The following is a 72,089-nucleotide window of genomic DNA, read 5'->3' on the forward strand; positions in this document are numbered from 1 at the left end:
GGCTCACTAGAAAGACCCAGTGGAAAGACCAGTGGGTCTAAAAAAAATTCCCCAAAGTGGATTGCAGGGTCCAGGGACCCTTGGCCTTGAGGGGGTTCCAAATGGCTTAACTCTGAGGGTACAAATGGACCCGTAAGAGTCCATGTCCATTTGGTTAGATTTGTACACTCAAGAGTTTTCGGGGTCCACTGTGTTACACTAAAATTTAATGGAACAGAGCCTTCATTAGAATCATTGGTAACGAATGACCATAGTTGGTAACAGACGACGTCACACTGATAAGAACCAGTATGCGCGCGCATGCAGGGACCAAATTAAACCTATTCTGTCATGTCTCGCTAGAACGCGCCTCACTAGCCAACACACAAGAGGAGGTTGAATGAACTGAAACCAGCGCACCCGAAACAATGTTGGGAATTAATTGCATGAAACAATCACCTGTGCGTCTAGTCTCAATGTTGGTAAACAAATAATAGGTCTATTATAGTTATGATAGAGCCTATTTTCATAACGAAAAGTCATTATATATTTTTTATTGTAGCCTATTTGAAACCAAACAGTAGGCTATATTTTAAAGCAACTTAAAAAGAAACATAGGCCTACGCCATAGCCTCTATATATGTTATATGTGTGTGTGTGTGTGTGTGTGTGTGTGTGTGTGTGTGTGTGTGTGTGTGTGTGTGTGTGTGTGCTGCAATTTTATTTTATTTTTGCATGACTCCTCTTGGCGCTGGTCCAGACCGCCTATTAAATTAATTCTGTTTGTATGAACTTGTCATCAAAGTAAAGTCTAAGATCAAAATCTGATGGAGACAGTTTAATTACTGCCGGTGGTCTAAAGAAAACATATTTTTTAATGTTTTCAAGACAGAAGATTGGAATGTTTCCTTACTTCTTAAAAAACGGAAAACATCCATTATTTCATACTTTGGCTACTCAAAAATAGCAGATCTACAAGCTCATAGCACGTGCTGCGTTACGAGCTTGTAGATCTGCTATTTTTATAACTTTAATAAAACACTGAAAAGTTTTATTTTAAAAAGGGTGGTAAAATAGCCCAACTAGCCTACTTGGCCATCATCACCGATGAGGCATGTTCGATTCCCAGGCACCTGTGCATCTGGCTTTGCACTGCGCGCCCAACCGGGAGGGATCATGTCCTTGTCAACTGCTCTAGTGGTGACCCCTGCTGGTTGTTCGGGGTGCCTGTTCAGCAGGGAGGGAGTAGGGACCAGAGTTAAAAAGTAGGGACCCTTTGCATGAGCTCTTTGTGAAACTCCTGTCAGGGGAAAAGCTGATGGCAACTCCATGTGTATCAGAGGGGACAGGTTATTGTCTACACACCAGTGGTGGACAAAGTAACAAAGTAGCAAAGCACCCGCATGAGTTCAAATATTACTCAACTACAAGTGAAAGTTGCTGTCAAATTTGTACTTAACTTTTTAAAAATAATAAAGTATTCAAAGGTACATATCCTTTTAAAGATACTAAGTATTCAAAAGTTACAAAGTACATTTTTGGTATGAATGCATTGCTGTATTGAAACTGCGATTTTACACCAAAATAGAAAGATTTTCCGGGGAAAAAATAAAGTGAAAATAGCAGACCTACACGTTCAGAATTTGTCATATTGCTTGTAGATCTATTTTCACTACATTTGAAATATGGCTTAGTGGTTAGTTCATTATGTACTAGAAAAGTAGTGCAGTCAAAAGTACAATATGTGTTTAAATGTAGTGGTGTAAAAGTATATTTACTCCAAAAATGTACTCAAGTACAGTACTTAAATGTATTTTGTTACTGTCCACCACAGGATGTCTACATCCTCCCAGACCAACAGTAAAGGCTGTGGCACGAACCATAGTAGGCCTACACATGGAGGGAATTGGAAATGACTAAACTACAGAGACAATTCAAACAAAAGTCTCAGGATCGTGCTTCAATCGGATCATTAAAAATTAAATAAACTGTAGCTTTCATATCGTTTAGCCCAACCCCACATAAACGCTATGGTTTAAGCTGGGGAAAGTAGACTGATAAAAAAGACATCCTCATTTCATTTGAAAAAGATGGAAAGGCTAACCATGACTGTTGTTCAGGAACTTTTTATTAAGATACAACAAACAGGGTCACATGTTCAGCCGAAATATGTTCTGGTCATAAACGGTTCCAAAAACAACATGCCGTAGATATTCCAATTACTATTTCTTAAAAATCAGAATAACTCAGGTAGTGAGGACAGAAAAAAATGGGCATAAAGTATCAGCCATGATGAACGTCATTCTAGTCTCTCGAGTTTTAAATTAACAATAATTTATGCATATTTAAGAGGACGTAAGAAGAAGTTGAAATATGCACCTCAACAAAAAACAGGGCAGTTCTTTACAATAACACAAATGAGGTCTCTGGCAATTACCATCAACTCTTTTATTTATCTGATATGAGCAGTTACAGCCCCTGAAATACATACAATAACTAAGACTTTGTATTTGTACATAACTGTCTAAAAAAAAAAAGAACTTCAGAAAAAGGATGCATAAATCACAATGCTTGTGATTTATCATGAAAAAAAAACATTTAAAAAAAATCATTGACTTCCTGGGCACACATGGTCGGATGCATTCTACAAGCCGCCTCTTCTCGTCTGCCTTGTGTGTGCTGCTCAATCCCCACAGACTACCAGCCTCCTTTCCCACTCTTCTTCTTCTTTTGGGGGACCTTCTTGCGAGTGGCCCCTGAGGCGGCCCCAGGTTTCTGCTGGCGAGGAGGGACCCCAGCACTGCTTGGAGCAGAGCCAGATGCAGAGCCTGGTCTTGGGGAAGTTGGGGGGCTGCTAGCCGTCTTACTGGCATCCCTTGAATAAAACAAAGTGGTGTTTCATTGAAGGCTACCCAAATGCTGGAAATTACAGAACAACTTTGTGCCTGATTTATACTTAGTTACCAGTGTCATGCACCAAAAACAGCCGACCTACAAGCCTATGCTTTGCGTTGTGATGTGTTTTGAGCTTGTAGATGGAGTATTTTCGGTGCCCAACACCTGCCACAACCAAGTATAACTCAGGCTTTAGGTGCATAGATTTGTTTCCAAAACATTATACATCCATTTTGGGGGAAATCAAATAATTACTTGAAGCCTTCTGTAACAGAGCCAGGGGAAAATCTCAGTCACTGACTGATTATCAATTTATTTCCTCTGAACATTCCCAGAGCAATCAATGCTCAGGGAATATTCAGAGGAAAACTATCTGGAAACATTGTTTCAAGGACAGCTGCTTACAGGAGCAAATTTGCAAATAGCACACAATAGCTGATTTAAGTGATTTTTTGGTATTGTTGAAAAGGTGTACAGTGACTGGGGAAATGGAAAAGACAAAAGACAAACAAAAAATAATTTATTTTGTCTTGAGATAGTCTTTCATATGTTGTATATTTTCTTTTTATATCCTTTTAATTTTTAAGGGTTTGCGTTAATGTGCTGTATACGTTAATGTGCTGAATACTAAGTCATACTTTGTCATTGTGTTAAGTTTACTTACAGTTCGGCGCACGCTGCTGCCGATGCTCCCTGCGTGCCTTTCCCCACCTGCTGGTTCTTCTTACCCTTCTTCTTGCCCCTGTAGTAGGTGCGCTCCCTCATGGGCATCCATCTCTCTGGGTCAGGGGTTGATGTAGGGTCAAAGTTCTTGGGTAACTTGCCTAAAAGTAACAGAAAAAATTGAATCATCATCAGGTATATATCTTTGTTCTAGGAACCCAAATTGGTGACTGGTTTACATGTCAGCACAATATACATTGACAGACAGAAAATGGTTCTAAGCACGAAACCAGTGGATTGTACACCCCAAGTGAAAGAATTCAAGAATCTCTTTCTTGTTCTCGAGTGAGGGAGAACAGAGTGGGAGATCAGCCAGAGAAATGGGAACAGCAGGAGCTGTATGGGCGGGGGTCATAACCTAAACAACAAGATCATGGATTGTGGCTGAAATGGTTTTCTCAGGAGGTTAGCTTGCATCTCCCTTACGGATAGAGTAAAAATGTCACGTCATCCATGAGAGTCAGCATAGAGCCGCTGCTAACTTTATGTAGAAAAAAGCCAGTTGAGGTGGTTAAGACATCTAGTAAGTATGCCTCCAGGGCACCTCCCCAGGAAGATTTTCAGGCATGCCCAGCTGGTCAGAGACCACAGGGCAGACCAAGGACCAGATGGGGGGTTATATCTCCACACTGGTCTGGAAATGCCTTGGGATCTCCCAGTTAGACCTGGCTAATGTGGAAAAGGAAGTCTGGGATTCTCTGCTGGAACTGCTACCTCCGTGACCCAACTCCGGATAAGTGGACAAAGACGGATGGAGGCAGAAAATAATTGCTATCTCAAATAAAAAATGCAAGCAATATCACCGAAAACTAGTACCGTAATAGTGACATAACAGAACGAGTGTTTGAGTCTGCAAGGCATGACATCAGCAGGACAGACTACACCAAAGAAACTATTTTCAAGCAATAGCAAATACCTTTCTTTTTCTTCTTCTTCTTTTTGATATCACCTTGGCTGTGAGGAGAGCAAAGTCTGGTTAGGATATGTAAAATTCATCATATAAAAAAGTATTGTCCATTAACAAATCAGTGAATTTGTGCAGTGAAAAAGCACCACAGAATTGTTAACATTTGTGGCATATCACAGGCAGGCCACAATATATCATGAATTGACACTATTGTTACGTATTCACTTTCTTATACATACGCGTTAATTTGCCTTGACGTGATAATGTATTGCATTGCCTTCTGATGCATGAAGTGATTATTTGGAATAGTGGCTCACCCTTGCTCTTTGGGCAGGTTTTCTCCTGTAACTTTAGCAGCTTTCTTCCTGATATAGTTTGCACCGTGCGAGTTCTCTAGCTCGTCTACATCCACGTTGAAAGCCATTTTGTCGGGAGATGGAAGGTGCTTACTCAGGCTGGAGAACATTGTTAAGAAGGTAATAATAATGTGTATGACCTCATGTAACAATAATAATCCTGTAACCTGTAGTAATAAAAAAAAAAGAAGAGATATGGCACTTTTCCAAAAGTATATAGCTTTTTAAAGAATATAGCTCTGGGGGGGGGGGGGGATGCTCCAACAACACCATAATGGATAACATAGAAATGAACTGTGCAAATAACATACTCTAATAATGTAAAGCATTGTAAATTATTTGTGTGCAATTCAGTGTCTTGATAAATAGCGCTCCATTAGACTCAATAGTAACATCTTAGTTTGTTGCATTTCAGACGATGATGTCAAACAGGTGAAAGGATACGATTTGGCTTTGTCCGTGTCCACCAAGGAATAGGCCGAGATGAGCTGTGCCAATGTGTGGATGTCATTGGTGTTCTGTCTTTAGTTGGGAGAAAACAAACAATCTTAAAATTCATCTGACAACCGCCAAACAATTACATACGTACAATAACACACAAGGGGGCAGTAGTTCAACGACTTTTAACCTGGCGTCCCCATTTAGGTCATGTCATTATAACCTAAAAATATCGTATTTTTCCGAAAATATCATTTACAAGCTCACATATTTTGACTGCATGACACAGTCGCATGAAGACATAAAATAAGGTGGTTAAAATCAGAGATTTTTTTTTTATGGTTTCAAATATTATCTAAACATGTGCCCCCAGGTCTGTTTTTAACAGCTTCGGGTGTGCTTGGCCTTGGACGTTGCCAAATCCAAACTGAAAACAACAACAGAATAAGCAAAGCTGGACACTGGGAATGGCCATGTCATTATTTTAGCTCAAGTCTTTGGAGCTGTACTCACTTCCAAAGCTGCTCCAGATCACTGATAGCCTCTTTTTTCCGTCCGTGCTTCAACTTGAAATTGGCAGCTTCCCGTACGAGGGCGAGGTGTGGGGTGGATCCAGGCTGGTATTGAGTAAGGATTAAATAATTAATGTCCCTGATGTGGATATTTGCCTTTTACTTAGTGTAGGGCAATTCACAATAGACCATATCCTATCCACAAGTTTCCTAAGGCATTGTGGGCATCACTTCCTGTCGATTTGATCAGGTATCAAATCGGCAGGAAGTGATGCCCACAACGGCCTAGGAAACTTGTAGATATTAAATTTGGCTTAATACGTCACACGCATTTGTAATGTTAACAGTGAATGTCCTAAAACGTGACACTGGTACACTCATTTGCAAGGTGCGAAAAGTCCCAAAGTGTGTCTCCGTTATGTCACAGAAGTGCATGATGCATGAAAAGGCGACAAAGGACATCCCATAACCTGCTGGGCTGGGTGCTGGATCAAAACTTCTAACCGTAGGAAAATAATAAAATCTGCACGCAAGTGTTATGCTCCCATTGTGGAATTTATTCGGTGGTAACATATTGAGCCGGGAGGCTCTCTCCCTCAGACCTTACTCAATAGTCTGTCTTTACCGTCTGAGTAAGAGCCTCCCGGGCTCAAAACCTTTCCACCGAATAAATTACACAATGAGAGCAAAACACTGCTGTGCAGATTGTATTATTTTCCTACTGAGGTAACATGCCCCTATATGGAGAGTGGAAACCACTTGAAACTTATTTTCAGTCTGAATATCCATCTAGTACAAGTAATAACTAGAAAAAGTGCTCCTCGGAGCACAGGTCTCCGCCAGGTCAGGTACGCTATTGTGCCCTCCTGGTGGCGCTATAATAGGCCAATGTGAAAAGGGTGCAATTTCTTCTTAGGCCTTGCACGACAATCGGACACTGACTACATTCATGATTTGAGGCATTTTGTTAAAAACATTCGTTTTTCTAAATTAGACCTGCTGGTGGCGCTATAACAGGCCAATGTTAAAAGGGTAGCATTTGTTCCTCAACATAGTGTGAATGTGCGTGCAAAGTTTGACCGCAATCGTTCATGATTTGTGGAATTTTATTCAAAGCAAGCCAATAATGCAAACTTTAGCTGTCAATCTTAGCCAATCAGGATGGAATATGAAGAATCAAACACATCTGTCTTGATCACATGACTATAGAGATCATGTGTACCGATTTGCGTGAAATTTGGATAAAATTGGAAGTTGTAGTACAAAATAATGTGTTTTACATAAGTCGGCCTCCTGGTGGCGCTATAAAAGGCAGATGTGAAAAATGCAGGGCAAAGGTTTTTCCATGACATCTAGGGAGTGTGCATAAAAAGTTTTAAAAACACGAATCGGCCTGTTATAGCGCCTGGCTGATTTGAAAAATGTCAAATGGTATTTCTTTCTTTCTCGGCCTAATGGGAATGTGTGTGCAAAACTTGACGGAAATTGCATGCTATGTTCATGATTTGAGGCATTTTGTTCAAAATGGAGCACTCCTGCAAACTTTGGAAGATATTTTTAGCCAATCAGGATGGAATATGAAAAATCTGAAAGACCCGTTTCGTTTAATGACTATAGAGATACTGTGTACCGATTTGCGTATTTTTTGGACAAAATCTGTAGGAGTACTGTCAAAAAAGATGTTTTGCACAAATCGGCCTCCTGGTGGCGCTATAAAAGGCCCATGAGAAAAATGTGGGGCAGAAGTTCTGAATTGGCATCCAGGGAGTGTGTGTGCACAGTTTCGCTGCGATCAAGCCAACGGTGCCAGAGATTAGCTGGTCACAGACGGACGGACGGACACACACACGGACAGACGGACGGACAGACAGGGGGGAAAAACATACTCTCTCGCCATGCCTTTCGGCCTGGCGGAGACAATAACACCACAAGACAAAAGCACAAGATAACATATTCTCAAGTACATTATCCAGTTTATAATTACAAAACAGGTTCATGTTCGAACGTTATGTAAAGCTGGTTTCATTTGAAAGCATTTTATGAATGAATCTGAATGAATCTCAAAATAGCAGTAGGCTACTAAAAACAAACGTGTCCTTTCAAGGATGTACAGTGTCCCACGGCTTCAAGAAACACATCCCACGGTAGCGTCATTACATAATGTTACACACACACGCACTGTATATTAAATAAATAAAAACAAACCTGCGTGTCTTGGTAATGCTGAATAGCTTGACTAAAGACATCAATGGCGCTGTCAATGTCTTCTTCATGGGAGTACATCGTTACCAGAGCTGAAACCTAAGAAAGTATTTACCGTCATTAATTGGATTAGCATTGAAGTGTGAGGATGTCTTATTGAAAATAAACAATATCAATGGGTGGTAACCTCCTCTGTGTATATTGCCTTGTACTTGAACACACATATGAGGGTATATAAGGGTACAGACTAGGAGGTGGTCACTTAAGCTGAAAATTCCCACAGAAGACGGTCGGCAGACAACAACGGGTAAGCACAACTCAAACCTAGGGTAGTCTGCTAGGTGTGTGCTTATGTTTGGTGGGATTCGACTCTTGTGGAAGTTGTGGGGTGCTCTTGGATTGTTCATTATTTGGTCTGTGTGTAGGGGACTTGCAGACAGGTGGCAGTGCAATGCCATGTATTGTCTGGTATCATGGTGTTTTTTTACGTAGACTGGCAAGAATCCACTGATAAACCACCATTATCTTGTCTGCCTCTGATCACAGTCACGCATTAAAAAGGTAAAGACTTTAGAGATAAAGCAATTCTCGTTTTTAAAAAGCTGGCCTATCACAGCCACACCCTGCCTACTGTCTAGTTGTTGAAATAGTTTGAGTGCAGGTAGGGTTGGATTGGGACACTATATGCTTCTGGTTATTGAAGGATTCTAGTGGCCCTCTGGTCATATACACATACTAAGCCGTACATATCATGTCTGATCAGTCTGTGTCCCATGACACACCAGTCACACACAATAGTAATACAGTCGCAGTCCACACACCTATAACGAGCTCTAAACAATCACTTTTGTGACTTAGTTTCAACCATGAGCATTACAACAAAACAATACAAAAAGTAAATAAAAAAAACTACACACAAACAGCTGGCATGATGATGATAATGTGCAAATCTAAAATTTACATGCAGCATAACCGCAAACTATAAATGAGGTACGCCCCAATAATACTTACACTGTCTGACACAGGAACACTCACTCTCTCTCCCTCTCATTGGCGAGATAAGTTACTTACAGTGGCAACAACAACAACTGATTTACATTCAAATTAATCTCCTTTCACTTCATGTCACTCCATCTCCTCACTGACACGCACACAGACACAATGATTAGGTGTTTCCGTTACTTCATTAATAAATTCACCACTCCTTAGGTTAAATTAAGAGTATTTATTTCCAAGTATAGTCTTTCCAGTGCCATTCATGTTCAACGTTGGCTTGCGCAAAGGCCATGGGCTGGATGTTTATTCTTGTGCCTGCCCACGCAGAATGCAAATTCATGCAAATGAGGAGCCAACCCATCAGTGCAGTGTGTGCGATGAGTACCGCATGGGAACCCCACTGTTGTCTACCAAACCATTGTGTATGTGAATTTGCCCTTTTAACCACTATACCGCTGACCAAAAACAAAAACAAAAACATTTTCTGATTGAAGATTGTACACATTGTATTGAGTTTAATTTGGACATACCATTCCTGGTTTGTGCTTGAATTCTTCAATTGACCGCAAGATGTCACATGCTTTTGTAACATGACCTGTAGAAAGAAAATCACGGTTTTAACTCTTCAGCTTTTTCCTCAGATAACTGATGGATACAGTGATAATGAGGTCACCAGGAACAATATGGAATGCTATGACTAAGTTTTTTTTTTTTTGCTTTTTACCCATTTTTCTCCCCAATTTAGTTATGCCAATTAATTCTTCCCCACACATTTTTCTGTGTCGTCACTGCTGTTGCGTCCTACTGACTCGCCTACCAGCGAGGAGCCCCCACCGGGAGGACGTAGAGCCTTCATCCTACTCCTCCCGCCCAACATTCCCTGCGGACAGGTGCCGCCCCAGCCCAGATCACGAGCAGTCAAACTCCCCGTCCGGCTTTCCTCCCCCGAACACAGGCATAGTGTGTTGGCGTAGACGCTCGACAAAGCCGGATGCACCACGGGATGGATTCGGAACGCACAACCTCCGTGGAGGTGGACAGCTATTTTACCACTGCCCCACCCGAGCGCCTATATGTACGTTTTTAATTTGGCTTTACAGGGTACACTTCTATTCTTGGCAAATAAGTTAAAATAAGCCATACAAAATAAGTTGAGAACATTTGCTGATACCTTGAATCAAGTAGAGTTGTGCCATTGTTAGCTTAATGTCGGCTGCACTCTCTGGATGTTGATCTGAGAATTGCTGAAAAGAGAAAGGATAGCGTTATTTGATGAAGTATAAAACATTAAAAATGGATAATAGACATGTCAATTTCCTCGATGGACGTCATAGTCTTTCCATAAATCTGATTAAAAAGACCAAACAGCCATTCATGTAAAAAAATTGGCTTGGCTCAGCGGAGACCCGAAGAGAGGAATGATACAATTCAGAATTAAATTGACATGCCTATTCCCAGAGCATAAGAATCAATGAGAAACTTCCACTGAAATATAACATACACAATGTCACTGCAAATATGGAGGGACTAATGAGAAAGGGGATTATGAATAAAATTACTTAATATACCGTAGACGTAGAAGCTCAATCTATCTCATAGTGCTTTATAAATTACATCAAAATCTATATAAACAGTACAGAAACATGGAAAGTAGAGTAGACTGTTGTACCTGCAGTAGCTCGATGGCCTTGCTGTACTGTTTCTCCCTGCAAAGTTGGGCAACCTGGATCAGTACCGGCCGGGGGTGACCTGGGTTCTGGTTCTGGAGACTGGATGACAGCTTCCTGCACTGTTCAGCCTGTTGAGGAGCAGCAAACAGCGGATTAACCCTTTATCTTGGAAAATGTTCACCATTTTCTAATTTACTTTACAGTATCATAGAAAGAGAACAGAAACGGCATCCTGTACTTATTGGCTGTGGATGATACAGGTGTGTATGTGTATTTATTTAATTCTTTACACAAACACGTCATATCCAGTACCATACACCCCAGTAAAATGTCAGGAAAGTATGACGGTATGAAAAAGTAGATACCGCCCAGTTTAGAGGCTTGCATTTAATTAGCTCCTTTAGCTGTGGTTGCTGCGATAGGATGTCAAACTATATTATAGAATATCTTGAAGCATAAGGGTTCATTTGTACTTTGCCACATGATCGTGTGGCTTGGCGAAGAATAAATTAGGCTCAACTGTACCTGGTTGGTGTACATGGCCAGGAGAGCTTTGTTGAAGTCTATGGCCTGCAGCTGCTTCTTCGCTAGTTTGTACTCCACACCCTCAGCGCTGGTCAGCTTCACCTTCTTCTTCGAGTCAAACACGTTTTGGTCCTGTAAGAGCAGACAATAGCACTCCTCTCAGAAATACAATGAAAACCCTTCCTTTATTTTTAAACCAGTGTTTGAATTAGGGCTCGGCGATATGGACAAATCAAATATCACAATACTTTTCACCAAATACCTCAATATTGATCGTGTTGATAATGGTATTGTGATGATAATATCAATTTATATATATATTGCCCCACCCTAGTTTAAATGTTACGATGGGGGAAATGACACTGTCGGAAGAGTGATAACATACGTTACGATTTAAAAGTTTGCATTTATTATATGCCTATTATTCTATTGAACTAAACATGCTTAAAATGTTTATAATTTACCAACCTTGTTTATTGTAATGATGTTGTTGGCAGTCACAGCAAGCAGCCCCACATCAGATGGCCTGCAATTAAACCACACCTATTAGAGAAAATTATGGAATTTCCAATAATGGCTCTAAATCCTCAAGGAATACATATTGGGAATGACTGTTTTGACTCACTTGAGCTTGATGACCTGGTTGTAGAGCTGCAGCGCATCCTCTGGCCGACCTTGTAACTGCATGATGTAGGCCATCTGCGAGTGGATGACAGCCAGCTCAGACTCTATGTCCTCCTCGGTCACATCCTGCAACAGAGAGACAACACCATGACTTGAGGAAGGTAGTGCGCGCACATCCGTGGCCCAGGTGCAACACAAGCAGCAGTATCACAAAAGGAAATAAGAGTCTGCATACGGGTTTAATGCTGAAAAAGCTCTTTCAGCATTACCAGTGTGCAGACTCTTATTTCCTTTTATAACACCATGACTTCCCATACAGATTTGTCCTTTGAAACAAAGGAAAGGACGAGAAAATAATGGAATAGACTCAAAAGATAGTCTAAATCTAAACCATAAGTTGCATTATTGTATGCATGATCTTGTAATCCCAATGACAAATACTTAAGTCTTAGGGGCGAAAAAATAAACCAGACTACATTAGAGAATATATTGTTACATTTCCGAAAATCTGTTTAGAAATATGAATGAACACTTACTGAATCTTCACTCAAGGAAACTCTGCAAAGCTCTGAAAAACAAAACAAAGCTCAATAAAAGACAGGTCTGAAGGTCTGGATGAAAAAGCAAATCAACAGTGAGCTAACAATAAAAGGAGACTGACCTTCTGCTTGTCGAAGTTTATTGAGGGCCTCTGTAAGCTTTCCTTGACCAATAAGAGTGCAGGAAGAATTGTAGCAAAGCTCATATGTTGTCTCAGGAAGGCCAAGATCATCCTGCAGCCCACAGGCATGGAGGAAAATGAAGAGAGTGACCAATTGTTTACTGGAACAACACAACATGAATGCATGAAATAAATTGAGAAATAATAGAATTACAACCACTGGAAGACGTGTCACTTAAACGTCTTAACCACATTTACCCTGGCATCCTTACTCTAGGCATGTCAATATTTTTCGAAAATAGCTGATATTCAAGCTCACGTGTCACTACACATTGTGAGGTTGTAGATTGACTATTTCTAAATAGCCAAAGTATAAAATAGGGCTTATGTGGTTGAAACTTAAGTAAACGTTTTCCCTATTGAACAATATTGGCATATCTGGAGATATGCATTTATTTATTTATTTAAAAGTTAATTTCCTTAAATGAACTTCCATTCATAAGTAATATGCTTCATATGCTAACTCACTGCCATGTGATCTGCAAAATGCTGTAGACTAGGCATGAGCCAGATAACAAATATTTGTGGTACCAGCAAATATATCCCAATGAGCAACTATATCAGGCTAATTATTAATAAAAGATGATAAACAACACACACACACAAAGGAAACCTCTTCTGCTATCTCTATCGATATATGGATCAAAATGCCCTGAAATTCCTCCAAAACTCACAGAAAAGCAATAGTCTCCTTGCAAGTCCCACAGAGAAAGAGTGCGAGCTCAATGTTTTGACATAATAAATGCATTTGCACTCACCAGGGACGAGTCCTCCCACTGACTCATAGCAGCGACCACAGCAGACAGGTTGGTCTTTCTCTCCTCCTCATATTCGTCCTGGGAGTTCCTGATAAGGTCTGTGTACACAGCCTTGCATTCATCATAGCGCTCCAGTCTGTAAAGCTAGGCCAAGGAAAAGAATGAGAGACGGGTCCAGTCAGTCAGCAGGGAGGGTTCATTCTCAGCCAAAATAATGGTTTATGTCCAGAAATGTGTGTGGGGAGGAATCAATTGGCATAACGACTAAATTGGGGAGAAAAAGGGCTAAAAAATAATTGGCTATTCTAAAAAAAACTATAAATACAAGCCAAATTTAGTCGGGTTTCTGTTGATTTCTCAACAATGCTTTGCATCATTGCAATGCAATATTAAAAGCTATGCACTGTTCTTAGACTCTCTTTTCATTGACTCAATTCACTAAAGCAGTGCATTCAACCCTAATAATGTGTTTTAAATCTCCTCTGGTGAGGCATATAGGTGTTTTTAATAAGGCCTAAGCATGACACCGTTTAACATATCAGGTCTCAAAACAGCCTCACCACTTGGCCATAGAGCTCCTTCAATTTGTCCGTCTGCTCAGAAGCACTTTCAATGGTCTTCAGGGCACTTTCCACTCTGTTCAGCCGGTACTCACAGTAGGCCTTCTCGAAAACAACAAGATCACTGAAAGAGATAATTAGTAAAAGGATTAAGTCACCACCAATAAGTAACTCTAGAAGCAGAGAAAATTGACATTAAGTGACCCGACTACTAAACACTTTACAGTGGCACTGGTAATTACTTAATTACCATTTAGCTTAAATAGATGAGAAAGCTTCACTTTTAAACAGACAAAGTGACAATAACAACTAAAGCCAACACAATGCTGAACAGTGCCTCTTGATTTCTAAACATTTTCATTATTGTTCACATTCAGGTTGTGATGAACTGTTATCAGTTAAGTTTGTTTCCGACTTTCTCAGTATTTTAGAGACTTGTATATGTAACTATTCAGAGGTGGAAGAAGTACTCACATTTTTTAAGGCAATTGACAACGGCTGTAGCCTGTACCATCATGGGTTAATGATTGTGTGCCCAGAAGATGTTATGCTCTTTGATTTAATGTTACCAGAAAGCTGCACATATCACGCTGTATTATTTATGATTTAATATTGAGCTTTTTTTTTAGCATACTAGAGTTTAACAAAATATAAAAACCGATGATAAGACACAGTATACCTGGGTAGGGCCTTTGAATGTTGGTTCATGACATTCAGTGCCTCTTTGAAGCTTCCATTTTGGACGAGACATACGATTTTACAGTGCAGGGCTGTCACATCATCCTTGACCTCATGCAAAACTGCAAGAGAACGACAAAACATATTTAATATAACAGGTCATTGGCATACAACTGAATTATATATGCACACAAACAAACACACACACACAAACACACACTGATACACGACCATTACAGACAGCGTATCCATCAGACAGTAAAGTATTATCTGAAGTGTAACATGCATGTATTAATCATCATAGCTACTGAATGTTTATATAATTTATATATAGCTAGATGATGAAAATGTAGCCAACGGTTCTTTTATTTATTTTTTCATTAATTTATTTTAACAGCAATGGTGCTTTGCACAGTATTCCTGTTTACATCATCATCCATTAAAAAGGTGAAAAATATAAAAACACACCAAACAAATCCCTTTATTTTTTTTTTACTCATTCACTGCCAGGCTTATTTCAAGCTTGTTGATCCATATGCCAAAGGCATTATGGATCAAACGGAGAATTTTTTTTCTCCGTTTACATTTTAACATTGAAGTGGATGGAGCATTAACTTTTTGAAAATAGTTTTCTCCTAGTTCCTTTGAGATTAAAAAGAAACAGAGAGGTGACGTCATTGTCACTAATGGCACACTGAAAACGGACGTCAAAAGACGTCATTGGCACTATATGAGTTAACAAGTCATAATACTTAAACCTGAGGAACAAATCTGTCAATTTCTAAGTCAGTCACAGTAGAACCTCTCCAAGAAAAATAAATAAATCTAGCCTCAGAGATGGCAGTTCTACTTCAGATAACTTGTGTGGCGTCATAACGTTTCAGCAAAGAGGATCTAGTTCTGCACAACAAGTACCAGCTAACAGCCCGTGGTGGGAAAAGTATTTAATTTTTTTACTTAAGTAAAAGTATCAATACTGTAATGTAGAAATACTCTGTTACATGTAAAAGTCTGGAATTCAAAATTAAGTACTCATTATGCAGAATGTCCCATTTCACAAGTTTTCAAATGTATAAAATTCTTTAGAAAATAGCAGATCTACGACCTTACGATGCATCGCAACGCATTGTGAGCTTGTAGATCGGCTATTTTCAAATGGCTGAAATGTATGTTTCTCTAAAATCGAATCTTAACAAATTGTAGTGAAGTCAAAAAGTACAATATTTGTCTCTGAGATGTAGTGTAGTAGAAGTAAAAGTACTGAAAACAAGAAATACTCCAGTAAAGTAAAAAATAAATAACTCAAAATTGTACTTAAGTACAATACTTGAGTAAATGTACCTAGTTAATTTACACCACTGCCAGCTAACAGCATTGAATTAACTCTAGAAGCAGAAAAATAGACATTAAGTGACCTGACTACAAACACTTTACAGTGGCACTGGTAACACTTAATTGCCATTTAGCTTTAGATGGGGAAGCTTCACTTGTAAACAGACAAAGTGTGTTTGTCTGTTTACAAACACCACAATAAAGCCAATACAATGCTGAACAGTGCCTCTTGATTGTTAAACATTTTCATTAATGTCATTAATGTTCACATTCAGGTTGTGATGAACTGTTATCTGTTTGTTGCCGACTTTCTCAGTATTTTAGAGACTTGTATATGTAACTATTCAGAGGTGGAAGAAGTACTCACATTTTTTACTTAAGTGAAAGTATCAATACTACAATGCAGAAATACTCTGTTACAAGTACAAGTCTGGTATTCAGAATTTACTTGAGTAAACAGTATTGGCATAAAAATATACTTAAAGTACCAAAAGTATAAGTACTCATTATGCAGAAAACTTCCATTTCATGTTTTCAAAGTCATGTATAAAATAATTTGAAAATAGCAGATCTGCAAGCTCACAAGTCACAACACGTCGCGACGCGTTGTGAGTCTATATAGGGCTGAAGTGGTTAATGTAAGTTTTGTAATAATATTTATAATCTACAGTAAGTAACCAGTAAACTAGTAACTAGTTGTCCAATAATTGTAGTGGAGTAAAAGTACTACATTTTCCTCTGGGATGTAATGGAGTAGAAGTATTGAACATTGGAAATACTCTAGTAAAGTAAAAAATACCTCAAAATGGTGCTTGAGTACATGTACTTTGTTACTTTACACCACTTTAAATTTCCAATAGGTATGTAACCAAATGTTCTTCTAAGCCAGCTAGCTGACATGGGACACGTCACTGGTCAATAAATAAGGACACACTTCAGGGCTAAATGTGTCTCTTTATTTAAAACCAAACACATAAAATAACTTGATTGTTAAGATATCACGTTACAGCAAATAACGGCGACGACTTGTACAAGATTTAAACTATGATTTGGTGTTTTTAAGATGTCGCCAGTAAGCCAAAGAGCTGCTACAGTAGTTACAGTTAGCAGAGTTGCCAGGTTTTGCGAGAGAAATAAGCAACCAGGTCTAGGAAAACAAGACCAAATGAAGCGACATGAGAACTTTAAACCTACAGTGTATATACATTGGCTATTTCAAAATAGCCTATCTACAAGCTCACAACGTGTCACTGCTATTTTTAAAAAATGAAATAAAATGTGGAAGATTTGGAAGATTTCTGAAACACCACAAATCTTGTATGGATTCCCTTGTACAAAACATTTTCAGATGGATCATGGGGGTTAAAGACAGATACATATTAATGAAAATGTTTAAGAACCACTGGTTTAAACGACATGGAGGCAAGGCCCAAAAAAGCAACTAACCTTTAGAAACAAAACCGCAACTCGCAACTACCAATATTAACAAGTAACTTTACAGAAAAACAAGCCCAAAGTCGCTTATAATAAGCCGACATGGCAACACTGGTCCCAGTTAGCACGGCCCGGCTAACATGCTAACAGCTGGATCTGCAGCCACATCTTGGGGCGATGTGGTGACACAGTTAGGTCCCAGAACAAAAGGACACTAACATATAAAATAGGAGAGATCAAGCCTTACTTCTGCTGATGGCCTTTAAGGCCCGTGTGTAGTCTCCATTCTGTCCACAGCGGTTCACCTCGGTCCACAGGGAAGACACGGAGCCTCCTGCAGTCGCCATGTTTGCTGTCTGACGACTCTCTATTGCGGCCGACCGGAAACACTATATTTCTCTTTCCGGGTTGGTACAAATCGATTATAAATACATTATTTTTTGAAATATTTTTTAAAAGGATGAACACAAGCTAAAAACAAGCTTTAAAAAAAAGTTAAATTAAAAACTATTAAATTGTTACAACTTAATGATATATATATATTGTTTTTAAGTCGAACTGACATTCCCCAGGTGACACTGGTTCGTTGTACCTGCTTGTGGTTGTATTAAAAATGTAGGCCAAAAAAAAGGAAAGACATATTGGTATTATAGTCTTCTTTTTCTGCTTGCGTCCATTCGCAATTTTACATCGCGGAGGAGATTCGAATCGATTCCGTTAGCTCGGCTCCAAAACAGCAGATCTACATTCTACACGCAATCAAAGCGTCACATTCGCGACGAATGGGCCGCGTTGTTCGCTTGTAGATCTGTGCAGATTTGTGTAGCTGTTAATATGCGCAGCTCATGCGCAGTTATCCACCCTCGCTCACATACATTTACACAGACCAGTGTTGCCATGTCTGATTATTATAAGCGACTTTGTCCTTGTTTTCCTGTAATTGACTGATTGATTGAATACTTTATTAGCAGTTTGCAAAAAAAAACACAGGAAAGTAGGTCTGCTAAGAGGATTATACCCCAGAAAGCACTATGTCTTGTTTCCATTGGGGTCCTGTGTACTCAATTCATCGAAACATTTAATTACAGGCAGATATACAATACTATATGCATAAACATCATATAAACTAGTAGTAATCAACAGTGGTGGAAAAAGTAGTCAGATATTTTACTTAAGTAAAAGTATCAATACTGCAATATAGAAATACTCCGTTACAAGTAAAAGTCCGTAATTAAAAATGTACTTGAGTTAAAATACAAAAGTATTGGTATCAAAATGTACTTAAAGTACCAAAAGTAAAAGTACTAAAATGTTTGAAAATAGCCGATCTACTGTGAGCTTGTAGATCGGCTATTTTCAAATAGCCTAGGTATAAAATAGGGCTAAAGTGGTTAATGTATGTTTTATAATATAATAATTGCTAATTGCAAAGTAACTAGTAACTAAAGTTTTGAAATAATTGTAGTGGAGTGAAAGTACAATATTTGCCTCTGAGATGTAGTGGAGTAGAAGTAAAAGTACTGAAAATTGGAAATACTCCAGTAAAGTAAAAAATACCTCAAAATTGTACTTAAGTACAGTACTTGAGTAAATGTACTTAGTTACTTTACACCACTGGTAATCAAGGGGCCAGTTCAGAATCGCAGTCACCTGTTAGTGCTCTTTTAGAGCGGTTTTGAAGGAGTGTAAGGATTCACCCTTTTTGTGACTGTAGGGCATTCCACATGTTTGTGGCATAGTAGTAGAACAAATGTAATCCTTGTTTGAGCCAAATCTGGGTTGAACATGATTTGTGGTGCTCCCTCTGGTGTTGTGATTGTAAACGTCTGTGACATTTTTGAAGTAGTTTGACAGGTACATGGGTGTGTAGTGTAGTGTATCTTGTAGACCAGGCCCATTGCAAGTTGCTGTACTCTGTCCTCTACCCTGAGCCATCCCACCCTAGCAAAATGAGCAGGGGTTAAATGAGTTGTACTGTAGGTGTGAGGCCAAGCAGTAGCCTGACCAGTTTGTTTTGGGATGTCTGGAGCCTTGTTTTTAAGGCCTTTGTGGTGTTATGATACCATGAGGTGCATGCATAGTCATATAGTGACATTGGATGAGTGCTCCTGCTAGAATCCTTAATGTATTCCTACTGACCAATGAGGAGATCCTGTACAAAAATCTTGTTCTTTGGTTGACTTTGATTACTTTGGTTGCCATTTTTTCCACTTCAGTTGCTTGTAAATATTGGTAAATTGCTTTTTTTTTGGGCTTGTTTCTAAAGTGTAGTTGCTTATGTTGGGCTTGTTTAAACCAGTATGTGGTGCCATGGGATCTGTGTAAAATGTTCCAAAAATCCCCCCCCCCACCCCTATCTTTTGGCTCACTCCCAGCAGATTGACGACACCACAACTTTTCTCAGGTTCACAGCATTTATTGCCAACTCTGTTGGACAACAACACAAAGTGTGGTTGGTGGTGTGATTATCAAGATGCAGCTCTTGCCCCAAAACAGGAAAAGCAGCAGCATAAGGGGGCTTTGGGCTTATAATTACAATATTCACAGTGTGATCGTATAGTATACTTTTTTAACAACATGAATTAGCAGTGAAACCATTTTTAATACTTTTTAAAAATTCTATGCAAAAGGCTCTTAATAAAATCAAGAATTGATTAACTAATTTCCCTTCAGAAACGTACCCGTTAGACAACAACACAAAGTGTGGTTGGTGGAGTGATTCTCAAGCTTGATTGATTGATTGATTGATTGAAATTTTTATTAGGCAAAAGAATGTAAAACAACACAGTTACATTTATAATGCTTTTGTCTAAAAGGTCCGGCCAAAAAAGTGCTTGCGGACTTGTTTCCGTTGGGGTCCTTGAGTTAATTTCATAGACATATATAGTAGCAACCAAACAGTTCAAAAATCAACATGAAAATACAGATAATACAGAAAAAATATCACTATGTACAAAAAAAGCATTTAAAAAAAGGGGGGGGGAAGCATGGAAAAATAAAAATGATATACAAAAAAAGCATGAGGAAATACAAAATATGTACAAAATGCTCACACAGCTCTTCGTCTTGCCCTATTTTCAAATAGCCGATGTCATAGGTTTAAAGTACTCTTGGCCTAGGTTGCTTCATTTGGGCTTGTTTTCATAAACCAGGTTGCTTATTTCTCTCGCAAATAACCTGGCAACCGTGGCACAGACCGGTAGGACTAGGCTGCAGCAGCACGGTGGAGGAGGGGGCATAAGATTGTTGTCGTTTCTCCCTGGCCGACTGGCTGTGTTTTGTTTCAAGCTTTCGTTTCTGCCCAGGAAGGAGGAGAAATGGCCGGGATTAAAGGTAACCGAACTGCACTCTACAACAACATGATGTCCAGTGGCTAGAACATTTCCAACACAGTCGATTTGAGTGACGTTATATTTGCTTTGCTGCTAGCCACACCATGAACTTAAAACAACCATGTAGGGAACCCGTTAGCCACAAGGCCAGTAGTTAGTTACACAACCCGACTGGCCCGGATGGCATCTACTTAGGTTGACTTCATGGATAAACCAGCTATATATCGGCCAGCTTGGTTCAGGCCAACCAGGTGACTGTTGTGGTTGCTTTACTGCAGAACAGACGAGACGTCTGTCTCTGTGTGTGTGTGACTGCATTAGCTCTAAAGCTAACTGCTGTATCCAGGCAAGTGGCAGGCAGTGGCACTGATGTGGCATCCTCAAGATGTGGCCCGTCAAGATGCATTAGTTTAGTTGTAAAGCTATCCAGGCATCCATCCAGGTAGTACAGCGGTTCTCAACCTTTTCAGGCCATGACCCCCCCCCCACCCCCCCAAAAAAAATGATCATATTTGAACTGGGGACCCCCCCACCCCGACAAGCACTTGGAATGTAGGAGTCGAGGCATTCCATTTTCGGTTCCACAGATAAAAATTGTGAAAATAGCAGATGTACAAGACAAGTGTGAGCTTATAGATTGGCTGTTTTCACAATTCTTGCCTCTTTAGTCTTTCTTACATTATTTGACAATTTGGCCAATGTTTGACCAGTTTTTATAGTATAGCTTGTTGATTACTTTTGACGCAATAATGGTCTTTTTCCTTTCTTTCTTTTTTAGGTATTAAAAAGGTCTTAAAAGTCCTTAAATTGTCACTTCACTGTTATCTGGGGACCCCCCTGGGGATCCCGACCCACAGGTTGAGAACCACTGCCCTAGTATACACTCCTACAGGGCTTCACATAATCCCAACGTGATCTGGTTTGCTGTGCTTTAGCTGTTACTTGACTTACTTGTTAAACCAGCTGATTCATCACATGATGTTACATCCTTTCTCATACTTAGCCAGGCGCCCCCTTTCCATCAGATTATGTGTTTTTTTTCAAGGGGCACACACATTTTGATCGTTTATTTATGTCCACATAAAGGAGAATTATTTCTCTTATCTCTCTCACACTCACATCACATTTTACCCATAGGTTCACAAAGAAATCATTGTCACACTATCGATGCTAATCGTACCACCCTTGTGTCCCTGTTCAGCTCTGATCAGCCTGTCTTTTGGAGGTGCTGTTGGTCTCATGTTCCTCATGTTGGGATGTGCTCTCCCTGTATACGAGTAAGTGTTGGGATTCGTCATATGCTGCTACTTCCCTAGCCCACAAGCAACTCTTCGATTCTGTAATGCTATCTGGCATCTAGAGTTGCAATACCAACCCTTGACAGCCCATTCATCCAAACAGAAAAGTCAGATCTGATTGTATTACTGATTGTACAACTTTAAACTCACCAACATTGCAGCTGTACGGAAAGCTTGGATCATCTTGGATAATCTTTCTAAAAGTGTTGGAGTTTGGAACCGTTGGAAATCATTCAACGGTCCTGCGTACCACCTGTTTCGAAATTGCACATAATGCAGGAGGCAGCAGCACGTTTCGTTACTGAAAACGAGCACTTCCAAACTCCAACACATTATTAGCTCATAACATGTCTATGGTGGATTTTTATGAAACAAAAAATGTACAGAAACAAAGAGGATAATCCAAAGCTTTCCATACAGCTGCATTTAACGTCGTTTAATACTATCAGATCAGACTTTTCTGTTTGGATGACTGGGCTGTCAAGGGTTGGTATTGCAACTCTAGACGCCAGATATTAAAAATAGCATCTAAGAGTTGCTTGCGGCTACTACTGCCCCATGGAGGGTGAGGCCGATTTCAGAGATCTGGACACGTTACTGTCTCTTTATAATTGCCATTAACACAGCGATATCATGGAATGCAGGTTGCTAGTAATATGTACACTCTTCTTTCTGTATCTCCTGACCTGCATTGACCCCACATTGAGCCGCAGGCCACTTCATAACAGCAATGCAGACCTGGAATGAAGTGGATAAAAAATTAGATTTGAGTTAGTTGTGCGAGTTTAAATAATCACAGAGGGCAATTGGTTACAGGCCTTCTAATGGCTATGAAGTTACTTCAGCAGGGATTGAGCCCATGACCATTGAATGTTTGGTCTTTGCTTGTTATTGTAATGAATGGTGGTCTCTGTCTCTGCAGCACATACTGGCCCCTGTTCCTTCTCTTCTTCTACATCCTCTGTCCAATCCCTTACTGCATTTCCCGGAGAGTGGTTGACGACACAGACTCGGCCAGTAATGCCTGCAAAGAGCTGGCCATATTCCTCACAACGGGGATCGTGATCTCAGCCTTTGGCCTGCCCATCATTTTCGCTAGAGCCAGTGTAGTAAGTGATCTTCTTCTTATCACGCTTTAGGGCGGTACTGTAAAACAGTGGCTTACAAATAATTATTAGGCAACATTTAACATTGAGTGTAACCTCATCAATCTGCACTGCAGGGAATTGGACAACGAGAAAAATTGAATATGTGCTATTTTACCAAGAATGTTCGAAAATTAATTTGTACAAAAAAAAAAAGTTTAGCTTCTGGAAAAGTGTCTTGTAGAGCAAATAGCTGTTCTCACAAAAATGTACAAGCATTTGACTGGTGACCAGTGTCACACTGCTGTGTAATGAACTGTAGTGGGGCATGTTGAAAATGTTGATGAAGATTTTGGCCTAAATATGCACTGCCAAGCGGCAGAATGTGGGAGCGTTGTTGACATGAATTGTTAATGTCTGATTTGCAGATTGCCTGGGGGGCGTGTGCGCTTGTGCTAACGGGTAACATGGTCATCTTTGCGACCATCCTGGGGTTCTTCCTCGTCTTCGGATCCAATGACGACTTCAGTTGGCAGCAGTGGTAAACGACACAGGGAGTGGGCGGGGGACCTTAGTCTGAACTGTTTTTATTATTAGCGTTAATATTATTATTGTTGTTACTACTGCAGCTCTTGTTATTTATATGACCACCCATCCATAGATACACAAATCCAGTGCAATACGTTTTTCTTGTTCTCTTTCTTTTTAAAACTGTAATGCATTTGTTAAACTGACACAAATTGTATGGGAAATGTTGACTTTCAAGTTTCTTTTTTTATTAAGTTATTTATTTTCCTGCTTTGCTGTTGCTGTCATTTGGAGTGTAGTGAGCTGACAAATGCAGATTGCAGTTGCTCTTGTTTTCTGTGCAAGCCTATAACGAAAAACTAGAAAAATAAATACTAGGGCTGTCAAAATTAACGCGTTAACACATGCAATTACTTTGAAATGTTTAATGCGTTAATGAAACATAAATAATGCAATTCACGCTATTGACGTGTTTTACTTTAAAGTGTACGACCAGAAGTGTTATTTGCATTAGCGGTGTGACTTGACATTGGCCGCTGCTCAGGAAGTGAGACAAGACGACCCGGGGACGATTTAGTATTTTTCTAAATTCAGATTTTGTTCACCGATCACATAACTAGGTGAAGAGAGCTTCACACATATATCACCTTCTGTGTTGTCTCACAGTTTATTTAAGATCTACTGTGTTTATTTTAGTTCGAAACACACATTTGACTGTCGGACACATTTCACAGACACATTTCCATGTGTGGATCAGATTAGAGTTGAATCTTTTTCTTCTCTAAACTTGGCTTTAACTCAAATCTGCTTCATTTTAACGGCCATTTATAAATTATATTTATGCCAATAAACAATAGCATTTCATTTTATATACCTCTTTTGTGTGGATTCCTCATTCATTTGGTGGTAGTTTGATTCCAAATTGAAATATCCTCGTTTTAAATGCGATTGAAAAAATGCAATTAGTGTGTGCAGTGCAGTTTGTGCAATTCATTCGTTTTTTGTTTTGATGGTTTGACAGCCCTAATGACTATCCAGTTGAATGTCAGCAAGGATCTGTATTGACCAAAAGGACAGGGCAACAGCTGCCTGACGTCTGTTTTTCTTTTTAGTGGATGTTCTGTTAATAAGGTATTTCTATGTTATGAGTAGAGGCAGGTGTGCTTATCTAGTCCGGGTGCCGGGGTTGAGTGTGAATCAGCAGAATTCTTTGTTTTTCTTTTACTTTTTGGCATTTCTGCTTTAGTTTGATAGAGACTGTTGTGTTAACAGAGAGACAGGAAAGGTGGGAGAGTGAGTGGGATGACATGCAGGAAAGAGCCTCTGGTTGCATTCGAACCCTGGGCAGCCGCGGGAAAGAGGAGAGCCTTATTTATGTGGTATGCATGTGCTCTTACCAGATGAGCCACGTCACGCAAATCAGTAGAAATTTGACAACACTCACTGTGTTATCTGCCTTTCCACCACTAGCTGACACAAACTCAAGATGTTTCTATTCAGCATGGGCCTTTGTAACAGCTAATATAGTGATCAACTTTCATCCCAACTAAGAAGTGGTGTGGCTCGGCACCATGTGTTGTTGTTCAGTATGTAAAGGAATCATGTTATTATTGTTCGACCGCTTACTTTCAACCCCAGGAATGATCCATGGAATGGTGTTTCTTAGTGCAGGAATGTGATCCCTTATTTTCCAGGATTTCTGTGGTGTAACATAGCCTCCAATCATTTCTAATGTGACATTGCAGTTTTCCTTCCTTGTTTTGCGTCCCTCATCACTTGCTTCTTCTTACGAGATGATCATTATTCTGAAATTGAGAGATGATGTCTAGGACCATGAGGACACAGAGTAGTAACCCATGAAAACTAACTGCTTATGGCACATCGGATATCCTCATTGCTTTTATTTATTGAGAGAAGGTTTTGACTGTGTCCCTACAGTACCTAAAAAGTACTTAAGTAATTTTAAGGGATACATTTTCACTCGGTGAGATCAAATTAAAATGACTCTGCATTTCTCAGATGCTGATTTGATACATCCTGCTTTCTCCCCCAACTCTCTTGTTCTACCTAGCTTGGCATTTTGACTGTGATAGCTCTTACCTCACTGTAGCCATAAGCTAACTTGGTTGACTCGACTAGGAAAGGTTAGAAAATGTAAAAAAAAGCTTAGCCAAGTTATGACCTGGAATACCTATAGCACATAAGTATTAAAATGTTTCCTTTTTTGTTCCTGTAATCAAAGCAGTCCTTCAATTTCATTATGTTCAAACAGCCTTGGCCTAAACGTTGAAAATCTGAATCCAGTTCTGTGAAAGCACATAGATCCACATTTGTCACACCACCTTCCCCCATAAACGACTATTGCTTTCTTATGATTAGAGGAATCTGTGCACTTGTGTGAGATATGTTGTAGCTATAGGCCTGTCGGGGTCAGTTGTTCGTCAGGTGTGGCTTTCCAGTTAGTGATTAAGAATTTGTTTGCTTCGCTGTGTATCCCTGCCCTGGTCATTTGAATCTATGGTCTGGGTTTTAAAGGATTGTTTCTTTTTTTCTTCCACAGATGGTACAGTTCTCTTTGTGAATGTGAATAAGTGGTCTCTGGAAGAAGTAAAACTAAATCCTGTCTCCAAATAAAGAGTTGGAGTCAAAAGTGTTATATATTGTAAGTAAGCGGTTTGGAAAGACTCGGACAATTCTGTTATAGTGTTTTTATCGGACACAAAAAAGGAAAAGTTCTAATTGGTTTGACTTTTTTTGCTATTGTATGAAACTTTTTGTAAGATAAGACGTGTCGCATGTTTCCAATGGAGGTTATCTCATTTTGGAACCAAACTCACCCAAAGTTCTCTACAGCAGCAATTCAAAGCTCTGGGGAATATATTTTTTCATTTCCATGCTGGTTAGATTCATGAACGAGCTGAAACTTTCCTTCTCATTTTCCAGAGATCACAGACTCGATATAGATTGTAATTGACAGCACCACACTGACAACATATATTACCATATTTAACCAGCTTAAATACAAACAGTTGACCTGTGTATTTCTTGTTTAATGTAACAACAGTTTGAACAGGAGCTAACTGACCCATTTGTAGTGGACTATAGGCATATCTATTATGATCATTGAGGGGTGTATTACAAAAACGGACTCTGAAGTCCTATCTTATCTGTTTTGTACCCAAAGTAATTTGAGTTAGCATAGATTTAGGAAAACAGCCTTTACATAACAGTTCCTAAGGCAAACTTCCTATTCTAACTCTAGTTGAGATTTGCTTCTGTAATAGTATCTTAGACCTGTCCTATCTTAATTTAGGATTTAAGATGTGACGTTTCTGTAATATGCCCCCTGAAATGTAAATGAACAGCTTTTAATATGTATATCAAGTCAGTGATGTTTGGCTCTTGAAGTTAACCTGAAAGTGTCGCAAAATCTGGGTAATGTATATATGGAATGGGTTTGTCATTGTTTTGTTTTTTGAGAAACCTTTTATGTTATTTCACAGATCTGAAAATAATATTTTATTTATTCATTTTTGTTCGGATGCTTTGATGTAGATGTCCAAGGCCATTTTCTATCTTCAACTTGTGTTTTAAAGAGGCAGAAGTCAGCATGGTGGTTTTCTTCTTTTTCTTTTTTTAAATAAATGCCATTTTTGAACATCCTCTTCTTTTTGTATTGTTTAAATTGCAACTCATTAACAACATCCATCAACTCAACAAAAGTCTACAGTATGTTATGAGTTGCAAATATCCTAATGAACTCGCTAATACACCTTTGTGTCCACCTGTTCACGCTTCCTCTACCCCCTCACCTTTTTACCACTCAAGCCATATATCTGTATATGTATGACAAATAGCAATCACAAGTTCACAACACATGAGCTTGTAGATGACCTATTTTTGTTAAAACTTTGAAAATAATAATAATAGGGAAGATACAGTAGGGCTAGAATGGTTAATAATCAAGACAACAGTACCATCATCAGCATGGTTGTGGGTTCGAATCCACCGTGGTGCATCCGGCTTTGTTGGGGGTCTATGCGAACACGATTGGCCCGTGTTCGGGGGAGGGAACTCCTTGGGTACCACTATGTCATGAAGAGAACTGGTGCCTCTTGAGTTGGGAGGTATCACTCTTATACAGTTAGAATATTCAGCAAGCTAGTATCTTTTTCTAAATGATGAAGCGACCTATGCATTGTGTACTATCCAGTTGAAAGGGACAGGTAATGGCAAGAAAGGTCACAATTTACCAGTTGTATTTCAAGGTTATACCACTAATAAATCAGGACATTATGTACGGTAAATGCTTTTCTTTTCTAACTACACACCTAACTTCATCCTTTACAGTTTAGAGACATTGTAGTTCTGTAGTTTAAAAAATGCACCACTAGACGTCGGAATCAGTCAACCACATGAGCCTTATTGTCCCTATAATGTCCATGTCTTAATAGGCAAACATTCACTGAAAATAGGCGAACATAGATCTACAAGCTCATGACACATGAAAACGCGATGAGTTGTGAGCTTGTAGATCTGCTATTTTTGGCAAAGATATTTATTGTAGAGGGAAAAAAGGAGGGGGACAAAAGATTCCTGAGGTATCCGGTGCACAATGCGAATGCTTAACATTTTACCCCCCAAATGTATGTATTTGCCTAACATTAACCTGAGGTTTTGTCTCCTCCACTGGTAAGAAACTGCGGTAGCAAGCGAAAGCAGTTCATGAAGGTTTGACATTATCTCTCCTCTTACATTATAGACTGAACAGTTGTTTCAAATGTGTCTGTGCCTTTATACAAATGAATATGTAACTCTTGATACAAATCTATATAAGATGATATTTATTGCTGAACTCGAAATCTTGAAAAGATTTAACTGTTGACCATATCTATGATAAGCAATGAAGGGCAATTTTCTGAACTTAATTCTTATTTCTGAGCTTGTGAGAACACAGTTTGGTTGGTACAGAAGTGGATTTATAGTGTTTCATATGAATTGACCGTCTGTTTTTAATTTATCTCTGCTGTCCGGCAGAAACCAGCTAACTCCAAAATGGTTAGGAGTTAAGAGGTTTTTTGATTGATTGATTGAATATTTTATTAGGCAAAAAATGTAAAACAGCACAGTTACATTTAAAATACTTTGTCTAACAGGTCCGTTCATAAAAGTCCTTGCGGACTTGTTTCCAATGAGGGCCTTGGTATTTAATTCATAGGCATATATAGTGGCACCACAGTTCAAATATCATTACAAAATAAACAGCCAAAAACAATATATAACACTATGTACAACAAAAAAAATAAAAAAGAGGGGGAAAAAATATGTACAAGAACAGGGGGGGGGGGTCTGCTGTCTAACGGGAAAATGGTACTACCTCCACCTTTGGCCTCCTGAAAGGTGATTTTTTAAGGCTCTTTTAAATGAGCCCAGCGAACTGCATTTTTTGAGGGATGGAGTTAGACTATTCCAATCCTGGGTGGCAGTGCTGTAGAAGGAGAATTTGCCCATGTTTGATTTATGGGTGGGTGGTACCAAATTGTTGTTAACGCTCCCTCTGGTATTGTGACTGTGGGTGTCGCTAACCTTTTGGAGGTATTTACTCAGATATGCGGGAATTGGGGGCATATCGGGCAAATTTGCATTTACAATTTTGAAGGCCAGTCCCATTTTTAGTTGTTTAACCCTGTCTTCCACCCTGAGCCAGCCTAGGCTGGCAAAATGGGTGGGAGAAAGGTGGGTCATGGGCCCCAATCCGAGGAGTAGCCGAATCAGTTTGTTTTGGGAGGTTTGAAGCTTAGTCTTCAGTGACACTGAGGTGTTGGAGTACCAGGAGGTGCAAGCATAGTCAAAAAGTGGTTGAATCAGGTCCCCAGAGAGGGTCCTGAGGGCCTGAGGGTTGACAAAAGAGGAAACTCTGCCCATAAATTTGGTTCTCTGGTTTACTCTTTTGACCACCTTTGTAGCCATGCTATCACCTGTCAGGTATTTGTCAAGTACACAACCCAAATAGGTAATCTCTTCTTTGCTAGAGATAATTGTGTCATCGACTTTGACCTTGAAATCATTTACATCCATCTGTCTGAGGGAATGTTTGGTCCCAAAGAGAATGGATTCAGTTTTCCCAAGGTGTAGTGACAGTTTGTTATCGGTAAGCCAAGTACGGATTTTTGAGAGTTCGGAGCTGAGCGCCTCCTCAACTTGCAACTTGTCCTCTCCCGAGATCAGGAGTGCCGAGTCATCAGCGAACAGGAACAATTTGCAGTTACAGGCAGCACTCATGTCGTTAATGTATAGAAGAAACAGTAACGGCCCTAGAATGCTGCCCTGAGGAACCCCACAGCTCACCGGGAGGGATGAGGACATGGTTCCGTTGATGTCAACCACTTGTTCTCTTCCCTCCAGGTAAGATCTCATCCAGTTTAGTGATGTGCAGTCAAAACCAATCGCCCTCAGCTTATCAAGTAAAATTGAGTGGTTTACAGTGTCGAACGCTTTTTGGAGGTCCAACATGACCATGCCGCAGTATTTGCCCGCGTCTACCTCACGTTTGATGTAGTCGGTCAGATACAGTAGGCATGTGTCAGTGGAATGGGAGGTTCTGAAGCCCGATTGGAATTCAAACAACAGTTTATGCTCGCTGAGGTAGCTGTTGATTTGTTCTTGAATTAATCGCTCTACAACCTTTGAGATGGAACAAAGGATGGAAACAGGCCTATAGTTGCCAGGTTCTAATTTGCTTCCTTTTTTATGCAGAGGGATTACTCTTGCCAACTTGAAATCCTGTGGGACGTGACACTGGCTGATGGATAGGTTTGTGATTTGGGCTACTATGGGGGCAATAGCAGTAGCTGCGTCTCTGAGGAATCTGGTGGGGATATTGTCAAGGCCGGTGGCCTTGTTTGGCTGGAGGGCGAGTAGTTTTTTCTGCACATCATCAGCATTTACTGGTTTGAATGAAAAAGAGTCTTTTTTAGCCCCTAGTTTAACATAGTGAGCATGGATGTGGTCAGAGCCGTACAAACCTGAATGCTGAGGAAGTTTGCTTACCAACTGGGTTGCAATGGTGGTAAAAAAGCTGTTAAAACAGTTTGCTACCGCTTGCTTGTCGGTAATGAGCATGCCACTTGAAATAATGCAGATGTTTGTAGCTTTGGTTTGAATTTTGTTGTTGCAGCCCAATTTCTGTAGCGCTTCCCACAGCTTTTGTGGGTGGCTTTTGTTTGCCTCAATACTTTCATTTAAGAGGTTTTGTTCATCATTGATAAGTACAGCTAAATGGACCTCCAAGCTCACAATGAGGTTGGAGGTCAAAAGGGGGTGGAGCCTGGAGTCAGCAAAACCAGCTAACTCCACCCTCCTTTGATGGTTGGTTTTGTCAGAAGCACTTTTTAATACTTTCCATTGGTTCAATATCTTTTTACTCAACACCCAGACGTAAAGGGTGTTCAATAGCACTGATTTATGGAGAAAAAAATTTCAAAAGCGGAAAAGTGGAGTTAGCTGGTTTCTGCCAGACAGTAACGTTATATTAAAATGCCTCAACAAAATTTGCAGAGCTGTACTTTTGAACTCTTCTGATAGAAGTATCACATTAAAGCGGCACTATATAACTTTTTGGGGGGATAAAATGTAGGGGAAAATGTATGGTAGAGTATGTTAATACAATGTAACTTATACAATTAGAGTGGTTGACATTTAGATCGTGTCAAAGGTCATGTCTCACCTAGACACAGGATGAGACACGAGTCTTGACCTGATGGTCAAGATTCAATTTATCCCCTGAGCAAGCAGGCAGGCTCTATTAGCTCAATGGTAAAAATGTCAGCAAACCGGGTTCAAATCTGGGGTAGAAGAGGAAAGTTACATAGTGCAGCTTTAATTATTCTCTCAGGGTAAGCCATCTTAACTTACTGGCTGATGGGATTTTATAGTTATGATTTATGCTATAGACTAAGGAAAGTAAAAGGTCACACGGGCCAGAGAATATCCAAGTTAATTTATTGTAAAAACAAAATCCACACCCACACAGATTTCTATCCTCAAAAGAGGATGATGTTTTAGATTATATTCCATAGTTAAGAAGAAAAAACAATTCTAAATGTGCCATGGATTGACACCAGTGGGAGTTTCCTAAATGGAATTGGTCATGCAATCTTGAATGAATATTTTGACCTGAGGGCACAGTTGTTAAGTTGCCACCCTGATGTGTCTCCTCTCCTGCCAGATCCAACATGCCTGGTTCTCCCCTGCCTGGGAGGGACGATTTTCGGATAACACTATTATACTGTAGGCTATATCCCCAGCTGCTGCAGTTCAGCGCAAATGCCAACAAATGTTAGATATGCAATTTGCTAAATGCAAATATGCAACACGCGTGCACAAAAGGTCACACCTATTATCCGTGTGTGCACTGCTTCCACGCACTCACACAGACACTACCATGCCTTAATGTTGTGAAAACACAACACAATGGATTATTGCTTAAACTTGCCCTTTGTAGGTGTGTTCCATGTGCACGTGTTCTCCAGGACCAGACAGAACGAGTAGATACGTGGAAAGAGTTAACCATTGAAGGGGAGAAACCGTGTGACCTACTTGTGCATGTGAATACGATGAAGGCAGTAAATCAAGGGCCTGCCGCCTGCCCCTCCTGAGGATCATGGGAAAGGGCGGAGACGTTTGAGCAGGACAGGTGAGCTGCAGTGAGGGAGAGATAAAGGGACAGTTAAAAGCAAGACAGGGATGAAGAAGTTCTTCCGAGCGCACAGGGATGAAGACTACAGCCAGATCCAATACCTCACGGCCAAGTGTACCCGCCTGGCACACGAGAAAGGTACGTTTTAAATGCAACAGGGACGTTTTAGGAGGTCAATGAAACATTTTACCTGGTGTAGAACAGAGCTACTATTTAACCATATGAACCCTAGGTTAGCGTCCCTATTCTGGAGTGAACATTATAGGCATATCTACAAGATCACAATGTGATATGTGATCTTGTAGATCTGCTATTTTTGCTGAAGAGATTTGGTGTAGACTAGAGGTAAAAAAGGAACAGACCAAGTATAGAGCCCTGGGGGCCCCAGTCAGCTAAGTGTTTTAAATAGCTATGGGCAATGTTTGATTTATTCTTTTGCAAAGTCATTTATCATCATCATTACTTTAGTTATGGTGGTGTATATGGACACCAACATAACATTGTATGACATTCCTAACCTGCAAATTAATATTTAGTATCACATGAAACCACCACAAGCTACTATCTTATTACATGCTGTTATTTTACAGCAGATAATGCAAGATTATAAGAGTTCAGCTATCCAAACTGAGGCCTTGTGACCATCAAACATATTCCACAATGCAGCTTCAAGTTTTTTCAGTTTTAATCAAATATAACCACGGTGTCTCTGTTATTGGCTCAGCCAGTTACTACACATATGACAAAAAACACATTACTTTGGTCTCCTTGACCACTTTCAACCTGTCATCCCAGAATTGTCAGAAATAGCCCAAGCTACAAGCTCACAATGAGTTGTGAACTTGTAGATCAGTTAGTTTCCCTATTGTTGAAAATTGTGGTCTGATGAAGAATAGGTTCATATAAGGCTTAACCACTTAAACTCAGGGCTCTATACTATAGGGTATTTTTGGTTTTCTGTTATTGTGGGGAAAGCTTTCGCTGAAAATAGCCAACCGGCAAGCTCACAACGCCTTGCAACGCAACCCATTGTGAGCTTGTCGATCTGCTATTTTCTGCGAAAGCTTTCCCCACAATACGGATGCTGGGGTTTAACCCATTCAAACCGGGAACGCATCTGTGTCATTTTAGATTTTAGCTATAACCATTATTTTATACTTTGGCTATTTTAGAAAAATCTTGAAAATGTGTGCAAATCTATGAATATATTTTAAAGGGAACATTTTTGACTCAAATCTTTGCTTCTGGGGGTCCTGGAACAAAATATTTTCCGATGGGGGTCCGCGGCCAAATACTTGTAATGATTTTGGGGGTCCTTGACATGAAAAAGTTAGAGAACCACTGATATAGCAACATTCGTTTGTTTTTCAGAAAACTGCTAGGATTTAGAAGACATTTGTAGCATGCGTTCCCGGATTCAATGGGTTAAGTGGTTAGGAAAACAAAAACATTATTCTGGTCTTTTGTTCTCTGCATAACAGTGCTATTGGAGAGGGAGTGTTTGGTGTCCAGGGAGAGGCAAAGGACCCTGCAGAACGATCTGGAAGTCATGGCCTCTCGTCTCCTCCAGCAGGAGAAGATCAACATGGAGCACAGGGTCAAACATGGCCAGCTCACCAGCAGGCTGCAGCAGCAACAGGTACAGTTAGCACAGTGATGCTCAACCTGCGGGCCACGGCCCACTGGTGGACCGTGAGGATATTGCAAGTGGGCCCCTAAATAATTGGCAAAACAGTAAGATTTGAATGATAACAGGACATACATTTAAAGTACCGTTGAAAAAAATGTCATGGTATTTGTTTTTGGTTTAAAACAATGAAAAACATTTGTTTTTGTGAATTTCTCTGATGTGTGTGTGAGAAGATCTAATTGACTTCTACTAGGTTAATGCACCACCATGCATTGGAGCACTGGTTCTCAACCTGTGGCTCGGGACCCCCGGCGGGGTCCTCAGATGACAGTGAAGTGACAATTTAAGGACTTTTAAGACCTTTTTAATACCTGAAAAAATTAAAATACAATATTTATCTGTGGAACCGGGTCAAACAAAATGTAATAAATGCCTCAATTCCTACAATTCCAAGTGCTTGTCAGGGTGGGGGGTCCCCAGTTCAAATATGATTACTTTAGGGGTCGCGGTCTGAAAAGGTTGAGAACCGCTGCATTAGAGCACGGGTTCTCAAACGTTTTCGTGTCAAGGACCCCCAAAATGATATGTATTTGACTGCGGACACCCATCTGAAAATGTTTTGTGCCAGGGTCACCTAAAATAGCAGATGTACAAGCTCGCAGCGCTGATACGGCAGAGGCTGGCCACATGAAGTCCTAGATCCACATTGGAGCCATGCCCTTCCCATGTGGATCCCAAGAACCACATGATTAGATTTTTGTGACTTCTCTCTTGTCACTGCACTGCACTCTTGCTTGTCCTGATGAAGGTCTAACGACCGAAACGTTGATTTAATAAAGAGCATCCTTTTTGCCAGACAGTTCCAGACAGTGTGCGGGACCTTTTTCCTTTGATTTGATATCATAGATCCCTTTCTGAACATTTGGACCTTCCTGGTTGTCCTACGCACCTGTCACTAACCCTTTGAGGTGTGCATCGGCCTTCTTTTAAAAGTATGCACACTGCAATGTATCTCCACTATTGAAATGTATATAATTCAAAAACGGAATATCCACCTTCTGAAAATACTGACTTAGTGTGTGATTGCTTCCATCAAAGTAGAATACACCATTGGTTCACACTATAGTTAAAGCATACGTCTCTGCATACAGGCAGGTCTTTAGCTATATTTTAGACATTTTAGCGAATCACAGGCAGTGACTTTTCTTCCAAAGTGAACACGTAGTCGAAGGAAAACCCTAAATTTGACTCTAGTAATTGACCACACTGTGATCCGCAGAGGAACATTTGGTTCCATGTTAACCTTCTAAATGTGCTGTTATAATTGCAGTCTTGTCATGAAGCACTCATTAGGTTGGCGGCCAACGTCTTTCCAGTGCTAAAACATCTTTCATTTGTGTCAGTGATGTTTAACCTCACTCCAACCTCACCATTTTCTTGGGATCTGCACAGGCATAGAACCACAGCGGTGCCAGTTGGCCACCTAGACTGCAATTACTATAATTACATTGCAATTAAGTGCCCAGTGTTGACATTGTATGTAATGCATGCTTTTATTGCCATTCACTCTGTGAGCTGCTCTTGTTTGGTCATAATTTATGGATTCTCTCTTATAAAATATAATGAAGTGACTTAACAAATTCCATTTTAATGCCACCATTGTCCTGCCCTCTAATTATTCAATAAGGTTTTGCTGAGCCGGCAAGTTATTCTAACGCTCTTTTTGCTTAACAGTCATTCCAGTTCCACACCTGGAAACCGCCTATGGCAGAGATACCAGGCAGCTCCACGGTGGGGGTTAGGTACCGTGTACTCAAGCACTGCTAAAGGTCAAACACTACCTCTGGAAGCATGGGAGGGGGATTGTTGGTTCAGGGGTTCCCAAACCATTACATGCCAAGGACCCCCAAATAGCCATAACCTATGGCTTAAAAATTGCTTAAAAAAGAAGAAAAAAAAAACCATCTACAAGCAGCTCACATGCTACCTTTGCTATTGTTTTGCTATTTGCTAAAATATTTGAAGATTTTGGAAAGATTTTTACAATAATGACATTCCCAATAAAAAAACAGGGATACCAACAATATTATGAATTGAATTTGAATGGTTATTTTCCCCCTCTCATTTTCTTCTCCTTTCCACGTGGCTACCTGGCCCCGACTGTGTCTGTGTTAGTTGAAGTTTTTCGTGTTGATCACGTCTGGACTTGCTCAATCTATTGCTACTGTAGCCAGAGGTGGATTTAGACATGCATATTAACATGACACATAGCAGTGGCGCCGGCGCCTGTTTAATTAAAGGACACTGTGTCCCCCCACTATTCAGTCCAGCCAAAAAAATAAAAGTTGAAAAAGAAAAAAGAATGATTTAAAAAAAATAATAATAATAAAATCAGTCCAGTCCCCCGCACCTCGCGACCACAGCGAGGCGAACCGAATTAACCGAAATAACCGAATTATCCCCCCCAGAAATCAACAAACCCACCCGAAAAAAAACGCACGTGTGCACGCCGCACGGTCCACATGTCCCTGATGTGTCCCCCCAGGTCATACTCCATTCCGGCGCCTTCTATTCACATAGCCTTATTTAAGCCAATGCCTGAACGTTTAAATGTATATTGCTATAGTGTGTGTGTGTGTGTGTGTGTGTGTGTGTGTGTGTGTGTGTGTGTGTGTGTGTGTGTGCGCGCGCGTGCGTGCGTGCGTCATTGGACATGATGGACAACCTTAAGCAAGCTTGCTTGCGCGTGCGTGCGTGTTCCTGAGGGTCTCCCTTGTACTACATGTAGAATACATGCCTGTGTGTGCTTACTGTATTTAATCTAGTCCCTTGCATCTCCTCTTCTCCAGGAGCTGGTAGAGTTCCTGCAGCAGCAAGTGAGGCAGGTGCCAGTGAGTGAGAGCTCTAGAGAGGCTGCTCTGGTGGGCCAACTGGAGCAGGTCAACGCAGAGCTGTTGTGTCTGCAGAGCACAGAGGGACAGCTGGAGAGCCTGGTCATGGAGCTCCACGCTGAGGCTCAGCACAGAGCTGCACTTTCAGAAAGCCTGCAGGCGGAGCTGCACAGGTAGGCTGGTGGTGCATAATGGTTTCCAGAGAAAAAAGCAGAGAAAAATATTTTAAAATATTATTTTCAGGCATTTCTACTTAGACATCACAGTGGAGAGAGATACAGTAGAGTAGAGAGACATTTTCAATTTAGTATCCTCTATTGAATTTTGAATTCTGAAATTAGACGTTTCCTGATTATTATGACCTTATTATTTATTATTACATTATTTATTATTACCTCATTATTACCTGAATATTGCACTGGCAAGACTCAACTCAAAGATTTGATTATGTAACCCTTCAAAAAGCATATATACTAGATGATAGTAGATGATAGTAGAACACTAGATGATGGTACATGTCTCGTGAAAAATAAAATGAAACATAAATGGTCAAAATAGTTTTAATCACATTTGTGGTTGTGTATTGAAGGAGTGGGGGGAAATTTCCTTTGGATAACTTTTCCCAGGGCCCTGAAATAAAACTGATAAAGCTCCCAAGGTCCTTGGCTGACAGTGGCCCTCAAAGATGCAAAATAAATTCTGATCATGTTATTTCATAAATACTGAGTGTCCTTTGTGATACTTTTTCCTGGGGCCAAACATTCCAAGCAGCCCTCCTGCTAGGGCCCATGATAGCTTAGACATGTGAAAGAAGAGGTTTGGAAATACAAAAGTGTATATATCCCCTGTTGTCTTAAGACGTATTATATTGGCAGCAGCTTGATTTAAATACATGCTCGTTCATTCCGCCCAGCTGTTCAAACCAAGTAAAAAGTAAGGGGAAAAAAGACTAACGCTAGCTTAGATAAGGGCGCGTACTACGCAAAGAAACATTAAAATTAATGAAACGCTCCCCAACTTTTTTGATTACCATCTCCCACAAAGTCAGGCCAAGTGAAGCTGTCACCAGCTGTTCTGCAAACAGGCAGAACAGGTCTTCAGCTTGTAATGTTGTCTCAAGGTTGACTGAAAAAACATCGGAGTTCAGATCTGTGATTTTAAAGTCGGCAGAAATGTGCACACCCTCCAAAGCGGCAGCGAACTTCCCCATCAATTTGCTGACCTCAAATCCCCCGCGGAGCATTAGGGAAGTTGGCTTAGTATCAGAATACGTTATCGCACAGTGATTCCAGGGGTGCCCCAGCTTACTGCTGTGATGATGAAAGAGATGAACTTCAGGGTTACGTTAGATATTATATGGCAGATATCCAGAGACGTGTGGTGGTAGAATTATCATAAAATCTAGACAGGTAACGAATAGCTAGACGTCTAAGGGTCAGAGTCACAGCTCTGGGACAATAGATGTGGCAAATGGTTGTGTCCATATATGGAGCTGACTGATTTGTTTGTGCCTGATGCCATGACGACAAATTGAGGTTAGACAACACACTCCATATTTGGGCGTAGCTGCATTAAAATGGAATGTGACGGGATAGTCCTGATCGTTCCTCTGGATTTAACTTTTATGTTCACTGATCCTCTGTTTGAGTTGTCTGGACGTTTCACCTACACAGTATGCAAGTAAACAGGGACAGCATATCAGATACACAACACCAGTCGATGCACAGGTCATAGTGCTTTTAATTTTAAACGTTTTACCAGTATGTAGATCAAATGTAATGTATGTCAAAATGAATAGCCCATATCAGTGGTTCCAAAACGTTGTACCGAGGCACTGCCGTGAGACACATTATTTCCACAATTATTTTATTTACTATATCAGTACTTTATGCTCACTCATTTCCCAATATAGAGGCACATTCAATACCCTAAAAAAGATTTGAACTACTATCCCTATTTTGGGCATATCATTATGATGATTTTTATAATTTTTTACTTTCTTCCCCACAAACTTAAAAACGATATTGAAAATAGCCGATCTACAAGCTAGCACATTGCATCGTGTGTTGTGAGCTTGTAGAGCAGCTGTTTTTGCTATGAACACACGTGTGCTTTGAGATTTCGACTTGCACATTGGTGTGCCTTGTGCACAAAGTTCTATACAGTCTATATACATATATGTATGTATACAGCCATGTATACGTTCAATACAAAACTAAGTCTAAATGTTTAGTCTAATAAATAGCGACCAGTAGGGTGGAGTTTGCTACAAAGGACAATACGCTGAGTCCAAGAAAGTTTAAACAATCTTAGGAAACCATTTGAAAACAAACTTTGCATGCTTTCAATCTGTTATTGCAAACTACACTGGTACTATCTGAATTGTACTGATGCGGTAACCCCCCCATCCAACCTCTGCTGTCTGGCCCTTGACCTGCTTGAGTTATGAAAGTGGAATGTATCCAAGCACATCCAAAGAGCAATCTTGTACAAAAAGGAGTATACTCCAGATATTTTTGCTTCAGTAATACGTACTCAGTGCTTACTTGATTTATTTATTTACAAGTTATTTTGGGGGCTTTTCAACCGTTCATTTGTAATAGAGACGGGAAACCGAGTAGGGGAGTGACATGCAGCAAATGGTCTGGCTGGCCCGGGAATAGAACCGGGGACTCACTGCCAGGCATTGTATTGCATATGTGGTACGCGCCGTAACCATTCGGCCATTTTCCCCAGTGCTTCGTTTTCTTGACCATAATCCATTAGTGTGAAACGAAGACCGCAATGACTTTTTTGGTGTTATCCTTTTAGACATAGTGTTTGACTGTACTCGTGCTGTTTTTACATTTCTGTCTAATAACATTTAAAAAAATATTCAAACCAACAGTAAAACCATGGAGCTGGAGGCCCTTCAGAAGATAAACACAGAACAGACAGCAGAGCTGAATGAGCTACATAGCAGCTACCAAACCAAGGTGAGGGGACAACTCCTGCATGCGTGCTTTCGGATCCAACGGACTTGTGTCAGGGTTGTGTCACAGCCCCGCCCCTGGAAGCCAAACACCGCCCGATGTTTTGATATTAAATATGAGTACATGCACACTGAGCATAACGGGGCGATGCACTGTTATTGTATTTGTTATTTTTTACTTACGAATAAATTCACAAGCTAACACGTATATGCCACCCAACTTGTAATATGGACTATGGAGTATATAAATTGATCGATTGATCCTCATTCCTGTTATAAAACCTGGGTTTGATAACTGGGGTTTGGCTTCCAGGGGCGGGGCTGTGACACAACCCTGACACAAGTCCAGTCGGATCTGAAAGCACGGCTCCTGCACCTAATCCTGTTTACATTACATTACTGTCATACTGTATTTTACCATTTAAATTCTGCTGTCATCCAGAGTGACTCGGATCAAGTCAGTGGAATAAGACGAAGTACCACAATTATAAGCAAGCACCCATTAACATTTATCCATTTATCCGTACATTTGTGACTGTCAGGTTACGCTACTATCCACAGCGATGTTCAGTAAGTGAGCAGCAGGGTTCTTGCTCCAGCACTGGTAGACAGGGCGTATGGCTGACTGTGTGTGGATTGAACATTTCCTTCATGAGATCTTAGATCACCCTGATGAGGAAACAAAGGATCATAGCCAAAGTGCACAAAAATATTCCTATGATCCTGAAAGTTCATGTGAACGAGAAGTGCCAGTAAAGGAACTGGGACAAGTGGGGTCCTTGAAGGGTTTCCAGGGGGTCCCTCGCTAAATGAGTTAATATAGCATCAAAATCAGTTCAAACACTTTATACTATAGCTATTTGAATTTTTAAAACATTTGTTAAAATCTTGAATCATTTTGAAAATGTAGAAAATGTAGAAATCTTGAATAATTTTGAAAATGTTGTCTCCCTAGAGCTCCTAGAGCTCTAGGGAGACAAGGGGTAGGGAGAGATGTTTTCACATTTACACAGCAACCTCTTATGTATTTGTGCCTTAAATATAGACTGAAACTATGCCCAGATAATACCACCAGGGGGCCCCAGGGTAAGCATAATGTATACTTCCCCGCCTCCCTCCCTGCTTTTATCATTTCGTCTGCAAGGGCACATGATCCAATAGAAATCAGTGATAGTAATGACATACCCATGGGCATTTGGGCCCTTGGCAGTCTGGGGAGGCACAGGGCATGTGACCTCCATGTCCTGTTGCTGACCCAGACATGCCTGAAACTAATTGTCATTACTGTTCCAGTTTCCCCAAGGCCATCCTACTGTTGCTTGTTCCTGCCACACGTCCATCAGGACTTAGAACGGGACTTTTGCACCTGTAAATACCCAGCGGACTATGGTCAATTTCAAGATTTCTAAATATTGTATCATTTCATTTTTAGATACATTATTTTTGCCTTAATGTGTGCTGTGTCTGGCCTCTACAGCACTGTTTTCTGTGAATGCACCGCGACACCAAGATTCGTTCTGACTCTGTTGCTTTCATTCATCTAGTCATCCTTTGGAATGATAATAATGATTGTTGAATTCAGATTCACACATGTTTGCGGGACCGTCCAAATCCTTTTGTTTCTTTGTGAGGTGAGGGAACTGCAGCAGGAAAATGAGGTCAGTCTGAGGAAACTGCAGGAGACGGCGGAGCAGTTTGAGTGGCTGTGTGTGCAGCAACGCTACTGGATCTGCTGTGTCAAGAGGTGAGCTTTTTATTACACGCACGCACGCACGCACACACACACACACACACACACACACACACACACACACACACACACACACACACACACACACACACACACACACACACACACACACACACACACACACACACACACACACACACACACACACACACACACACACACACACACACACACAAGCACTGCCCTTTGTCCTGTAATTACGGGCAGGGGTTCCAACCTTTACTGGCAAGCAAATCATTGCCGTCGGGTAGAAACCACGTATCTCCATATTTCAACAAGCTCACAACGCGTCACAATGCAATGTGCTGTGAGCTTGTACATTGGCTATTTTCACTATTTTTAAATGTTTTCAAAATAATAATAAAAAAGGAATGGTTTTGGACATACAAGGTTTCCACCCCGACAGCTATGAAATCCACAAAGGAGGCAGAAAATTCCTGTGACCATAACATTTGAAATAAATGAAGCTCATGTGTTCCTTAAATGTTTAGCCCAGCCAACATTGGGTACAGACCAAGTTTACATTACCAGGTTGTTTCAGCTGAATTAATTTCTCCTGTGAGAAACTTAAAAATGTCTTATGCCCATTTAATATCACACCAACTTAACTCCCTGACCAAATATTCCCTTTGGCATGGTCAGAGCAGCAGATGCGTAGGGTAATGGGTGAGAGCCATGCTGCCTCTGGCCCACTTTACTACAACAATTACTGGTGCATTTGTTGGATTTTCTGGATACAAATGTCTTCTAAATCCTAACTGGTTTCTGAAAAAAACGTATGTTGCTATATCAGTGGTGCTCAAACTTTTTCATGTCAAGGACCCCCAACATTACATGTATTTGGCCGCGGACCCCCATCTCAAAATATTTAGTTCTAGGCCTCAGAAGCAAAGATTTCATATGTTCGCTTTAAAAAATATGAGCTTGTATATCTGCTATTTTTGAATAGCCAAAGTGTAAAATAATGCTTTTTAGCTCAAATCTAAAAATGACACAGATGTGTTCCCAGTCTTAATGGGTTAAATGTATTTGTATTTATCCTCTTAGTACATTCACACACCGATGGCGGAGGATACCATGCAAGGCTGCTCATCGGGAGCAGTTTAGGAGTTCAGTGTCAAGGACACTTCAACACTAACCCAGTGGCCAGCAAGTATCGCCCTGCAAGTGACTTTAAAAAAGAAAAGCTTTAACTATTCTGCCTTTATTTGGATAGCACAGTGAAGACTTGACATGAAACAGGGAGAGAGACGGGGAGTGACACATAGCAAAGGCCATCGGGCATTACTGCATTAGATCCATGTGGTATGCACCATAACCACTAGGCCTTCGGCGCCCCCGCAAGTGACTTCTAATGACTTCTGCCACACATTCAAAGACTAGGGATGCCCTTGTGGTGTCTGAAGTTCATTAACCATGTAAGATAGCATCCATATTAGGGAGGGAACATTCGACGAAAATAGCCAATCTACAAGCTCACAACGCGGTGCGCTGAGTCATCTCAGCCGAAGAGAGTGTAGAGGGAAAAAGATGCAGACAAAGTATAGAGCCCCGGGGGACCCCTGTCAACTAAGTATATAGTGTCAAATCCTGAGTGTTAATTTAACTGAGTGAGTGTACTAATGTAACCAAATGGATGTACCAAATAGGCTACGTAGAAATGTAACCAAATGTACCCCCCTCATGGGTCCACTAGTAAATTGGCATTTTTTTATAGACTAAATTACAAAATAGCGCTCAGTTGGTTAATGTATGTTTATAATAATAATCGAAAATCGATAACGTAGCCTGTAGCTTAAGTTTTCAAATAGTTGTAGTGGAGTTAAAAGTACAATATTTGCCTCTGACATGTAATGGAGTAGAAATATAAAGCATAGAAAATGGGCATACACCTGTAAAGTAGCCTTCAGAACCTCAAAATACAGCACAGCACTTGAGTAAAAGTACTTTCCACCACTGGTTAATATAACTACATTTGTGCCTCCAGGTTTATTTTAGATGGGCCTCTAATAAACCTCTAATTTTAGAGAGCAGAGAAACTATTTAAAACAAATAATGTAAGTGTGGGGCACTTCTGCAATTGCTGCCACTTTAAACAATAATAAGACAGCCAGTATGCTGAGTATGGGTGTAGGCCCAATGAATACCAGCTGAGTAAGGCTTCAACTAGTGATTATTTTCATAATGAATTACCGGTCAATCTGTAGATTTAATGTGTTTAGATTATTCGATTAATCTATGTGATTAATTTAGACCATAAATTAAGTAAAAAATTATGGTAAATGCTCATCACAAGTGATCTGAACCCAAACAGACATCTTGAAATTTCTATGTTTACCAAATAGTCATAACACTTTCATTGTGCGATAATATGGAACAAAGACAAGGATTCACATTTTGGTGGAGTTGTGAACAGCACACACTAGAAATATTTACATGATGCATCACTAAATTATATTAGATCATTCAACTACTCAAATTGAATAAATAGATTTTCTATTGATGAATGTTTCACCCTTACAGTTGAGGTTCAGTATAAATCCAGTGCCTTAATTATATTTCCATATCTTGCCTTTTGTATCTAACGCCCGTTTAGTCTGTCGGATGCGTGTACACTCAGAATGGTGAAAAGAAGTGGGTGAAATTCGTTTTTTTGATCCTCTTTACTCCTCTTTGCTCCAGGTTCAAAGACACTCTGACAGAGGAGAGGGAAGTTCTGATACAAAAGGTCCACACCTTGGAGAAAAAGGTAGAGGAGCTGAGGAAGACTTCACCGGGTGACAGCCCCGTACAGGAGGTTGGCGCTCACTGCTGTGACAGGTAAAAGGGTGATTTACACTTAGTTGCGCGCCGGTGTCACACACCGGAAATAGCAGATCTACAAGCTCTCAACGCGTTGCGATGAGCTTGTACATCGGCTATTTTCGCCAGGCAACCATGGCACGCAACCAAGCATAACTCGGGCACGAGAAGAGGCAAGACAGACGTTGGCATAGAATGAGCTGCTTGATTGATCGATTGATGTGGATGTAACTGAGAGACCACACGGAGAATCTACGCCAAGGAATGATGTGGGGCTCCATTGATTGATTGATGAAAAAATAAATTACTACACATGTCGATGTACAGTATGTCACAAATCTCCCTACACATTGCAATCAGCAGCAGCCGGCATTTGCAGCAGACATAGCAACAAGCAAACGCACATCAGGAAATAATAAAAATACTCCCAGCAGTCCAAATGAAAGATACGATACACAGATAATAGCGCCAATCAACCTATCGTTAAATTCCACTTGTCTAAGTAGTAATGCAATACAATAACAACACAGTACAGTATTACACTACAACAAAGGGCCCTGTATACATCCCCTGCCAGAGACAAAGACGGGAGAGTTGTGGAAATATGGGGCCTGGTCAGGGCCAGAAACAATGAAAAGAAACCCTATAATTTTAAAGCCCATCCTGTGCTTGCTTTTTGAAAAACAACATGCATCTACAGGGATGCCCGCATGGCAGCTCAAGCAGAACATTTATAGAAAGCAAGCAGAAAATGCTTAAAAATGGCCTTTCCATAACAGAAGGATGTCTTCGTGGGATACTGATGTTAACCTGCAGTCTGAAGGGGATGAGTGGAGGGGACTCAACAAGGACCTCTTCAATCAGGTAAATACCTGCCGTGGTTATTTAAGTACCAGATTTATGGCTCTTTTTGACTACAAGAAACAAGTGAACCATGGCGTGCCGTATTTCACAGGTTCTGCATTTGTCTCCATATGCTATGGCTTTCAGATAAGGTTCTCGGAACCTAATTTGTGCCCTGCTCAGGAGGTGGCACTAACCCTGAACTTAGAACTTATACTTAAAAAAATTCAATCTAAAATAGTGAAAATAGCCGATCTTCAAGCTTACAACGTGCTGTGATGCGACCCATTGTGAGCTTGTAGGTCGGCTATGTTCGCTTTTTTAATGAAGTACCTTCCCTTTCAGGGGTGGTTCTGTTTATAATGGAAACGTCAACAAAAAAATACATCACAGAATTTTGTGGGCTCTGGAAAGTTTCAGGTTATGGAAGGTTCTGGGTTTACCCTCCTTCATAGTCGAAAAGAGCCAGTAATGAACACTACATGACAGAGTTCTTCAAGGTACCCTCTGGGTTTCCCTTGCGGTTGCAATCCAAAGAACAAAAAATGCAGACTTTAGGGTCTTTTTTGTGTAAAGATCAGCAAAATATCCAGCACACAGGGCTAATTTTCCTTAGGACATCTGCCAGTCCCTGGGGGAGCTGTCATCCTGCCAGTGAACAACTTTAGGACTTTCAGAGAATGCTGAGACTTCTTGGACATGGCCGGGAGTCTCATCGTTTTTTTGGTGTGTTTTTCTTTTTACTTCTTTCGTCTGTCTGTCTGCCCTGTGTGGCTGACTCCCAAGGCGCCGGACTGCTCTTCCAAACCAGCAAGAGAGATGACTAATAAAGACTGGAGGGAGGTGTTTGCCAATAGCCTCTGTGCTTTGTTCCACACACGCATGCACGCACGCACATGCACACACAAGTTTGTATTACTATACCTGTGAGGACATCAACATTTTAGGACGGCATTGAAAATTGCTGAAAATTGCAGACCTACAGCCTACAACATTTGTGAACATGTAGATCAGCTATTTGTGCGACACAACCAAGTATAAAATAGGGAAAACTAACCCTAACCCCTAAACCTAACCCTTTTCTTATTCTTTACCATAAAACAACCATTTCTCCAGGGACCCCCAGAAGCAAAGATTTGAGTTCAGAATGTTTCAAAAAAATATATGTATTCAAAGATTTGCACACATTTTCATGATTTTTCAAAAATAGCAGATCTACAAGTTTGTGGCGCGGCACTCAAAACGCGCTATGAGCTTGTATATCTGCAATTTTTTAATAGCCAAAGAAATCTAAAAATGACACAACATGGTCCTCACAATGTCTAAAACCCAAATTCTTCTATACTTGATGGGACATTTGGCCCTCACAAGTATAGCAACACACACACACACACACACACACACACACACACAGTACTGTATACACACAAAGGGACACGCTCACGTGCACAGGCTCTCATAGGCTCTGCTGCCGTGCATCTCTCCAGATAGTTCTTGTGATTGGGTGCAGATGATGAAGGCCCCTGCAGAGAGAGAGAGGACATTGTTTAGCTGGAGGAACATTTGTCCAACAGAGACACGGAGGAAGTGGCCATGACAGGATGTCTTTTAAGTGTCAGTGTTATTGCTACATATTCATATGAAGACATGGCAGAGTCACACTCCGTGGATGGGGTTATGGACTTTTGTGAATTTATTAGGAAGAAAGAAAAGTGCCATAGGGATACTTTCAAAATTGACAACCAGGGAGACACAAAACATAGACAGACCCTCACCATAAAATAATAGAGAAGTTCAAGTCAGGTTTTATTTGTATAGCTCATTTCATACAAAATAAACTCAATGTGTTCACATTAAGGGAGCATTTTGTTTTGTTGAGATAAATAAAGTACAGTAAAGACCTTCTACCCATCCACATACAATAAAGCATTTATAAACCCCACTCATCCACATATTCACAAGATACATCATTTATGACCCCCCCCCTCCCCCAACACACACGCGCACACTCATACATAACCCCACACAGGATACAGTGACGCCGCGCATACGTACATACATACGTGGAGTGACTTCACTTCTGCACCGTTTGACAGGCACAGAGTGTTTTCTCTCTGTGTGTTTGGTGCAGGTCTTTGTGCGTGTGCCGTGTGGCTCATGTCTGTTGTGTCTGGTTGTGATCACTGATACTTTCTCTTTGTGTCCCTTTAGGGAGCAAGCGCTGTCGACCCGTTCCAAAAACCTCCTTGAGGTCAAGACCCTGAAACCCATCTGTGTTATTTCACCATCTTTATCCAACCAGGAGATATAACCGCTGGATTTTTGGCACATGGCTAATCTGTTGGCATGCTTCCCAAGCCATTGTGGAGAAACCATGCAATTGTAGAAAAAATAAACACACGCATACAAAACCATACACGCCCCATTCTTCCTCTACTATTGTCTACCTGTCCTGGGAGTAATGCATTGCTTTGTGGTATGTGTGTATATATATTATACTGTACTGTCGCTTACGACTCTATCCTAATGTGGTTCCGTCTCGCTTTTGTTGGGACATGCACGTACGCACCACAGGTCACGTATGCGCAACATACACCTGTACGAGCTAGTGGGTTATGTTCTCCTGTAATTGTCTATATTTAGAAGCCTATCAAAGTCATTGAAAGAGTGATTGCACCTAAATGGTAAATGGTGCATTTATATAGCGCTTTTATCCAAAGCGCTTTACATAGATTGTGCATTACATTCACCCATTCACACACACACACATTCATACACCGATGGCGGAGGAAACCATGCAAGGCACCAACCTGCTCATCGGGAGCACTTAGGGGTTCAGCGTCTTGCTCAAGGACACTTCGACAGTAACTCTTCTGGGGGAGCCCGGGATCGAACTGGAAACCTCGCGGCTTCCATCCGCCCGCTCTACTGGCCACTCTACCCATGAGCCAGAGTCCTGCACGGGTCCAATTTTGAGAACCCGCGCCCGCCCCGCCCGTCAATACTCAGATCCGTAGACCGACCCGTCACCCATGATAATTTCAAAATACGAACCAGACCCGCCCCGCCCGTCAAATAAACGACCCGTTGTCCGCCCGTTTACCCGTGTAAAATGTAAATCCTATTGAAAAGTGTGTTGAAAAAGATAGCAGCCTTCAACAACAGCGCTACATTCAGTGGTCAGGCTTGTACAGAAATCAAGTGAAGACGGAGGAGCGAGCTTAAGCCACGCGCGAACGCGCATCTACGCAGCACACATGTGTCGTTGTTTAAGTCATCAGATACTTTTAATTTGAAGGTTTAACAGGATGTTCAATGTGTTTTTGTGAGTTAAGATAACTGACCAGCATGCTCCATGCAATTGTGCTGTTAAGTTACACAAGTTACGTTGTTTGGGCGGAAACAGTGCTCTCTGATTTTCACAATAAAATGATACCCGCCCGCGATTAGTTCAGTACCGCCCGTCCCCGTACCCGTGATCTTATCAAAGTAAAATTTTCACCCGTTTTCACCCGTCAAACGCGGGTACCCGTCGGGTATCCGCGGGTACCCGGCCCGTTGCAGGACTCTGCCATGAGCCACCGCCGCCCCACCTGAGAATGTTCTTTTGATGCTGCGTGATCAAATCCTCTGGAAATCACCAGCTGGTGTCCTGAGGAAACAACAAATGTGTTGTTTTGAACCAATTAATGAAGTTCAGTTAAAAAACAAAAACAAATCGCACTCAAGTTTAGCAGTTGGAACACCGTGGGGATTCACTTTTAAACATCAAGTGCATTAGTGCAGGATTACGTATGGCTGTTGTTTTGGATCAAACTATGTTCATTCTTCCTCGCCATTCAGAATCACTGAAAAATTGCAATACAGCTACAGAAATTAAGGCAAATGAATATTGAAAAAAAGTGCAGCCAGCAGTAACATTTGTACAATTTTGAGCAAGTGTCGACCAAGTTCCCATAATGATTTCCCTTCTTCAGCTGGTAACTAATTTAGGCCCCATTTTTCCTCTGTCTTTTCACCTGAAGGTGTGGAAGGCACACCCGCACTTTGCCCACAAGGACATTTTTCTTTCACCTATGGGTGCTTGGATTGACATGCACAAGGACACTTTTTGCGTGGACTTAAAGGAGAATTTTGGACTAAAGTTTTCTTACCTTTTCTATGACGTTATGATATCTTAGGATGAATGGTACAGTAGAAAAATTTCATAACTCCACCCCTGAGCCGCCACAGCTTAAAAGGTGCGCGGATAGGCCTTAGGTTAGATCACATATTTTAATAGCTTTTTTTGTAATTTTTTTTGATGAGATCTGATGAGATAGTGACAGAACACTGTCCCAAAAAAAAAAAAAAAAAAAAAAAACAGAAGTCTCGCTAGACGAGATTTCAATCTTGTCTAGCGAGACTTCTGTTTTTTTTTTTTTCAGATCTCATCAAAAAAAATTACAAAAAAAGCTATTAAAATATGTGATCTAACCTAAGGAGTTATGAAATGTTTCTATTGTACCATTCATCCTAAGATATCATAACGTCATAGAAAAGGTAAGAAAACTTTAGTCCAAAATTCCCCTTTAACACGCAACACTACATACTTTACACATAAAGGACCGCAAAAATAAACCACTGGCTTTTTTGCGTTTTATCCATTTGATAATGGTGTGACAATGTAAGTATGTATTTTACATAATGTTTATTATCAAAAGAGATCAAAGTCAAAGAAGAGGAGCAGATACCGTAGCATATCCAACATTCATTTGAACAGGGTGAAATGCAGTGTGATTGCAGCTGAGCAACCAACGAGTGCATTCACAGAGCCCCAAGTTAGAGGAAACTCTTCAAAGAAGTTGTTGTTCCTTGGTATTTCAGGGTGCATGCCTGTCAATCATGTGGTTAAGACGCTTGCCTTTAGAGTCATACATAATTCACCCATCAGAGCATTCTCTCTTGTGCATACAAAACAGTCTCCTTCGCAGCTATTGTCTCTGTCTGACCTTTTGCATGTCCTTGTAAAATACTCGATTCTGACTGATGAATCATGGCATTCTGCGGTCTGTTATTTCGGAACAACAGACCACTGTTATGTGCCTCTGTTTATGTTGCTATGGAAGGGGAAAGCGTGTAAGCTAATAAAATGTTTAAATCAATATTTTGTGTCAAATTATTTGTGTCAACGGCCCAGAGAATCACTGCTATGGCTGAAAGTGTCTATAGGGCGAGATTTCCGTTCCGTGTGTACTTTAGGAAGCTGTCTTTTTTTTTCAACCAATCACAAAATGTTTTTTCATGACCTGGGAATGTAAACAGATGTAACGTACAACTTCCTTTAGGGCTATAGGGTGCTGCTTCCTGACCTGCACTTCCCACTTTAGACACTTTCAGTAGCAGTTCTTGTCCAGCCTATAGAGAGGGAGTGAGAGGGTGGGAGGGAAGCACGGGGAGAGGGAGCCTATTTGACCCATGCATTAACCTGGCCAATGCTGCTGGATACCAAAACCTGAACACATTGATCGATGGTCAGTAGTGCAATAACCCAAAGCCACATTGTCTGCTTGTGTGTGTATGTGTGTATATTGTTGCTGTCGGGCAGAAACCTTATATCAACATTTCAACTTTTTAGGGTTTTTTTTCTCGTAAATTAATGGCCGACTTCATCCTGCAAGACTGTCACACAAGAGTAGTGAAAATAGCCGAACTTGTAGATTGGCTATTTTCACAAATTTAAAATGCTTTTTAAGATAATAATAAAAAGGGAACGGTCATCTGACAGCAAGGTTACACTGTAGGCTATACATACAGTATATTGGGGTGCAGGGGCCCATGTTTCTTGTTTTTCAAGGTAGGTCCCCATAAAGGACCACAAGGGTCTTATGTGGCAGCATACCAGCAACAGTTTGCCCTCTGACTGCCAAGCGCTAAACGAGGCCGTCCTAAAGCAAGCTCTGATTGCCAGAGGTGTAGCCAGAGATTAACAACGTGCAGCGGCTGGAAACGAGTCGCGTTTGCACACAATAAATACTCAAGCACCCCTTCCACGCCGAACGCACTCGGCCAGAGAAAGGCCTTATAGGGGGATTATTAATAGAACAATTATAGGTATGGCAAGAATAGCATGTTTATGCTCAGCGCTCGACACGGCCAGGGAAAACACATTAGAGATATTTAACTCCAGGATATATCCATTAAAAAGAGGTGAGACTTGTTAAAATGGAGACCGGGAGACTTGTATTGCTACACATGACTGTTACATTTGTGGACACACCTGCTTGAGCAAACACAGATGACATGGTGTAAGCATGTACTGGACTTATATGACACATAAATAGAAGTGCTTAGTTTTGGAACTGGTTCAATTATTGTAAATAGGACACATTTATAAGACATTTACAGGACCCGAGGGACATTTTGAGAAGCCCTTCTCTGTCTGAGATGTAACAACAAACTCTTTAGTTAAAACAACATGCCGTTGTCTACGGTTCCAGACTTGAACCATGAGACAAAAGTGTTCGTGAAACATGGAGTCAATTCTAGTTCTCTGCCCCTCGGAGACGAGTCTCAACCCAGCCGAAGTTGAAAGTTGTTTACCCCAATGTCCTCCATGTATACCGCTGTTTGGTTTTCCACAGATTGATTACTATGGATGTTTTTGGGGGACTTTACTCGCCGGGAGAGGCAAATTCGCTCGCTTTTGCATTCTAATGTAAAACAGAGTGAAGTGATGCGGTTCGCTGGCTGACACTGTGTTTGGAGGGATATGTAAATGTTTAGCAGTGGCGTGAGTAAACACACACAAGGGGTGAGGTGTTGGGATTTGGAGCACGGCCCGCTCGGCGGCGGCAACAGCGCTAGATCTGAACTGTGACACCCACGCGTGGCGCGAGGAGGAGGACGTGTCGCAGAAACAATGACATCACCCGTGGAAGGAGCCATCCCTGTAAACAAAATGAGTGGCCACGTCAAGTGAACATATACAGTGTGTACTGCTGTACACACTCACACGCACACCAACACAAACCAGCCTGAACTCAGCTCCACTGTGCTGTCCAGTAACTACAGTTTGTGCAGTCTAATCAGATACATACTATTCTCCATGATAGTAAAATACACAACTAGGTGAATGCAGTGTAGTGCAGTGATTAGAACCTCTATCTAAGTAAAATGGGAAATGGTCTGCACTGCATTTACTGTATACAGCACCTTTTTCCTAAGTGCTTCACAATGGTTCTATCAGGGCCTTCTTCCCATGCACTCAACGGTAAAGACTTTACTGTTTATACGTAGATCAAGTAACACGTTTCTCTACATTGGATAAAATTGTAGGTGACGATTATGTTATAAGGCCCTTCAACCCTATAGACAATGGTGATCATGAATAGGCTGGGGTATTCGGTGCTCCTTGGCTCAGACCCTTCCTGTTTTATGATTTTAATGGTCCCTCTCCAAACAGAAGAGCCGAGGACAGAACTCCCTGGGATGTGTGTGTGACAGTGTGGATGTGCCTGCGTGTAAGCATCTACTGTACGACACGCTTGTGAACATGTGTGTGTCTTGTGGATTGACACAGATGAAACGTACACACTGCTGACCCCTTATTGGTGTGTGGCTGCAGCTTATTTTAACAGACGGATGAGAGTGTGTGTATGTGTGTGTGTGTGTGTGTGCGTGCGCGCGCGCGCGTGTGTGCGCCCGTGTGTGCTGCCACAGGTGTCCGCACCATCAAGTCCACAGGTGAAGTAGAGCAACTGGCTCAGCTGGCTGGGAAGTAAAGCCTCCCTTTATTACCACACGAGACACATGTCAGCATACCTCCAGCCCTTATGGCATGTCTGCAAGACATATGGGCCTTTGTGTTTTATGTTGAGACGTATACTTTCAACGCTGCACAGTATTTACCCTGGCAAGGAATTTTGACTGATATTATGGCAGCCGTATTTCATCATTATTATATCGCTGATATTGCTGGCGGGCTCTCGTCAAAGTCTGATAAATTGCTCCAAAGGAGAATCCCAACTGACGATGTTATGCCGGGGGTTACTGCCATGAAACCGGACGGACATCGGTCATGAACTTGTGACTTATTTGTTTGATTTTCAAAAATGTACGACGTTCGGCTGCTTTTTCGCTCTTCTAATAAAAAAAATCCAGGTTTTGGCACTGGGTCATTTCTATTATGAGCGTACAAAGAATTGAGACCATCTGCTCTTCCCATAAAACATACTGACCAGGTAAATCAAGGTAGAAACTTATATTGGTCATCTTCATTTCACCTGTTCAATCCAATTCACCCACAAAGGGTATTATTCCCTTTGTGGCAATTTAGTCAATTTAGTCAATTTAGTCATTATGCCAATTGATTCCTCCCCACACACATTTCTGTGTCACTGCTGTTGTATCCTACTGGCTCAGCTGCCAGTGAGGAGCCCCCACCGGGAAGACGTACCTCCGTCCTACTCCGTCCGAACACGGGCCAATTGCGTTCAAATAGATGCTTGACAAAGCCGGATGCAATGCGGTGGATTCAAACCTCCAGACTCTGAGGTGGTGGGCAGACACTTTACCAGAATGTAAAACTATTACACTAATTTAAAGTGGATCATATGATACATTTTAACGAAACATGTTACCTGTCCCTTTGTCTGGACTGTAGTTGGTTCCTGTTGGTACTTTCCCCCCTTTCCTCCAATTCTGTGTTTGTCTCTGTGTTCTGTCGATGTAAACAAGGAGAAATAAAATACTATCGCCTGTGCATTTCACACTCTATAAAGTTTTATTAGAGCATTAAATTGCACATTTATACAAAAGGGCTGGCAGCAGAAAGGAAAAAAAGAAATCAAGCCACATCATAATTCTAACGGAAGATAACAAGTAAATCCTTTGTTAAACATAAAAGTTAAGCTAAATGACTCATCGTTGTCTGTCGCTGATTATTTCTTAAAGGCCTGTCTAATAGGATCGGCCCTTAAGGCTAATTTATGCTCGATCATACGACGGAAAATAAATTGCAAATCCACAAGCGAGGCGAGGTTGTGGATCTGCTTGTTTCGGCACGCCACACCGCTGCACAAAGAAGTATAAATCAGGCTTACGCCAGTTAACTTCTTTGTCAATGTGAAAACAGCAAGAGGTCAGGGCGTGCTGCTGGCATCTACAGGGTCTACAAGGTGTACCATTTTGGAAACATTTCCTCCTCAGGTTCTGCTAGACATCTGCAACCCATTTTCTCACCAGCCAGAAATACCTTTTGTATGCAAGGGCAGGTTTCCTTTTTTCTATCTCTCATACTGGCATTTATTTGTACTTGGACTCTGTTTCTCCTCTGTTTTTATGTTCTTTTCACCTCCCCACTAGAGACATCCAGTGGTGTGTGTTTCTCTCCTTTTTTCTCTTAAAAGGCAGAATGGAGAGGGGTTAAGGTTTGTTAAGGATCCCTGGAAAACAAACCCTCAAAGTTTTTTTTCCCCCAGACAATGGAGAAGGAGGGATGTCTCTCTTATCATCGTTTCCACTACACCCACTCCTCTTTCTGCTCTTTAAGTCAGTCCCCTTACCACTTTATGGAGGTAAATCATGCAGGGTATGTCCAAACTGCTGTCAGTGCATCTTAAATCAACACTCTCCTATCCCAGCGTGATGACGCCACCATGACAGCCGTGATGTAAAACCAGCCACTAATTTGCCAACTAAGTTCACAGCTTCACAAAGTTGACAATTACAAACATGACATGAAGTCATGAAGTGAACAAATGACATATGAAAAGACAACATGCAAACACGGTGGTATAAAAACATAACATAAGCCATTCTATCCGACAGACAAAATTGCATCTAGTGCACCCCGAAGAACCACGAGAACATGTGATTTGAGGTTGGATGCAGAGAGATTACGACATTTCTATTGCGTTTCTAAACCCCTCACCCACCCACATTAACTCTCACAAGGAACATTTAAGGCGATTCCTGCCTTCATCTGGACGTCCTGTATCTCCATTTAGTCACAAGAGAAGCATTTCAGTCGTTCACATTTGACCCACACACATGAACAGGCCGTACCCATCCATGCTGTTGTTGTTCTGACGACCGGCCCTACCAGTAGAGGTCCCTCTTACACCAGGATTGTAGAGACGGACCTGTGTGGAACCCCTCTGTTTATTTGGCACACAACGAGACATCTCTCCCAATGTGTCTTCAATTAGCGGGCTATGGTCTACACACCATCCTCTGGTTTGGAATGTCAGCGGCTATCCAGATAACCTTCCTGGTTTTCTTTTACCTTGCCATAGCCCCCTCCCCCAACGGGCACCCATACTATGTGGACATCCTGACATGTATTGATAAGTGAGAGAGCGAGAGAGAGGGGGGAGAGGGGTTGTCGTGTTTTACATATTTTTGAGTTATTGCCCACGTTCATGCATAAAATCAGAGCGTGCACACACAGTCAAATCCAGAGTGGATATTTGATTTACGGGTCAATTTTCACACTCTTAAGTGTTAAATTGTCTACTTGCTGTGTGGACTAACTTGCCGTGGCTCTGGCAAACATGATAACCTTATAACGATGCGGTGAAGATGAGAGGCTGAACTCACTGCACTGGGTGAGATTCTTCAGCAGCGGGGTGCACGGGTGAAAGAGGGGGAGAACCAAATACACACACACACACACACACACACACACACACACATAGTATGCATGCATGCAATAACTTACAGACAGACAATTCATGCGTACACACCCACACATTAACTCACACTCACGAGCACACATGCACATAAACAGTAAATGCACACATGCACTCACTGAAACACAGGCATACAAACACACAGACACAGAGAGGGGAGCTGCCCGTAATTCTGGGAACCATGACAACATGATAACTGGATATTTAATAATATTTATTAAACAATTAAATCTAAATCACAGCATCTTTGGAGGCCCTTTGAACTTCACTAACCTTTTCAACCCTATTTGGCGCCAGTGGACACGCATATTCACACACACACACACACACACACACACACACACACACACACACACACACACACACACACACACACACACACACACACACACACACACACACACACACACACACACACACACACACACACACACACACACACACACACACACATCACTCTGTGAACTGTTATTGTAAGGTTTGCCACCTGTCTGCTGCTGTCAGTGAGGTCTTCTCTCTTCTATTGGATACCTCTGACTTGCCCTGTCTGCACCCTTAACCACACACACACACACACACACACACACACACACACACACACACACACACACACGCACACACACACACGTCCGAGACATTCCAACAGACACATAATCACACCCCAAAGACAGACACACATGCACGCAGAAGAGACAGACACACGCATTCACGCAAAACCCGGCGTAGACTGTCCTCCCCAGTGGTGAGCGAGAGGCCTTGACGAGTGCGGTGACCATGTCCTCCACCACAGGAATGCAGCCTGCCTCCTCTGCCAAAATGAGGTACAGTATGACAACAAACCTTAAAACATTCACTCAACAATTGGAAAAGCTGAGCTACCCTTGAATTGTAACGTGGCCCATTCGCTGAAAACAAACACACACACACACACAAAAAAGAAAAGAAAAGAAAAAGAAAGCCTTCCAGTGAAACGCAGGGAGACCCAAATCTTTTTTTCTTTCTTCCTTTTTTTCCCAGTGATCTTTGTCTTCCCGATGGCCTTCTCCAAACAAAAGCAGTCACATGAGTTCCATGGAGAATATGTTTTGAATAAAGCTATTAGAGGCACAAATGGTGAGTGGCAGAGAGCATGAAAAACATACTTATCATTAAGTAAATATGAATGTGTGTGCATGTACTTTATGTGCAATGCTGTATGAATGTGGGTATTTTTGTGTAATATTTGTGCTGTGCATATCATGAACAAATACATTATGTTGCGAAGGCATGTTTATAATGTATATTGTGTAAGTGTGTTTACTTGTACTGGATGCCCTTTGTGTGTGCCTATATGTCTGTCTATCTGTCCGTCCACCAGTCCTTCCGCCTACATACAGTATATATCATACACACACACACACACACACACACACACACACACACACACACACACACACATATACATACATATGCAGTATATATGCTTGCACGTCTTGTATGTGTATGAATTTCGGTGTGTCTCTTGCCAAGCAGACGGGGTGACATGAGAATTGAACCATCTGCGTCTCCCTGTTGGCGTGATCGCCTGGCAGGCTGGTAACTTGTTCCAGCTGCCTGTGGGAATGGAAAAGACGATGATCTCAGGGCGTTCCAAGTGAATGGCAACTGGGATAGAAAAGAATATGAAGAGTGAAAGGGAGACAATGCAGATGTAGGGGCGCTACTTTCTTTAAAGCTACCCATTTTAAGTGCATCTGGCCGGATCTTTCACTCGTGACTCAACACTGCTGGGGTTCCTGCAGGGTGGCGCTGACCCCGAGCTAAGTTCTTGGATGAACTCGTGAGGCCTTTTGTCTGTTACTCAGACAAGTCGAGGGTGGGTGGGTTAAGTTCAGCTCTGACATGACAGGTACACGCCACACATGACAGTCACAAAGCAGGCTCACAAACGCTGGATAAAAACAAGCAGCCAATTATAAGAATGGAGATACATTTCCTGTCACTGTCTCAGGTGTCCAATATTAGCACTGTACTATCGAAAATGGACAATATGGATTTCTAAGTTCTCCACATATACTTTCTTTTTATATGTACTTCCATTGTAGTTTAACCTCCTATCTCCTGTTGTATTTTTTATCTTCATCACATACTGTAATCAGCCAGGGAGAGGGAGTGATATACAAGGACAGCTTGTGTTGGTCAGCTGACGTATCACGGCCGCCAAACACGGTTACTGCTGATGGTTTGGTGGAACTCACGGCTAAGGAGTTTACCCATGTACAAAGGAACTAAAACAAAAAAGTGGAAAACAGTTCACAGAATGGCTGTGTACCAACACAGGCGGGGCTAAGCCAACTCCATGATGAAGAATCCCAGAGGGACTATACCATTTCGTGCACCAGGGCATTTCCTTGTTGACAGTAATGTTAATCTACTAATTTAAAGTGTTGATCAAATGCTATTTTCTCATTGGCTTTGACAATAAATAAAGTTATAGGTTTGCGATAAACACCTGACATTTGTTGCTGTCCTTGATATTCAGCCTCGGGCACGGCTGCATCAGCCCTCACATATGCCAGCCCTCGGGTTGGATAATATAGCACAATGATGAACGCTTGAGTGATAATCTGAGTGATAATTTTGAGGCCCTCAGTTGTGGAGCTCTCTAGATGCATCACTTTTGTCTTTTTCTTCTTTTGTGCAGTTTTTGTGTTTTTATTTCTTTATTGCACTGCTGCTCCCCTTGTAAACTTGTATTATTTCGTATTGTTCTTATTGAACTTTTAATCTATGTTATAATGACCGTTTCCATTAAGGAAAGAATTCCAAATGAGCCTGCCGGCTTCTTCCTTTCCTCGCACAGAAACTTGTTTTCTTTGATATGTATCGTTTCAATTTTTTTATAACAATGTTCTAAATAAACGTAACTAAACTAATAATCTACTGTATTGGTATTTTATTCTTTACTGCAATCCAATGGCTCTGTCTGTCTACAGTCTGAAGGAAGGTGATTTACCAGCAAAATCAAAAAAGTGAAATCTTGCAAATCTTGCAGAAATATTTTAATTTAGAGTAGACAATTATGTTTTAGCCCTTTTCCTCCCAATTTAGTTAGCCAATTTATCCTCCCCACATATTTCTGTGTAGCCACTGCTATTGTACCCTACTGGCTCACATGCCAGTGAGGATGTAGCACATTCGTCTTATTCCTTCCATTCAACACCCCCCACTGGCAGGCGCTGCCCAGCCCGTGAGAGTCGCTCTCCTCACCCATCTTCCCTCCCTTAAACACAGCCAAATGTGTTCATATAGATAGATGCTCGGTCAAGCCGGATACACCACGTGGATCCGAGCCCCTATAGACTGGACTGGACATGTACTTTACCTCAGCACCAGACGAGCGCCTATCAGTGTGGTGTAAAGTACAAAAGTGAATCTAGGACATACAGCTGCTTTGTATGAAATAACTGCAATTCATGTTGTTCTAATGCAGTGCAAGAGAGTAGTGTAATATAGTTACAAATGTAATGTCAGAAGACAGATAAATAATGTTAATCTCTGAAGACCCGAGAATGCCGAGATTCACGCAAACACTTGAGAAATGCAAAAGGGCTAACACCCTGCTCAAAAAGTTTAGCTAAGCTTAGTCCCTGTCCAAACAGTTGATGCAGCGCTGTCAAAACAATGAACTGTGAGCAAACCCGTGATTATACAGAAAGATCTGTATCTGGAGCATTGTGTTTGGAAACAAAGACCTGTATGCTGCAGTATGGTTTCTTTTAGAGAGCATTCTCATTTAACCCTTATTTATGTTGCCGCTCGGCTGATAGCGATCAATACATCCACATCTGGGTTTGCTGCGTGGCAGGCAACGAAACTCACTAGCAATACCACCGCATACTTAACATACTGTTAGCACAACCACGTTACCAATTCCGAATTTTTCCCATTCTGTTGACAGTGGTGACAGATATGAATCAACATACGATCATGACAGGCGAGCAAAAATATAAAAATATATGTTTAGATTTTGTTCAGTGATGATCTACAAATAAGTGGTTTGGATACAAATAAGTAGTGTCTCTTCTTCCTGATGCCATGTTTTTAGTCGTCTCTTCCTGTACATGTCTGTCTCTTTTAAAGTGAGGTTATGGATGCTGGGAAGAAGGGAGTTAAGGGAATGGGTGTATTTTCTGGTCCCTAGGGGACCGGAAATTGCTTTTACTGCTTCACCCAGCAGATTGCTTCTCAGATGGCTCTGAATCTCTGATGAGTGCACGGGTGGGAGCTGTTAGGAGTTAAGTGTCTTGCTCATGGACACTTCAGATGCATAAACTGGACGCAGGGGAACTGGGTTTGCTTTGGTCCACAATCTTTAATAGCTTTTTCATAGATAAATGAATATAGCCAGAATAAATAGGTTGAAATACTTTATTGGTAACACTTCACTTAAAGGTCGGGCCTATGATGCATTATAATCGCACTTATAATGCAATATAATGCGCTTATAAGGCATCATCATGTATGACAACTTACAACAACGTTTATAACGTATTATAAGTGTTGGTCATAATGCATTATAAGCTTAGTAGAACAGCACATTATAACTACCTTAACCTAGCTAGTTATAAAATGTCTTTGTTATACATTGTTATGCATAATTATCATTTATAACAAGTGTTATGAAGCATTATAAGTGCATTATAATGAATTATGATGAGTTATAATGCATTATAGACCCAGCCTTTAAGTAAAGTGTTAAATTGTAAAAATGGTAAATGGTGCATTTATATAGCGCTTTTATCCAAAGCACTTTACATAGATTGTGCATTACATTCACCCATTCACACACACATTTATACACCGATGGCGGAGGAAACCATGCAAGGCACCAACCTGCTCATCAGGAGCAATTAGGGGTTCAGCGTCTTGCTCAAGGACACTTCGACACTAACTCTGGGGGAGCCCCCAAGCCCGGGATCGAACTGGGAACCTTGCGGTTTCCAGTTCACTCTACCCGTCCACTCTACCCCTGAGCCACTGCCGCCCCCTGGTAGTTATAATGTGCTGTTTCACTGAGTTTATAATGCATTATGACCAGCACTTATAAATTATATTACTATAAGTTATAATACTTAATAAACCTTGTCATAAGTTGTTGCCTTATAAGTGTATTATAATGTATTATAAATGTGGTTATAACCCATTATAGACCTGACCTTAATATAAAGTCTTACCACTTTATTGTACTGTAGGTGCAGTAAAACATATTTCAAAATGTCTGATTCAATGTTATTCACAACATACTGTTATCTATAGGGTTATTAGTATGCCTACATCCTTTCTCGTTATGTATAGTTGACTAAATTGTTTTTGAAATTTTAAAGAGATGGGAAGGGTACCCACGGAAACTGATTTGTACAGGACCAGAACATTTGTGTTACACCCCTGAATGGGCGAGCCAAGGGTTAAACTAGCAACCTTCACCGATTCCCAGGCAGCATCTGGATGTACACAATGTATTGGTGGGAAATAGAGGGATGTGTCATGAACATGTTTTTCTATTAGATTTCTACAAACTATGGCGGCTCTATATCCATTAAATCTCTTCAGAGCCAAGATCCAAAACTCAACATGACCACAAGTTCCCTGAAGAGAAACAACCGATTTAAAAAAATAATAAAGAATACCTATTCATCCTAAGGCAGATGTACTGTATTTTCTTAATCCTATACAACCCAGTCTAAATTTTTACTTTTATAAATGACTGTTTTCTTTCCAGGTATTTTGATTGTCAATTAACCCGTATGAATTGGTGTCAAGGGGTGGTGGTTAACTTGTAGACACTGGACCTGTAAGAATGTTTGGCAGTAAAAGAGGGAGGAAGAGGCATCGGGTGTGTAGTGGAGAATAGTGGGGTGGGGGTACACATGTTATCCATAGCGCTCTGTCTTGTCCAGCAAAAACTACATTTCTGTTTCAGAAAGGCACAAATGAATGCTTGTTTTCACATCGATGTCTGTATAGATTTCTGTATTTATTACTGTATTTTATGTCTTTGGTGAATGCAATCAAATCTGTGGGGTCATACACCTCATCAACATGACAAGCTTTTAATTAAAGTGACAAAACCTTTTCTAAAATTGCAAAGTTACAGGTTTCTTTTTCAGAGTGAGTGGCTGAAATGGACCTTGACGCTACCCTGACATATGTTACTGTTATTTGAATTGCTTTTGAAGTCCTTGTGCGTGATGCTTTGGCCAATATCATGAAACGTTCATGCCTATAAAAGCATTTATCAGAATTATCTCAGCATGCAGCAACTGAATTGACAATTAACAGATAAGAAGTACGTAAGCGTAGGTCTATAATAGGTATAATTTGATGGTAAACATTTAACCAGGTATCCATTTTTATGAGCCACATGCATTTCATTCAGTAACCAAAGATTCAACTGTTTCTGGAAAAGTAGATCATCTCTACATACATACTATTTGACTTTGGAGGTAATTAGTGGGGAATTTGACTGGGGGCCAACTCCTAGCATATTCTGCACTGGCAAAGGGCAAGACATGCTGCTTTGATGTCCATAGATTAGATATCGGAGTGAATTGAGAGGTGGCTGTGTTCCCAATCTAAAATTTGACCTCTGTTGATGGCCTGGTCCAGACTGGGTCTCCAAGTGTGTGTGTGTGTGTGTGTGTGTGTGTGTGTGTGTGTGTGTGTGTGTGTGTGTGTGTGTGTGTGTGTGTGTGTGTGTGCGCGTGTGTGTGTGTGTGTGTGTGTGTGTGTGTTTGTGTGTCTCGTGTTTAGAGTCCCAGGTCTGCCAGCTTGGTAGCCAGCCTGGTGGGGACTATCTTCTTAAAATTATAATCAGTATCAAAACACAACAGTGATCAATGATAGCAGAAATAATAGCAAGAAGTTGAATTATTTGCGTCATAAAAATGGGATGGATATACGTCCTGTGTTCGCGTGAAAGGGTGAAGGGCTGGATCATAGCCTGCGTGCCATGCCCTTTGTCGCCTTGAAGGTCATCACCAGTGTTTTGAATTGGATGTGAGCAGCAACCAGGAGCCAGTGAAGTGAGCGCCAAAGTGGAGAGATGAATATTGTGGCAGGCTGAAGACCAGGCGTGTTGCGGCCTTCTGTATCAGTTCTAGTTTCTGGGAAAAATTTTGGCGCACGGCAGAGCACAAAATGTGTCAGGGGTGTGTCCACCTCAATTTAGCTAGTTAGACGGCACGTTCTGAAGCTCGACGCTAAGGCGCAAAGGGGTGGTATTAGGCCTCTGAATTAATAATTGGTGCATTTTGGGCATAACATTAATTGGACCAATGCGACGCAAACACATCTGAGGAAAAGTGAGTGTGTGACCATCAAGCGGCACTAATAATGTGATATATCCAGTTCTTAATTTGTAAATTATTAGGTGCAGGAGTTCATGAATCCCATTTAAAGTCATGAGTCATTTGAGGTGACGGAACACCTTCTAGATTTACCGGAGCGCAGCAGGCAGGTTCCGGAGCCGAGCTCCGACTGGCTCCGCACAAATTAAGCCCTGGATTTATCTGAATGATTTCAAGAGATGGGGGAATGGCATTTTCAAAGTGCAGTCTTAAACTTTACATGGTTCTTTTCATAGATCAAATGTTGTTTAAAGTGCTTTACAAATGGTACTAATACAATATAAAAGTATGTATCTATAGCAGTATACCCGAAAACATATAAAACTAAGTATACCATTAAAACTGTTGGATGCTTCACAGGGCAACTGTGTGAACAGTGAGTTAAGGTCAGCTGTAGGCATACCAAAAATGAAATGTTTTTTTACCTCTTGTTCAGTGATTACTGTCAAGCCACCCCACTGTGAGGCACTTACATTAGTGAACCTCATTGAAGGGTGCAGTAATCATAAGTCCAGACACAGGTAGAACTGAGAAACTTCCAGTTGTACATGTATTTAATGTCTAATTCATACTCTGTCGTTGTATGATGGTGTCACACACCGAAAATAGCCAATCTACAAGCATACAACGCGTTGCATCCGTGATGCGGATGAGAGCATATTCTCTTAGTCACATCACCGGGTTAAATAAGGGTTAGCGAATCCACAGTTGAATGGTCAGGTTTATTCTCTATGTCAGCTGTCAAACAGAGGTCAACACACACTAACAATGCTTCAGTGATATTGCACACACATTTGGCACCGAGAACATTTTGACATACCGTTCATTAAGATCATGATTAGAGAAATCCTCTCTAGATGATGTCATTGCAAGTTCTGTCATAAAAAGGTTCCTTGAACAGAGGCATGACCGAGCGTGGAAACAATGAAATTAACAAAAAGAAAAACCAAACAAGTCTATAAAGAGAAAAGCATAGCTACAGCTGATAATAAGACTAATTGCATCCTGCTGTAAAGTGACTGTTAGCGAGTACAATCGCTCTGATGTTCAGCATGCCTCCTGTGTCTTCTGGACAGATTGCGGACTTGTATGCCAGATAGAATGGGCTGTGATGGTGTATGGTTGTTTGTGGGTGATAAAGGAGAGAGCGTTTGTGCATGTGCTTATGTGTGTGATAGAATTAATTGTTATGTTATGTTTAATTGTTATAATTGTGTGGTGTGTGTGTGTGTGTGTGTGTGTGTGTGTGTGTGGGGGTGTGTGTGTGTGTGTGTGTGTGTGTGTGTGTGTGTGTGTGTGAAGTGTGTAAGAGAAAGCAAGAGCGAGAGGAAATTCATTCAGGGTGGCCCTTTCTCACTCTTAAAAACTTTTCCATTAGAGACACAATGTGTGAAACAGGAGGAAAGCCTCACAGTCTTTTATAACGCTTGGACCCGTTTTAGAGAGCAGATGCATTTCAGCGTTATTATTAAATAAAACGGAGTGGAAGCTTCCAAACCCAAAGCCTTCACACGGTGCGCTCACAAATGAAGAAAGCAAACAATGCCACGTCTTTCAGTAAGTTTGGTACTGAGAATTGGAACAGACATGGATTTCAAATATCTTTATTTTACAATAGACGTTGATGGATGTTACAAATCAAATCTGGGCCCTTAGGGGTCCCTGGCACATTGGCACAGCAGTCTGTCCAGTATCGCTAATGTAAGAACAAACTTGATGGACCACGGTTATTTCGTGAGAGCTAACATTATTGGTTGGAGTTCTTCCATTGTGCATAGTAGTATTAATGTGTGTACAAACGTGTGTGGTTAGGGGTTCACATAGTCCTACAATGACAGCCAAGATGATTGGCTAGGGGTTAACATAACCCTATTGTGACAGCCAAGATGATTGGCTAGAGGTTAACATAACCCTATTGTGACAGCCAAGATGATTGGCTAGGGGTTAACATAACCCTATTGTCACAGCCAAGATGATTGGTTGGGGTTATCAGTATCACAGCCATTTTCTAAAGCAGACATGCCGCTTACTCCGACCTTGCACTTTGTAAATCACTTTGGATAAGAATGTTCGCTAAATGCCTAAATTGTCAATTGTACACGATAAACTGGGGTTATCATGATAAATCACCTTGCGGGGGCAAACATGATCGCGTGAGGTTAACATGTCCCTGATGCGAAAGCAAATATGATTGGTTGAGGTTAATCTAACGATGCAGTATGTGAGCACAGTAACATTGCTGCTCTGGCGGTGGCAGCTGTGAGGGAATGACCCAGTCTTTACAATGTGTATACGTTGTCCCCATGCAACCTACGTACGTATGTCTCCCCTGACACAAACCTGCTGCAGACTGGCCATTAGCCCTAAACTACTTATGGCAGCAGAATCTGAAAGCGGACCAACAGTCGCTGTTTTTCTTACCAGGAAATTATATTATATTATTCTCTGTTGCCTCTAAAGCAATAAACAGTACAGGCAGATATTAAGCTGGAAAGCCAAGAGTATGGAAACAATTATTGTTAGGAAAGAGCGAAGGATAGGCCTTAAATCTATGTAATATATGTTTTGATTCTAAATAGATTATTTTGGGTTTAAACAATAAATAGTTTTGGCCGTATAACACAACAGCCAGATTGTGAGTTGGTGAGTGTCCTTCCAACAAAGAGGGTTTCTTTCATTTTAATGCGATTTTTTTTTACATAATTTTGTCTGGGGCACTAATTCCAATACAAATTCTTGGTGAGATACTGTAACCGTTCCCTCTAGATGCAAATTCCTTCCGAGATAACTGTCAGCTTTGATAAATTGCTGTCAGACGTCAAGCTTCGGTCTCTCCAACCATCACCCATTTATCAAAACACCATGTATGGGGAGAAAAGTGGTTTCTCCAAGTCAAGAGTTCACACTGAGAGGACAGGACACTGAAAACATTATCACTGGTAGGAGTCAAAGTAAGGAAAATGTGAACAGCTTCTCTCATTTCAAACAAAGAGGCCTTGAATTACCAAACCCAACCAACTACCAAATTAACTCCTATGTCCAAAATGTCAATTCAAATGAGGCAGAACATTCATAAAAACAGTAATACTGCCTATTAGTTGAAAAATGGTGCAATTCGACAGTGCTGAGGTTTTATTAATAAGAGCCAATTCATCCTGAAGCGTCCAAAACCCGGTCGACTATTTTTATTCAGTTTCACAGGGAATAAGGACCACCAGACAAAACTAATTGAGATTTTTTTTCTTTTCCTTTTTTTGTGTGTGTGGAAGAAATAATTCCCTAGACACCCTTTTTTTCTCTCTCTCTCTCTCTCTCTCCTGTCCTTTGCATTTATTTAGTTAAGACTGACCCCTGTGGTTGCGAATCAGGTTTCTGTGATCCCTTCATTTCTAGCAGAGCTTCCTCCAAAAATACACAACATGGAGGTCTTCCTGTGTTTCTCTTCCCGTCACGTCGCTGAGGAGAAGTTCAACACAGAAGGGAGTCACCTCACCATTGAGCCGACTGTGTATTGGGAATTCTGAGTACAATACAGGGTCAATACAGAGTCAGGGTGCAGTCACACCGAACTTTGATTCTGCCAATGTGTCGGATTCTGCCAATGCTTTTCAAACGGAGCATTTTACAGCGGAAATCCGTGAATGACAACAAACCAATCCGTTCCCATTGAAAAGCATTGGCAGAATCCACTGCATATGCATATGCAGAATTAAAGTTCTGTGTGACTGCACCCTAATGAGGCATTTGAAAACAAGCCAAAAAAACAAGCATACTACTTTTTATATTATCATAATACTGGTGTATATTCAGGTATATATATTAAATTAAAAAAAAAATTACATAACTTTTTTTGCCATTTAGCAGATGCTCTAACCCAGACTCAAAATGTGCGAAGTGGTCAAAAACACAACAGGACTAGTGGATATTGGGACTTTAGTGTAAGAACGGTGACACTAGCCGCTAGGCCACCCTGTCGCTGACTGCAGCCCGGTGACGTTTGTGTATTCAGGGCAGCAGCAGAACGGAGCTGCAGGCCCAGTCGGTGTCTACAATTGGCCCGGGACAGAGCAGACAAAACCAGTGCAGCCTTCGCGGGAGAAACGTCCTACCAAGATCAACAAACAGAACCAAATACGCAGGAGGAAAACAAAATAAGCAAGATGTACGGGCGGACGTTTGCGGCCTGTCGCTGAGGGATAGTGGAGCGGCCTCATAGGTAATCCCCGGCAACCGCCTTAGGAAATTGACGGCTAAGAAAAACAGTTTCGCGGGTTGGTGAAGTATTTCACTGATGGTTTATCTCAAGAACCTGGTTATGGTTTGATATTATGATAATTGGATCAATATGCTTTCGATTATTGCCGTGAAATGGGAAACCGCGTGTTTTGGCATTAGCCGCCATAGTTAGGGGTGCAACTGAGTCAGATCCTTGTCTTCTATAAACAGGAGGAACGCACGAAGGGGCCAATCTTCTAAGCCCTGGTCAAATCCACCTTAGCCACCACATCGCACATTTATCAGTTCTGTGAAAAAGTTTAAAAAAAGACGTAATCCAAAGTTTCTCCTAAATCCTAAATTTAAATGGCACATGTGAGTCACACTGGTAAGAATAAGAATAGAGGAGTTCAGATCCACAGCCAACATGTAATTTCTAAGGTATATCATTCAGAGAGCAAAAGGTTGCCAGGGGATTTACACTCGGAAACCCTTTTCGGATGTGCTTCTCATTTCTGTAAATAGTTTGTGGTGTGTGTGGTTTTAGGATCTTTAGGGTGGAAGAGGCCACCTAAGTTCTATGTAAAAAAAAAGGGCACATATGGGCTGTCTCCTTTTGTAAGGAAAGTGAGTGGTAATTTTGCAAGATGTGCGCAGCATATATTGCAGGGTTAATGTAACTCTGCAAGTGCAAACCTTTCTTGGTTTAACTGAGTTAAACTGACACTCGTAAAAACAATAGGTCTTAAAGGGATACTTCACTTTCACATAAAATAAACATTAAAAATATATATTAAAAAAAAATGAAAGAAGTTATGGCAAAATAAAGGCCCCCTCACACATTAGTAGGACACTCTAATGCGTGAGGGGGCCATGAACTTTCCATTACTTTTTTCATTTATTTTTAATATATTTTTTAAATGTTTCCCCGACCCGAAAGTGAAGTATCCCTTTAAGTTAAAATACAGCTGTGATATTTATCAAGTGAAAGTGAAAAACAAGTGAATCCATACATATGCACAGATAATTTTTATTCTCTTAATCCCGATGTTGTACGGTGGTGTGTGTGTGTGGCAAAAATAGCTCATCTACAAACTCACAACGTGTCGCATGACTCACATCGTGGGGCGTTGTAGATCTGTTATTTTCGTTGAAAAGATTTAATAAATACATTTTTGAAATCTTTTGAACATTATGGCCTATAATGACGTGCCCAAAATTGGGAGGCCATGTTCAAAGTTGGTGAAGTGCATATACCTTTTGATTTTGAATGATAAACTCTCTGCCTTACTGTACTTTTCTCTACCTCTGTCTGGCTCTTTCTCTCATGCAGAAATTGTAGTAAGAAGCTATAAGGTTAACTTTGCAGTCTTCTCACAGGCCATTTCCTTATATCGCTGTGCTGCCTGTATCACAATGGTGACCTTTGAACCGTTCAGGAAGAGGGCTGAGGTTTGAGCTATGGCTCCTGTAACTCGCTAGGTCCATTTCAGTTCAACCGTAAACAAATAACTCACGGCCCTGTATGCTTTGAACCCGACTGCTCCCCAGGATCCAGAAGGTTAACACCATCCTTGCTTTGGAGAGTGATCTATAGTTTGGTGTTGTGTCGTTTTTATCGGGCCCTCTGCCCCCGAGGTCACGAGAGGTCATTTAAGCTGACCACATGAAACATTCAGTAGTCAAGACAAGCGTATTTACCCTGGCTGACCAGGGCATTAAAAGGGCACTAAAAGAGTACGGTTCTTTGGCTGATCCGAGTGAGACAAGTGACAATCACGGTAAACTGGGTATGAATTGTATGGCTATCTGGGAATCATCATGCAAAAGCAAAATTAGCCATCACTAATGCTAAATGAGCAGGCAGCTGTGCAGAGTTTCATAAGTCTGGACACGTCGCCATCAATCAGCTAAAACTAACAACAGTTTGTTTTATGGTAAATGGGGACGATGTTGCATGGGTTTCATGCTTGCCAATCTGTACATCATTTTGAAAACAGGATTTGGGGCCTCTCAAGCTCTGGCTAGGGATATCCTCAGAAGAGCAATGAAGGTGCACATGACGTGAAGAACAGAATAGTGCCCCCGCACATTTTGTTTCATAGTGTCGCGTTCAAATACAGTATATATTCACAGTATACATACGTGTATACTCACTCTTTTTTTACTGTATCGCGCGCACGCACGCACACACACACACACACACACACACACACACACACACACACACACACACACACACACACACACACACACACACACACACACACACACACACACACACACACACACACACACACACACACACACACACACACACACACACACACACACACAATTAAAGATTCAAATCTGTCAAGACTGACTTGCGTCTCACCCATTTTCACAAGAAATTAAGGTTTCGTATTTTTCCATTGATATGGGCTCTGTGACTACCTCTGCTGCTAGCTTGATGGCGGAACAACAACCCATTCCATGTCTGTACCTTTTACACAACAGCAGAGTGTTTAAAGGGGGTTAAAGTGACGTTTGCTTCCAAGTCCCTGAATTAGTACACTATTTAATTAATACACAAAGCTTCCCCATTGCTGGTTGGTGGAGTCATTACTTTTATGCTTGCTATCAGTGCTAATTTACATTTGGTGCTTGGATTGGGTTTTGCTATCAGGGCAATGTCTTTCGGCGGGTTATTTAGGAAATGATTTTTGGTGGGAAAGCTTAGTCTGGGATATAACAGATAGCTCCAAAAACGTCTAAGCTTATCAAAAACCAGAGCAGCTGCGGTTGGAGGTTTAGGGGATGTTACGTATCGGGGGCACTCCATCTTGCCAGGGGCGGTTACAGGGATGAAACCCAGCTGCTCCTTCTACGTAGCATGAGACGGTCAGGACTTCGCTGGATGGACGTGAACTGGCTCATGTGAGGTCCTGAGGGAGGGACAGAGGAGACCTCACAGCTGCAGGGCTGCAGCCAATACAACGGTCTGCTCACTTCCTCCTCACGCATCCATTCCACCGCCCGTTTCCTGTCTGAGTGGGGATATTATGCAGCTGATAATGATACGTAAAATAATAGCTGCCCGGATGATGAAAACACTTGACTTTCGACCCCTGAAGGATTTACATCCGACCTCGGACTGTGCTGCTGAATCAGTGCCTGTCTCTGTGTTGTTGTGTGGCCTCCGTAGAAAAAGAGTCAACGAGTGGCTGATTTCTACAGCCTTGATTCAGGTTGAGCGAGGGGTGCTGTGGTCACAGCTCAATCTGTCCCATATGGGGGAGATGTGAAGCTTGGAGGATGAATTGAGAGGGGAGATATCTGTGTGTGTGTGTGTGCGCACGCACTTGTGTCTTGTGTTAATACTGTATATTATGTGTGCATGCCTGCAATTTTGGGTACGTGACAGTGCGTGTGTGTGGCTGCGTGTGAGCGTATGTGTCTGTGGTCAAAGAAAAGGCAGGATCATAGCAGCTCTGTCATGCTAGAATTTAGTGCAACGTGTTCTGTGTATCATCCACAGTCACTTCTACACTATGGTGTGCCAAGTCCAGATGACCTAAGCAAAGCAGTGCTCATTTTGTCTGGTTTACGGCAACGCTTACGTCACCCAGTGTTCTTTATTGAATTAAACGTTTTTAGCATACCAACCTCATGAGTGTTAATACCGTGTACGGCACACACCGGGAATGTGGGTTCCCGTTGGAAATATTTTGCACCTGCACCCGGGTGGCTCGACCAATCGGGCAGAGACATGCATGTGATATGCAGATCATGACCTATCGTTCACTCTCGCTTTCCTGCCATTCTTCACTGTACTTTCCATGGCAATAGAAATTCCTAAAAAAGCCAAAAAAATTAAGTAAAGATAGTGCATCTATACAGGAAGTCTGCCAGGGTACTCTTCCTGTTTCGGCCCTGGCTCTGCTTCTTCATGATTGGGGCCCTGCTATGAAACCAGTGGCGGAAAGTAACTAAGTACATTTACAAAAGTAACATACTTAAGTACAAAACAAGGTACTTTTACTTTACTTCAGTAATGACATTTTTCGATACTCCACTACATCTCAGAGGCAAATAATGTACAGGTAAAAGTCACAATAATTAGAAAACTAGTTTAGATTGAGTAGTATACTTATATAAGTATATTTTGATACAAATACATTTGTACTTTTACTCAAGTAAATGAATGCAGGACTTTAATTTCTACATTGTGGTATTGCTACTTTCAGTCCCTCAGGGCTCTATACTAGTGACTTTTCCGTTTTCTGTTATTGCGGGGAAAGCTTTCGCAGGAAAATAGCCGATCGACAAGCTCACAACGCGTCGCAGCACGACGAGTTGTGAGCTTGTCGATCTGCTATTTTCCAGCGAAAGCTTTCCCCGCAATACGGACACTGGGGTAAATAAGTGGTTAAGTACGAAATGTGAGTACTTCTTCCACCACTGTATGAAACCCCCACCAGGCGCCCGTATCATCAAACTCCACAGAGGCAATAAAACATGAAGCGTAAGAGACTGGTTAGAACAGCAAAGGGGGTGCTGGGACTCTGATGTGTTGCAGCTGGTGCTATCCACTGTTTTCCTCTCCTCACATTGACACTCACTGCACAGCGTGGAAGACTTAACCACATGAACCCTGGCGTCCCCATTCAGGGGGCGAACATTCGGCGAAAAT

General features: G+C 41.2%; 3 protein-coding genes across 6 annotated transcripts; 2 read left to right on the top strand and 1 right to left on the bottom strand.

Annotated features, from left to right (window-relative positions):
• Positions 1–2,448: 2,448 nt before the first annotated feature.
• Positions 2,449–17,704, bottom strand: srp72 (signal recognition particle 72). Its single transcript, XM_080415402.1, has 19 exons — positions 17,558–17,704; positions 14,546–14,666; positions 13,867–13,990; positions 13,307–13,450; positions 12,489–12,600; positions 12,364–12,395; positions 11,829–11,953; positions 11,672–11,729; positions 11,204–11,335; positions 10,678–10,806; positions 10,180–10,252; positions 9,539–9,603; positions 8,016–8,111; positions 5,812–5,915; positions 5,305–5,382; positions 4,822–4,959; positions 4,514–4,551; positions 3,539–3,698; positions 2,449–2,854 (listed from the first exon to the last, which is right to left on the bottom strand). Exons 1-19 carry the CDS (start codon positions 17,655–17,657, stop codon positions 2,677–2,679), a joined length of 2,007 nt encoding a protein of 668 aa, XP_080271528.1. The 5' UTR covers positions 17,658–17,704; the 3' UTR covers positions 2,449–2,676.
• Positions 17,705–20,509: 2,805 nt separating this feature from the next.
• Positions 20,510–27,211, top strand: LOC308076171 (leptin receptor overlapping transcript-like 1). 2 transcript variants are annotated; one of them, XM_080416313.1, is made up of 5 exons: positions 20,510–20,643; positions 21,844–21,919; positions 22,863–23,049; positions 23,454–23,566; positions 26,114–27,211. In XM_080416313.1, coding segments are annotated over exons 1-5 (393 nt in total). In that variant the 5' UTR covers positions 20,510–20,627; the 3' UTR covers positions 26,115–27,211. The 2 variants fall into 2 exon arrangements, with proteins under 2 accessions (XP_080272439.1, XP_080272438.1); XM_080416312.1 differs by having other exon boundaries at positions 23,454–27,211.
• A 5,002-nt stretch (positions 27,212–32,213) lies between these two features.
• On the top strand, positions 32,214–48,069 carry LOC308076630 (uncharacterized protein). 3 transcript variants are annotated; one of them, XM_080417057.1, is made up of 8 exons: positions 32,214–32,389; positions 33,733–33,890; positions 36,731–36,945; positions 39,660–39,747; positions 41,375–41,487; positions 44,176–44,313; positions 45,075–45,159; positions 45,925–48,069. In XM_080417057.1, exons 1-8 carry the CDS (start codon positions 32,299–32,301, stop codon positions 46,066–46,068), a joined length of 1,032 nt encoding a protein of 343 aa, XP_080273183.1. In that variant the 5' UTR covers positions 32,214–32,298; the 3' UTR covers positions 46,069–48,069. The 3 variants fall into 3 exon arrangements, with proteins under 3 accessions (XP_080273183.1, XP_080273184.1, XP_080273185.1); XM_080417058.1 differs by having other exon boundaries at positions 47,350–48,069; XM_080417059.1 differs by lacking the exons at positions 44,176–44,313; positions 45,075–45,159; positions 45,925–48,069 and adding an exon at positions 42,541–42,951.
• Positions 48,070–72,089: the final 24,020 nt, after the last annotated feature.

The sequence above is a fragment of the Gymnoscopelus braueri genome, assembly GCF_963280865.1.
Source record: "Gymnoscopelus braueri genome assembly, chromosome: 20".
NCBI lineage: Eukaryota > Metazoa > Chordata > Actinopteri > Myctophiformes > Myctophidae > Gymnoscopelus > Gymnoscopelus braueri.

What these genes read in the sequence shown, in the direction of transcription:
- srp72 (XM_080415402.1), bottom strand. Translation starts at nt 17,657, where the DNA reads ATGGCGACTGCAGGAGGCTCCGTGTCTTCCCTGTGGACCGAGGTGAAC. An exon ending in AACCAGGTCATCAAGCTCAA is followed by an intron (nt 11,730 to 11,828) that starts GTGAGTCAAAAC and finishes GTTTAATTGCAG; the next exon opens with GCCATCTGATGTGGGGCTGC. An exon ending in TCAAGCACAAACCAGGAATG is followed by an intron (nt 8,112 to 9,538) that starts GTATGTCCAAAT and finishes ATACTTTCTTAG; the next exon opens with GTTTCAGCTCTGGTAACGAT.
- LOC308076171 (XM_080416312.1), top strand. An exon ending in TGTGCTCTCCCTGTATACGA is followed by an intron (nt 21,920 to 22,862) that starts GTAAGTGTTGGG and finishes CTGTCTCTGCAG; the next exon opens with CACATACTGGCCCCTGTTCC. An exon ending in TTTTCGCTAGAGCCAGTGTA is followed by an intron (nt 23,050 to 23,453) that starts GTAAGTGATCTT and finishes TCTGATTTGCAG; the next exon opens with ATTGCCTGGGGGGCGTGTGC.
- LOC308076630 (XM_080417057.1), top strand. Translation starts at nt 32,299, where the DNA reads ATGAAGAAGTTCTTCCGAGCGCACAGGGATGAAGACTACAGCCAGATC. An exon ending in GCAGGCTGCAGCAGCAACAG is followed by an intron (nt 33,891 to 36,730) that starts GTACAGTTAGCA and finishes CCTCTTCTCCAG; the next exon opens with GAGCTGGTAGAGTTCCTGCA. An exon ending in CTGCAGGCGGAGCTGCACAG is followed by an intron (nt 36,946 to 39,659) that starts GTAGGCTGGTGG and finishes TCAAACCAACAG; the next exon opens with TAAAACCATGGAGCTGGAGG.